Genomic DNA, 72,089 nt, shown 5'->3' with positions numbered 1-72,089 from the left:
CTGACTGTGGTGTGAAAGTGGGGATAGGGGGTGCTGAACCTGGGGGCTTATGAGGATGGCAGCTTAAAGTGCTGTTTAATCCAGCCCACTGAGTCCAAAGGCACATGAGGGTGCAGTGTGGCATTGCTGTGAAACCCAGCCAGCTGAGTCCAGGGACATATGAGGGGGTCAGCTTGTGAGTGCTGAGTACCCAGTCCTCTCAGACGTGCTCTGTTAGTGGGTGTGAGTGTCTGTGTGTTGCCAAGGTGGCAAGAACCCCATCCTGAGGAACCTAGTTCCTGCAGGAGAGCTCCAGTGGGAGGGGGAATTGGCAGCAGGGAGAATTCAGCTCCATATGAGAGCCCAAGTAAGCACCAACAGCACACTGATAGAACTGTTAACCTTCCCCCAGTCCCATAGGGTAACCCTGATAAATGAGCATATCCCTGAGTATTGGGCAAATCTGGTAACACTGCTGCCCCATTCAGAGCAGAAGCCAGGGAGCAGAGCCCCATGGCTAGACTGTGGGCAGCAGACCCAAGCAGGTGGGTCTGAGGAAATCAGGTCTTTGGGTTCTTCCAGGGAAGCTGCCAAAAGGGGAGCTCCAGGAGAGCCTGGACACTTGACCTCCCCTAGTCCAGCAAATTTCCTTGTTTGGGACCACTCTGGTTCCGAGGGTGCCGAACAAGGGAGGGTTTAACCTGTATTTTACAAGAGTTATTTACTATAATTTTTTTAATTCCTCAAAATATGCTTTCCTGAAATCTAATTATACTAGTACACTGTATGGCCTCAGCAGTTATTTCACTGGTTCCAAGTATATCTTTGGTTCTCACTCAATTCTTCTCTGTTGATAAGAATGGGAACAATAGCTTTTCCACTAGTGGGAGTTTCTAGTTTTTGGATCATAAATTTAACTGGGAATCTCTCTGGTGATAGAAGTTTTCCTGTGTTACTAAAACTCTTGGGCTGTGTCTACATTGGCATCCCTTTCCGGAAAAGGGATGCTAATGAGATACTTTGGAATTGCAAATCCCGCGGGGGATTTAAATATCCCCCGTGGCATTTGCATTTACATGGCTGCCGCTTTTTTCCGGCTCAGGGTTTTTGCCGGAGAAAAGCGCCAGTGTAGACGCGATTCTCCGGAAAATAAGCCCTTTTCTGGAAGATCCCTTGAAAGTAGGAATAAGGGATCTTCCGGAAAATGGCTTATTTTCCGGAGAATCACGTCTACACTGGCGCTTTTCTCCGGCAAAAACCCCGAGCTGGAAAAAAGCGGCAGCCATGTAAATGCAAATGCCGCGGGGGATATTTAAATCCCCCGCGGATTTGCAATTCCAAAGTGTCTCATTAGCATCCCTTTTCCAGAAAGGGATGCCAATGTAGACACAGCTTTGGTTTCTAGGAAGTTAAAATGCCCCTGGGTACAGTATTCCATAGTTCCACGTACCCCAAGACATACCACAAGAATATTTCATTGTCAGTCTGCTCTGATTCAGGTGGGCTGGAAAATTCACCCCAGGCTAAGTTCGTTACAAAGGGCACTTACACTACAGGCAAAGGTAGGGGAAATCTCTGGCAAAGTACAGTTGGCAGAAATGGCTCAATTACTGCTGCCTCCTGGGCCAGCACTGTGCCCCTCAAGATAATGGTGGGAAGCAGTATGAGCAAGGTGAAGAAGGGAGGCTGGGAAGAGAGAGGAGGGCAAGAGGAAAGGAGAACGAAGGTTCCATGACATCTGATTCTTACCTGCAGGTCTGCCAACGGAGGGGGCCTCGGCAATTTAAAAAGGCCTTGGGTCCTTTAAATTGCTGCAGGAGTGCTGCATGGCATGCTCTGAGCATCACTGAGGGCTGTGAGAGAGAAGCACAATGTGTGCCAGGCTAGCCACAGCCCTGCCCCTTCCACTTGAAGCTCTGCCCTTTCCAGGACATGGAACATCCCCCTGCTCCCTGCCTTGCTCAGGAGCCTGATGAGTCTGTCAGCCCCACTGTTCAGCTGGCAGAAGGTCTTCCACCCGTAGCATATGGAAAAAGTGCCCTCTTGCAGCATTAATTTACACTGGCTTCCTGCCATCTTTCTCTCTCTCTTTCTCAGCTCCCCTCTTCCCCCCCCCTCCCCCCCCCCGGCTCCATATAGCACGTTTCCCCAGGTAAGTGTTAAGGCCCCAGTTAAGAAATGATTAATGCCTTGCTATTAACTTACACAATATTAGACAAAAATCCATTGATAATGCAAGTTTCACTGTACTGTTTGATATCTGATGACTGTTAGTACCAGAATTTTCACTGGGTAGAGAAAAACAGTCACATGTGGAATGAAGAATAGGTGAGATGACTTTTGAAAATATATGAAGAGTTTTTGAAAAGCTGTAGCAGAAACACAAGCCCCTCTCAACATAAGACAGAAAGTCTTAATAACAAATAATATTAAGAGGGAATCTCACAAATTGCCTTGCTCAGTATAAAGTGAGAGCTAAAAGAAAAGAAAAAGAATCAGCATAGATCTGTTCAGAGGGGATGTATTTTTTTCTTAACTTGTAAATGTTAGTAACAGACTTATACAAATTACATTTGTCTGATCATATAGTCTGCAACATGTATTTGTAGTTTTTGTGACACTTTGAAAACAACTTGCAAATACAAATTACAAAAAGTGAAAAGGCAAATCCTGATCTGTTGCACCCGTAAATCTGTAGGAAATCCTTTCACTTTGGTGGAGTTATTATATTTTATTACATTATATCCAAGAACTGTATTTGGACCAATATATTTTTAAAAGCCAGTTTTAAAGCGATAAATATTGCCATCAAATGGCTATACCAGTTCATGAAATTATCCTTGTCTTCTTTTCTCCTCTCTCCCAAAGTATACTTTGCCCAAATACAAACACACACATGTAAATGTAAAGTGCTAGAAAAGCATATATAGAATTGCAACAAAAATTAAGTTATGAGAAAGTATAGAGGATATTTTATTTTACCATCAGCTTCCTCCCCCCAAAAAGCAAGACTAAATGTTAACTTGTTAAGTTCTTCAGAGTAAGATGAATGACTGTCTTGCACCTTTATGCAGAGGGGTGTTTGGCTGGCCTGGACAAATGAAGAGAACAGTGATTTATGGCTTGGAACAAAAAACAGGACTATGTAGCATTTATTAGGTGATGAGCTTTCGTGGGCCAGACCCACTTCCTCAGATCAAACTGTGGAAGAAAATAGGCATGACCATACATGCCAAAGGGATACAATAAAAAAAAAAGTGAACACATATAAAAAGGACAAATCAAATGTCAGAAAAGAGGAGGGATGGGGGGGAGGAAGGTAAATGTCTGTGAGCTAATGATATTAGAGGTGATAATTGGGGACGCTATCTTTGTAATGGGTAAGATAATTAGTGTCTTTGTTAAGACCCTGACGTAAAGTGTCAAATTTAAGCATGAATGACAGTTCAGAGGTTTCTCTTTCAAGTCTGGTGTTAGAATGTCTTTGAAGCAGTATGCAGGTAATCAAGCCGTTGAGACAATGTCCTTTCTGGTTGAAATGGCAAGAAACTGTTTTTTCTTTCTGATACTGTCTGATATCCATTTTGTGTGCATTGATTCTTTGGCGAAGTGTCTGAGATGTTTGTCCAATGTACATAGCAGATGGACACTGTCGGCACATGATGACAAATTATATTTCTGGATGAGCAGGAATATGTGTTCTTGATCTTATAACTGAATTGGTTTGGTCCAATAATGGTGTCAGCAGAGTAAATATGTGGACAAAGCTGGCAACGGGGTTTGTTGCAATGAAAATTTCCAGGGTTGGTATTAGTGTGGTATGTCCTGTGGTAAGAATCATCTTGAGACTAGGTGATTGTCCGTAGGAGACTATGGGTCTGTCTCCCAGAGCCTCTCGGAGTGTAGTATCTATTCTAGTATAGGTTGTCGTTTATTGATAATGTGTTGGACGGGTTTAAGTTGGGGGCTGTATGTGATGACAAGTGGTGTTCTATTGTTGGTTTTCTTGGGTCTGTCTTGAAGTAGATGGTTTCTAGGTATTCGTCTGGCTCTTTCAATTTGCTTTTTTATTTCTCCAGGTGGGTAGTTGAGGTTTATAAATGCTTGGTAGAGATCCTGAAGTTTCTGGTCTCTGTCAGTGGGATTAGAGAAGATGCGGTTATATCGAAGGGCTTGGCTATAGACTATGGATCGTATGGCGTATTCTGGATGGGAACTGGAGGCATGAAGGTAACTATGAGTCGGTGGGTTTTCTGTAGAGAGTGGTTTCTAATTTACCATTGGTGATTTGTACTGTGGTATCCAGGAAATGGATCTCTCATGTACAATGGTCCTGGCTGAGATTGATGGTGGGGTGTAGGTTGTTAAAATCTCTGTGGAATGGCTCCAGTGTTTCTTGGCCCTGGGTCCAGATCATAAAGATGTCATTGATGTAGTGTAAGTAGAGAAGGGGTAAAAGGGGACAGGATCTGAGGAAACATTGTTCTAAGTCAGCCGTAAAGATGTTAGCATACTGTGGGGCCATGCGGGTACCCATGGCTGTGCCACTGATCTGGAGGTATAAGTTGTCCTCAAATTGGAAATAATTGTGAGTGAGAACAAAGTTACATAGGTCTGCTGCCAGATTGGCAGTGCTGTCCTCTGGGATAGTGTTTCTAATTGCTTGTAATCTGTCTTCATGTGGGATGTTGGTGTATAGAGCTTCTACATCCATGGTAGTAAGTATGGTGTTAACACCATCCTTATGGCTTGGAGAGTGTGTGGGGGGGAGGGGGGCCAGGACAGGATTGGGAAAGGTGAAAACTACTGAAAAAGGGCAGTGAATTTCTGACTCATCACCTTGGAATGCAGGCTTTGAAAAAAAACAGCTCAGGGCCAGGGAGCCTCCATTTTACACAAACCAAGGCTGAGGCAGAACTCACCCTCCCTCACCATTTTAGGTGGTAAAATACCAGGTTTAGTCAACACCTGCTGTGAGCATTCCACGAGCTGTCCCTTTTTAGCAGGGCCGGGAAGGATTTCTTTCCCTTCCTACTATATTGGCTTGGGTGCAGTTGCAGGGTTTTTGCCTTCCCCACAGTGGGTTTCAGGAGGGGCCTTGCTCATTCATGACCAGTAGGCCATACATGGCAAGTCATTATTTAAGTGTAAGGCGGATGTCCAGTACTGGTTCTCTGTAGCAAAAGGATACAGTGACATGATAAATGGCTTGGTTGGGGGTTGGGGACTCCTATTGGTACAGCAGGGAGTCAGGCCCCCATTCTTATAAGCCACCTTAACCCCGATATGAGGAGGGTCCCAGCAATAGAGTTTCTGGAGGTACCAGGATGGAAAAAGAGGGGCCATGGGTGAAAGACCCCTTACTTGGGTATGATAAAGTAAGGGTATGGATTTGCTGGAGGAACAGGAAGGGAAAAAGAGGAGGAGAAAAGCCCCCCAAATAATTACAGAATAAACATGCGGTTGCCTGAACTGCATAATGTTATTTGTTGGGTAGTCCCAGACATCTAATAGTAAGATTGAGGCCTTAATTAAACCCATGCCAATGTCTCCTATCATTCCAGCATGGCCAGACAATCAAGCCTGTACTACTAAATGCTTTACTTTGCTTTCTTGTTTAAAAAAAAAATCTAAACAATTATGCACACACATAAACACACAACTTACAAAATAAGTTGGTTGTGATTTAATAGAAAACTAAGCTTTTGGTACTGATTTTATTTGTTTGCTTTGGAACTAAAGTAGCTTGTTGGTTGTGCCTCAAATACCCTAGTTTGCCCATTTGAGTATTTCTTTCCAGTTAACTCAGATCTGTAAACTAGGAAATCTCTTGAAACTGAGGCCTGAGAGAAACATAATCAACAAATATGACCAGCAAACACAAAGATCTCTAAGAACAAATATTAGCCTAATATAGTTATATTCAAACATTGTGTATAAAAGGGAAAAATATACATATGTAAAAAGAAAGTTGGAATTTTGTTCTCATCTCTCCTCCTTTCTCTCTCTCTCCTTCCAGCCTGCTTATTTCAACTGCCTTTTAAAGATGAGTTATTATGGAGCCAACATCACTAAGCAGAAATAAAAAGGGTGCACATTTCTTCAACACACTGGCCTCAGGCCAAAAGAGACCTGCAGAATTCTACTTGTGCCACAAAACTTTCTTGGTCACTCATAAGACTGAGGAAGCCTACACAAAGGCCCCAACTCTGGGCCCAGATAAGCAATTTAAAAACGATTTCGGCTTATATATATATATTTTTTACTTAGCACTCCAGCACTTTTCACTTCAGGGATAAATTTGAAAACTGTCAGACAGATTGTGAAGATGAAAAGGAATATGCATCTGGCTTTGTTTCTGCAATGTAGAATAAATACCTCCCCTATACTTTCTATAAAACATGTCAGTCAAGCTTGGGGAATATCCAAATCATCATTTTGCTAACCGTCCTCCCCAAAATCATTAGGCCAGACTTGTGCATAGTTCTGTGATAAACAGGAGGGAAAATGAGTTATAATTTAGGGAGGAATACAGTAAAAAAAATGCTTCATTACTAGCCAAAAATGCTAAGGACAGCTCTGGCTCTTAACATTTTCAGCCCTTTCTGACCAAACAGATGGTAGGCTGGCAGGCTGCGTCCACACCTACATCTTTAAGGCCCCTTCCTCGCAGGATTGTTTAGAACAATAATCACACACAAATAGGGCTTCTGAAGGGAGTCAAAGAGTGCTGTTGCCCTGTGACCAAGTGACTTAAAGGGGCCCAGGACACCAGACTGCCATCCACTGCTGTTACCATGGCAGTAACAGCAAGCTGAGCCCCATCCAGTGCAGTCCACGTGGCACTGAGAGCTGGCTGTCCCTAGACCTACCCCTTCCACCTGAGGTTCCCCACCCCTATTGCACAGGACCAGGCAACATCTGTCACCAGCCCTGCACAGCTGAAAAAGCACAAGTCAGAACACTCAGAACCCACCATATTTAAACCTGAGGAAAGAGCATATACCCTTTCTCTGAACAATTGCTTTGTCGATTTTCAGAAGGCATTTGATAGTATAGCTCAGAAAGTGACTTGGGCAGTGTTGGAGTTGTACGGAGTGAATAGTAGACGGATACGGTTGTTGAAGGATATCAACGATAATGCGGAGGCAGCGGTAAGAATGCGTGAAGAGTTGAGAAGTTGGTTTAGAATGAGTAGAGGTACGAGACAAGGAGGTCCGATATCACCGAGTATCTTCATCACACACCTAGAGAGAGAGAGATGGACAAGATCAAGGATGAGGTAGGAGGGATATCAGTGCACAGGATGAGAATTAACAATTTGAGGTTCAAGGATGATATAGTTATCATTGAGGAAGATGAAGAGAAGTTAGCAAGAACAGTGCAGGTGCTAAATGAGGAAGGGGAGCAGTATGGACTGATTATGAATATCGATAAAATGAAGACAATGGTATTTGGAGATAAGGAAATAGGCAGGAAGATCATTGTAGATGGGATCAAACTAGAGAACGTAAAGAAGTTCACATATTTGGGGAGCAATATGACGTAGGATCTAGATTGTAAGAAGGAAATAGCAACTAGAATAGCGAAAGCAAGAGCAAGTTTGAAGGCGATGGATAAGATCTGGAAAAGTAAAGTGATTAGCTTAGGAACGAAGCTGGGCATCTTGAAAACATATGTATTTAGCAGCATGTTGTAAGGATGTGAGACATGGGTGATAATGAGCGATTAGAAGAAAAGTATATTGGCATTTGAGAGAAGTTGTTATAGAAAGATCATGAAAATAGGATGGATTCAGAAGATCACCAACGAGGAATTATATAGGAAGATACAGCCGAAAGAGAACCTACTGCCTAAGGTTATACAATAGAAGTTACAGCTATTCAGGCATATCTGCAGAATGAACGATGAGCGAAAAGTTAAGACCTTGGTATTTGACATAATGGATGGTCCAAATAGGAGAGGCAGACCCCACAGAGAATAAATAGATGATATAGTAGATTGGTGCGGAGCTAGTCTACAGAAACAAAGCCATTCCGTACTGGATAGGGAAAGATGGAAGGAAATAGTGAGGGAGGCATCGGATACCAACGGGCATTAAGCCCATGGTGGTGATTGTTGTTGTTGATGATGATGATGTTGATTGATGATTAACACCATTTCCTCATCCTTACGTACTCCATCTAGTCATGTGATAGATGGGGATCTCTTAAACCTTTCTGAGCTGCTGCTTTTAACTTGTGACAGACAATTACTGCTGCTGAAAAAATGTCTCATGCTCAACTTCTTTGCAAACTTCCATCAGTCATTCCAGAAGTTCCTGAGGAAGAAGAGAAAATAATGGGTATACCTGCTGCTTCTGCATCACTACAGGACTTCCAATTAGTGAATATGAATCAGAAGCTAGAAATTGTAGAAGACCGATAAGGGAAAATTGATATCTTGATACTGGGAAGGCATCTGCAGTTCCGTTCATACATAAATCTTTCTGACAACGAGGGATCCCCAGTCTTCACCCTCACAGTTATCTTTCCTGACACTAACTAGTAAAGTCCCCCAAAGTTAAAGATCTGTCCACCTCAAAAACTAAAGGAGACCATTTCTCCAAATGAGCACCCAGCTCTTCACCCAAAGGGTTTCATTCCCACCTGGTCAGCCACTAGAGAAGAGGCTCCAGGAGGAAGTACAGAGGTTCGAGAGAGGGTCACAGCTTTATTTAACATATTAACACAAAATAATCCACTATTTGAAAATACAGGAAGACATGTATAAACAGAAAACACTTGTGTTGTGATCAACATCCCGATGCAAATCTCGTGTAATGCTAACTCTTTAAAAGAGATACTCTGAAGTGTTTGGATTACTTGCACACCCTATTTTAATATTACCTCTTGGCTATATCAAGCAAACACCAATAAAAGTTAGCATTATCGTCCAAATCCAGCTGAGTCTGAAAATCATCCTAGAGAATAAAACAAATACAGAACTTTGGGCTAGCTTCATAATCCAAAATTAATTATCTATCAAGACACCAACAGTGAAAATGGACCATCTTAAGAGGCTGCAGAATGGAACTTGTAAAAGTTCCTTGACCTATTACAGGTTGAAATTCTATAGTTTAGGACTCTTTGGTCTGGCAACAATCAGTAGGACCATGGATGTTGCTGGACCAAAGAGGCCCAGCCACAAAGATTACCTGTGACTGGGAGCTCAGCCAGTCTGGCAGCAGGCAGCCTGCAGGACCATTGGCCTGAGGGCAGGGAGCCTGGCCAGCGAGCTGGCAGCCGGAATGGGGCCGGGGCTTGGAGGTGCAAAGCCTTTCTGGCTGCAGTGGGCCATCTCTGGGGGAGCTGAGTGGGGCCAGGTCCAGGGAGCACCCCAGACCAGGGAGCTGAGATCTGCCAGCTGGAGCAGGGCTAGGGATATAGGGAAGGGAGCCCCACTAGTAGGAAGCAGAGCTCCACCAGCTGGGGCAGGGAGCCCCACAGGCCAGAGCAGGGTTGGGTATCTGGATTGTAGCCTCACCAGCCAGCCAGGAACAGCACACTGTTGGCAGCCAAGAAGAGAATCCTGGGAAAGCCCCAGACCTGATGCCCCCTGGTCCAAAAAACTTCCTTGTTCAGGACTGCTCAAGTCCCAAGGATGCTGGACCAAGGAGGTCCAACCTGTATAGCATATACAGGTGAGATCTGAAATTCTTTATACTGATCAGCATAGAAAACCATTTTACTGCAGCACAGTGAAGCAATCTTTCTATTCCTAACCCAGGAGAACTTTTGTTGATCTTTGTATCTCAATTTTTTTTCTTTCCATCAAGCAACCTAAACAAACCCCTGAAAAACAAAGAACTAGATTGAATAGAATTTTTAAGGACAAAAGAAAACAAAATAAGCTTGAATCGTGTATTATTGAGTGTGCAGAAACCCATCATTGCTTGAAGCAGAGATCACCAATTAAGATTAAAGAGAGCAATGGCAGGCATTTGACATCACAGCCTGTGTCAAATGTATCAGGAAGGCTGCTTCCCATGAAACAAGGATGCTTAGCAGACAACTGATGACAAAAATTATTTTTCTCATCAAATGATGATGTTGCAAAGTGTTGACCTGAATTGGAACACTTCTCTTTGTTCTGCACTGAGACGGAAACATTGAAAATGTATTTACAGCTGAACTGTGGCTCATTATACAGTGACCTAGTACAGAGACCTTTTGTTTAGCAGCAGAGACAAAATGAGCATGCCAGCCAGAGAGTATAACTGTCTGTTTCATCTGTCTCTTCATGAAAGGCTTTTGAATCTCTTTTGGCTGCAACTAAGCTACAGTAGCAGTTGAAACTGGATAAAGTTCTATACATATGAATTACTATCCTGCACAAGAATCTGGACTCAGACACGCTATGTTCAGTTTATTCCAGAGGTCATGCTAATATAAAACTGCTCATGAAATGTTTATTTCAAAATATTTTGCTCCCCTCCTCCTTTTCCATCCCCAATTTTTGGTACTGTGTAATGGAAGGGGGCAGAGGGAATGTACCTGGTTTATTTCCACAGCCACAGGAACAGTTTTGAAAAGTCCAGCTCATTTTCTTATATTACTCCATAGTTGACACTAGCAGCTGAGTACATTTTAGAGTTGTAAGAAGTAATGGGGCATTTCACATTTCCTGGACTACAAACTAACTATAGCTATGCCAGCCAATGACAAATAAATAATACAGGAGGTCTGGAAACCTTATTCTGCTTCCTCTGATGCTCAAAGGTTCTGGTTCTGCAAGTACTTAGACACGTCCTTAACTTAAGAAGGATAGAATAATTACAGGGGGACTTCTTGTGCTCATAGCACACGTGCGTGTAAGTGCTTATAAAATCAGGGCCAAAGTGCACCCAGTACTCTGGTTGTGTTGGAAGTTCATGGTTGAAGCTTGTGGAATTCGCAGACATTGAGCCTGACTCTGCTCTGATCTACACTATCATAAATCAGAAGTAACTCTGCAAAAGTAAATGGAGCTGCATCTATTTAATATGGGTGAGAGAACAGACATAAGCCTACCCTTAGTTTGGAGGTATAAAACTAAGACAAGAGGCTTCAGTGTTAACATCCATTTAGAAGAACAGAGGCAATTCAGAGCAGAGAGCAAAATCCAGTCCCTGTCTCTGCAGGCTATAGATCATTTTCTAGCAGAACTGGTGTTAATGTGATATGTCTGTTCAGAGAATATGCTCCCCATTATGTCAGAGCCCCAGCTCTTCAGCACAGTCTCTAGGAGAGCCATTGCACATTTCTGATGTGAGCACTGGGCAGGTGGATCTCTTGGGCAATATATCCAGACTGTAAGCGCAAAAGGGGCTCTATGCCGCCTTAAGTTCTGAGACTAAAGCAACAGCCTTAGTGCTGCTTTGCTCATTTAGGGTACGTCTAGACTACAGGGTTTTGTCGACAGAAGTTTTGTCGACAGATACTGTCGACAAAGCTTCTGTCAACAAAGAGCGTCTAGACTACATTCAGTTCTGTCGACAAAGCAAGCTGCTTTGTCGACAAAACCCTGTAGTCTAGACACAACCCTACATGCAATAACACCTTCTGTTGACAGAACTCTGTCAACAGAAGGCGTTATGCCTCGTAAAATGAGGTTTATCAGCGTTGACAAAACTGCTGAGTTCTGTCGACGTTATGTCGACAGAACTCAGCGGTAGTATAGATGCAGGTATAGTTTTGTCGACAAAAGTCCACTTTTGTTGACAAAACTCCGTAGTCTAGACACACCCTTAGAGAAGGTGGAGGAAAAACTCCTTCCTCCAACCCTGAATGTCTCCGTGCCTAGCATGGCTGCTCAGTGTATGCAGTAGGGCATTTTGGGCCATAGACAAGACTCTCATTTCCTTATTGATTCAGACAGTCTATAAGCATATTCATTAAGATAGGATAGGAATGATGGGCACTGGGTGGGACTCAGGAAACCTAGGTTCAATTTCTGACTCCTATGTGATTTTGGCCAAATTATTCAGTCTGCCTCAGTTCGCCTGCTGTAAAATGGTGGATAATGCCTGCCCAATATTGTGAGGATAAAACCCATTAATGATTTAGAAATATTCAGATGAATGGTAACAAAGAGTTGTAGTCTCCAGACAGAGGCACAGAATGGATAGATCTTCTAACTAAGCATCATGTGACTGCTTACTGAAGACTATATAAAAGAATTCTCCTGGGTCAGTTTGAGAAAGTGGTGGGTTCGGATGAATTTCTTCTTGATGGGGGCTTGGGACAACGAAGTGCAAGGGTGTATTCTCCCTCTTGGCTGGTTAACGTTGGGAAAGCCTCTGGGGATTATTGCTCTATGACTATTTTGTGGATAATAAGTCCTGAGGCACAAGCTTTAAAAAGAGTAGAAGTTGAAGCTTTGCTGGAAAAACCCCTACTAGCTTGTATAGCACTTACGGCAAATTTTCTGAATTACCTTGCTACAGCAAAGAGTTGAGTTTCCCATAGTAGGGTTCTCTTGACTTTTGGTATAATCTGAACATCTGACATCTATTAGAATGGAATAAGGCAATTTCCTACACAGTATATAGCAGAGGTTACAACCTTTTGTTAACCTTTCAGAAATTAAATATAAGTACACAAAGAAGGATTATTGGTTCTATTCAAATAGGCAAACTTCAATGTAAGGTAAAAGCTGATACTTTTGCAAATGCATTTCAAGAGAACGCTGCTCTGTTTTAAGTGACTGGTTTGTGTGGTTCTTCAAAAATGAACTTAATATTCATGAGTGAAAGAGAACATCTTGAGAGCCCTGGAGGCTGACAGGGTCCATATGCAGAGCAGGTATGAGCAGGGACAGAACAAGACCGACCTTCCTCTCCATCCCTACCACCATGCCTCAACTCTGGCCTGCAAAATCCAAACCTATTTGCAAGAAGAGATTTCAGTCTCATCATCCATGCCCGTCTTGGCTTCTGCTCACATTGCCAACAGGAGTGCCAATACTAGTACTTTTTCTAACCTGGACAACTGCTCACTAGGAATTGGGCTGCAAAAAGTTCTAGAGTCCCATAGTCATTCCTTTTGGCCCCTGTATTAAATGGGGTTTGATTTTCCTGGAAATTATAGTATCCAAAGTATTGACCTACTTTGTTAAACTCTTTCTTGACTGTAAAACTCACCGTCCATTTTTTTAAAAATGATGACAGTGCCCCATCCAAGTAAAAAATTCTAATACCTTAAAGCTATGGAGTTAAATAAAATTGTTCTTTTGGAATTGACTTTGCAACTTTTATTGCATTTTTTCTGGCTCTTCTGTCCTCATATGCCTTTTTGTGTGGCATTCTTTTTCAAGCATGGACAAAATACATTCTCCCCTTTTCCCCAGGATAAAGCCCTCGAGAGAAGGAAAAATACAAGAAAAACTCTCCTATTCCAGAATCATTTTCCCTTGCTAGGAAGGATAGAATTTTGCTAACGTTTTGAAGAGCAGAAAGTTGCACAAAACCTCAAGATTTGAGATGTTAACTCAGGAATTTGGGGCTTGTATGCAGACAGGTAATCCCTTCATGATGCTCCTTTGGTCTGCTTCTCCCCCAGTACAGCAGAAGCACAATGGAAAGGTAGATGTGAAAAATGAGCTTGCTAGTCACCATTCACCATCTCCTCCTAGTTAACATATTTAAATTAAAGCAATCAAACTAATTCAATAATGATTTTTATATGGCACATCCTGGATACATAAAACACATTCTCCTTGCCCCAAAGTAGCTCTCCATCTAAATACACACATGTAATATAGTGAGTGTTAAACACTGGAGGGGAAGAGTTAAACTAATTACACCAGGTGGTTAATTTACTTGCTTACATATCTTTATGGCTCTGCTTTTGTATGTAAAGTTTATATTTAAATTAAGATTGCAGCAATGTAATTAGTAGAATTAATAATAAATGCAGAACAGTAGTCACTTGCACATTTTGAGAGACGGGTGTCTCTATGTTTATAGTCAATTCATTTTATGATCAGGCAAAAATAATGAAAAGAAGGCTATTCATTTGCAGTGAACAAATGGAATAGAGAGACTTTTACATGGAAAGTATTGTATGGAAAAAGCAAATCTGATAGAACATCCCTCCTTTAAAGCATAAGATTTTGCAATAACACGATCAGTCTCAGTGCTGATGAGAATGCTCAGTCCATACTGCTACAATGAGGGGCTTACTGGTATTTAATGGGCGCAACTTCAGATATAAATTGATTGTTACTTAATATGAAATTTTCCTTCCCTCATCAGCTTTGGCAGTTTTACCATTGACTTAAATGGGATGAGGGCTGTTGTGACTAAGCAAGAAGTCTCACTGTCATCAAATTGCTTTGCAGTTTTATTAAGAGGCAGATCTGCGTAAGAGCTAACCAATTTCATCTTCTTATCAGGGACCCATGTATTTAGTATACTTCTTGTATATAAAGGAAGAAAAGACCTGCTTACTAGAAATATCTTTTTTTTTTTTAAATCTCTTGCAAAAAAGTAAAAGTTAGAGGGACTGAACTTGTGTAATTTATGGCTCCTCACAAGACCCAACTCTGGGTGAGTCATGTAGTTATACTTCATATTAATAACAATTGTAGATGCACCAAACCCAAAATCTTCATTCTAATGCTACTACTGTAATTTCAAGACACAGATTTAGATTGGACATTTTAGGTCCATAGCTATGCCCAAGATTTTGCCTTATTTAGGTCACAATATACATTTAGGAAGCTTACCCTAGGCACATATTTTTTAAGAATTTGGGTAAAATTTTCTAAAGTACCTATGGGCCAGATCTCAAAGATTTGTGGTGCCTCGCTATCTTTGAGAATTTGGGCATACGTGACCTAGGAGCCAACATCCAGTTTTCAAAAGTGAAGCTGCTATTTGCCTAAGTTAATGGCAAATGAAAATGGCACTTCTTAAAGACCCACTGAATTACAGAATTTGTATTCCAGTTTATATAAACCAAATAGTAAGCAAACAATTTGATGTGATCCTGATATCAATTAATATAATATAATATATATCTGCAGAATTACTGTTCTCTGATACATTCAATTCTTACTCAATAGCATTCTAGTAACATAAAAGCAAGTGATTTAAATACTTTTTTTTAGTGAAACCAAAACCATTGTTATTGTATGAATCCTATATCACAGTATGATAATGTGTTCTGCACTTGGCACTCTCCTTTCTGCATCATGATTTTAAATATCCAGCCTCTGCTAGCAATGGTCCTGAATACAAATAAGAATTGCCAATTTTTTCTTAATGTTTTACAGTAGAATCAGCATATTTTTAGTGTAGATCCCATCGAAGTTTGCACATGCACCAGTTAGCACACTGATTTCTCTTTCTTTGCTTTTGCTGCATTACTATTGTTGGTCAGTGCATAAACAATCAAAAGAGTTTCAGCACAAGAATTTTGTTCCCATAAACTTATATTCAAACTGACAGTAGAGTAAACCAAGGGTGGATTCCTAATTTGTGTTTGTTTAACTGAGCTAGATTGTTGACAACACTATAAATTGTCAATGGGAAATGCACCAATGGGAAAAAAGCAGAAGAGAACTCGGGAACACATGTTACAATTCAGTTGGATAGAAAAGGGTCACAGGAAGATCAGCACACCAATGTTCATTCCTGGCTCAGGAATTCAAAGCTATCAATGAATGTGCTATGCAAGTGACTGGCAGGCTCTGAGATGGCTCAGGACCTGACACTGTCAAATTGGGGGAGCTGGCAAGGAAGATATAGGAAGTGTGGCAACAAAAAGAAAAAAAATAAAATAGATATATTGATTTGTATGGTTCAGTTGCTTAGATTAGGAGAATGTCTTGCATTTGCATAGGTCTGTCATTCAAAAAAGCTCACAAAGCATTTTTCAAACAAACTGCAGGGAAAGAGAGAAAACATTTCACCCACTCATCCAACAGAAGTGCAGCTATGTCTAAGGTGCGATGAAACAGCTGCTTAACAGTACACAAAAAAACCATGATACAACCATTTAGGACAAGAAGTAAAAGATGTAATCATCATCATCATCATCAACAACAACAAGCAGCCTGGTCTCAACACTCATTGGTGTCCAATGCCTTCCTCACTATTTCCTTCCATCTTTCCCTGTCCAGTGTGGAGTGGCTTAGGTTCTATAGACTAGCTCCGCACCAATTTACTATATCATCTCCCCATTCTCTGTGGGATCTGCCTCTCCTATTTGGACCATCCATTATGCCGAATACCAAGGTCTTAACTTTTTGCTTGTCATTCATTCTGCAGATATGTCCGAATAGCTATAACTTCCGTTGTATAACCTTCTGCAGTAGGTTCTCTTTCGGCTGTATCTTCCTATATAATTCCTCGTTGGTGACCTTCTGCATTCATCCTATTCTCAGGATCTTTCTATAACAATTCCTCTTGAATGCCAATATCCTTCTCTTTGAATCTTTTGTTATCACCCATGTCTCACATCCATACAACATGCTGCTAAATACACACATTTAATACCAGACTGTTATTCCCTAATCCAAAATGTGAGCAATGCAATGGAGCCAACATCCATACTCTTGCAAAGAATGCAAGGGGTGCTTAATGATATCAAGAGGTCAGTGTTTCATTTTCTCACGTTATCCAAAGCAGTGTTTCTTAAACTGTTCTCTGCGGAGCCCCAGGGCTCCACAAGACATCTCCAGGGGCTCCACGAGGTTGACAAACTGGAAACATCGATAGGTACAACACATACAGTCAGTGGACCACTGGGGCTCCGCTTAAATTTTTACGCATATAAAGGGCTCCAGAGCCCAAAAAGTTTGAGAACCACTAATCTAAAGCAACACCTTCTTTGGTACAGTGCCTCCTACCAGAACACTGGGCATTAGTTGAGTACTGACTCAGACGTTGTCTCTTCATCAGGAAATTTAGGGATTAGACATTCCCCACATCACAGTTCCATACTGGTAATAGTACTGGAAGAGACCAGTGCTCCCTGTAAGCTGGGTGATTGTACGGCCATTCAGATGCCAGCCTGCTGATTAGCAGAGCTCAGTGTTTTGTTTCTACTGGTGGTGCACATTCACACGTCTCGGTGCACATAACATTATTTTGCACATGGATGGAAAAAATCTTCACAGAGATAGAAAAGTTTAAAGGGAACACTGGTAGAGACTGTAGTATAGTAAGGACTCAGATGTCTTTAGATACCACCGTGACAGGGCAATATAAGTACCAGAACTGAGAACAAGAGTCTACTGTGAACAGATCGGGATGATGTGACGGTAAAAATGCCTATTTACACTGTAGCCTGCACTGTTGCTGTCACCAGTGTGGAGATAGAACAATGAAGGATTATAGGTCTCAAATTTGCCAGTGAAGCCAGAGTGCCTCCCACTGAATCACCAACCCCCACTTTCCCACCATCTGAATGTTTCTTCATAATCTTCCATCTCTATAGAGATTTAACTCAGTAGTCAGCAGTCTGTGATTAAGTACAATTTTTGATATAGCTGTAGGCAAATCATTTGATAAAAAATACATTATATGGCATGGCATTTGTTTTTTATTTATTTTTGCAAAATTAGCAAAGCTCTCTAAGGGTATGTCTACACTACAGCACTAATTCGAACTAACTTAATTCGAATTAATTAATTCGAACTAAGCTAATTCGAACTAGTGCATCTAGACCTAAAAACTAGTTTGAATTAGCATTTTATGAATTCGAACTAGCATGTCCACATTGAGTGGACCCTGAACCGAGGTTAAGGATGGCTGGAAGCGGTGCTGGCAGGGCATCAGATTAGGACTTAGAGCGTGGAGCTGCTGTCTCAGGCTAGCCGAGGGCTGTACTTAAAGGGACCCGACCCCCACCCCAGACAGACAGTTCTCAGGGGTTCCCCGGTCGCTTGTCTAACTTGATGAGGGACAGCAAAGCAGTCCTGGCTTAGAGTGCCCTGAATGCCCACACTTGGCACATCACACCACTCGGCCATCAGACCGGCTGCACTTGCCGCAGGCTGCCATCGGGGGGGGGGGGGTCAATCAGGGGGCTGCAGGAGAGCTTCCACCCCGAGGAGCCCGCAGAGCCACCCTAGTCCTCCTCATCGGGGGCTCGTACCCCATTCCTCCCTCACTTCCTTCCACTTACCCCTCCCTAGCCCCCCCTTCCTGATGTACAAAATAAATGACACGTGTGTTCAAAAATAGAAACTCTCTTTATTGAACAAAACTCGGGGAGACTGGGAAAAGGAGGTGGGAGAGGGGAAGAGAGAGGGTGGGAGAGGGGAGGGCAACTAAAATGATCAGGGGTTTGGAACAGGTCCCATATGAAGAGAGGCTAAAGAGACTGGGACTTTTCAGCTTAGAAAAGAGGAGACTGAGGGGAGATATGATAGAGGTCTATAAAAGCATGAGTGGCGTGGAGAGGGTGCATAAAGAAAAGTTCTTCATTAGTTCCCCTAATAGAAGGACTAGAGGACACCAAATGAAATGAATGGGTAGCAGGCTTCAAACTAATAACAGAAAGCTCTTCTTCACAAAGCAAATAGTCAACCTGTGGAACTCCTTGCTGCAGGAGGCTGTGAAGGCTAGAACTATAACAGAGTTTAAAGAGAAGTTAGATAAATTCATGGAGGTTGGGTCCATGGAGTGCTATTAGCCAGGAGGTAGAAATGGTGTCCCTGGCCTCTGCTTGAGGAAGGCTGGAGATGGATGGCACGAGACAAATGGCTTGGTCATTGTCTTCGGTCCATCCCCTCCAGGGTCCCTAGTGTTGGCCGCTGTCGGCAGACAGGCTACTGGGCTAGATGGACCTTTGGTCTGACCCAGTACGGCCATTCTAAGCTCAGGTTCGGGGGTCTCACTGGACCACCCTGATTTTCATGCAAACCTGCTCCTGGGTGGCCAGGCTGGCATCTCTCCTGCCCTAGACGGCCACTTTCCTGTGCCTAGTGCGGAGGTCATGGATGAGGTCCACGATCTCCACACTAGACCAGGTGGGCGCCCGCCTCTTCTATGAGGAATAATGCCTTTTGTCGACCGAGTTCTGTCGATAGAAGGCGTTATTGCAGCTACACTGTCCTTTGTGTCTACACTCTCATGTCGACAAAGCGGCTTGCTTTGTCGATAGAACTGGATGTAGTCTAGACGCTCTTTGTCAACAGAAGCTTTGTCGACAGTATCTGACGCTCTTTGTCAATAAAGCCTCTATCGACAAAAGCCTGTAGTCTAGACATACCCTTATAGACTAACAGATGTATTGGAGCATAAGTTTTCATGGGCAAAGACCCACTTTGTCAGATGCATGACAATGATGTACTAAATGAGATTCATAGAATACTAGAACTGGAAGGGACCTCGAGAGATCATCATATCCAGCCCCCTGCCCTCACAGCAGGACCAAGATCTAGATCTAGATCACCAGGGATCTAGATCCTCTCTGATAGATGTCTATCCAACCTGCTCTTAAATATCTCCAGTGATGGGGATTCCACAACCTCCCTAGTCAATTCATTTCAGTGATTAACCATCCTGACAGGAAGTCTTTTCCTAATGTCCAACCTAAACGTCCCTTGCTGGAATTTAAGCCCGTTGCTTCTTGCCTATCATCAGAGGCCAGGGAGAACAATTTTTCTCCCTCCTCCTTGTAACGCTCTTTTAAATACTTGAAAACCTCTATCATGTCCCTTCTCAGTCTTCTCTTTTTTAAACTAAACAAGCCTGATTCTTTCAGTCTTCCCTCATAGCTCATGTTTTCTAGACCTTTAATGATTTTTGTTGCTTTTCTCTGGACACATTACTCCAATTGAGGCCCAATCAGCGCAGAGCAGAACGGAAGAATGACTTCTCATGTCTTGCTCATAATACTCCTGTTACTGCATCCCAGAATGATGTTTGCTTTTTTTGCAACAGTATCACACTGTTGGCTCATATTTAGCTTGTGGTCCACTATGATCCCTAGATCCCTTTCTGCAGAACTCCTTCCTACAGAGTCACTTCCCATTCTGTATGTGTGAAACTGACTGTTCCTTCCTAAGTGGTGTACTTTGCATTTGTCCTTATTAAACTTCATCCTACTTACCTCAGACATTTCTCCAGTTTGTCCAGATCATTTTGAATTATGACCAGGGCTCGACAATCTATGTAATCTACTCACCCGTGGCAAGTAGATTACAACCCGGAAGAGCCAGGTTCGGGCGATCTGCGCATGCGTAGATCACTGGACAGCGCCGCTGGTGAGTGGGGCTCGCCATGGCTCAGTGAGCCCTGATTATGACCCTATCTTCCAAAGCAGTTGCAACCCCTCCCAGCTTGGTATCATCTGCAAATTTAATAAGCATACTTTCTATGCCAGTATCTAAATTGTTAATGAACAGAGCCAGTCTGAAAAAAGACCTTTATGGAACCCCACTTGTTATGCCCTTCCAGCATGACTGTGAACCATTAATAACTATTCTCTGAGTTAACCAGCCAGTTATGCACCCACCTGCAGTAGCCCCATCTAGATTGCATTTCCCTGGTTTATTGACAAGGAGGTCATGTGAGACTGTGTCAAATGCCTTACTAAAGTTTAGGAATATCACTTCTCCCTTATCCCCAAGGCTTGATATCCTATCAAAGAAAGCTATCAGATTGGTTTGACATGATTTGTTCTTTACAAATCCATGCTGGCCGTTTCCTATCACCTTATTATCTTCTAGATGTTTGCAGTAAAAAATAGTAAAATTTGTTTATTTTTGTCATTAGATTTAGCAGATAAAACCTTTGTGTATTCAGAGTCCTATTTATGGTCGGCTTTTTGTTTTGTTTTGTTTACTTTGAGTTAACTAATTACATTATCCCAAGCTACACAATAATCCAGTCTATGATTTCAACCTTACATGGTGTAATTCTGAATTGTTTAAAAAAAATCAAAAAGAGTATGGGATCCTTCTTAAAAATTTGGATCCTGGATTCAACCAAATAACCAAACCTATTTCACTAACTTTCTCATGAGGAAGATGCCTTATTTTGAGGAGAAGAGTGTGCCAGAATTCCATGTTCATTTTTCAGTTATTCAATTGCTGCAACTATATAGTGAGTGTGATGAGATGTATAAATCCGTGCTGGACAATCCTAAGTTCACATGAATCTGAGCCTGTGTTGTATTGTACTGAAAAGTGTTAACATCTGCTTACCAGCTAGAGGGTTCTGTAGGGAAGAATGAGATTTGGAGTCTTCAACGATCAGTCTGAAAAAGAGCCTGACTGGAGAAAGGCTGGTTGAGTTGTGCCTCTCTGCCTTTGGGCACAGCTTGCCTTCTCTTTCCTTGAATTTGGTTAATGTGTATTAGAGTTCTGGATTCTTAGAAATAAAGTAGTTACATTATAATTGTTCAGGAAGAGTTTGTGTGTCAAATTGTCTGTATGCCATGAACATAACTGTGCAATTAGGCCACTGAGTTGCATCTAGAGTGGTATTGACATAACTGGTGGTCAAACCCAATTCGGGGAGAAGCTAGACCTTCCTACAGGAAGGAGCAGAGGAAAAGGAATGGAAAAGGTTATCAGAAAGGAGACACAGGAAAGGGATATCTGGGAATTTCCTCTGTTAGGTTACAGGCAGAGAGAAGCCTAAAGCAGAATCAAAATGCCTTCACCAGGAGAACGCTTGAGAGGCTATGGACAGGCAAGCCTTTATAAGAGATCTCACCCAGGAGGAAACCTGAAGCAATGAAGCTCAAGAGCCAGTGACATTGAAACCAAAGGGAAATCTGAAGTGAAGTTTGAGGGGCTGCAGGGAGAGAGAGAAGAACTCTGCAGTTACTCTTTTGCTAGGAGAGAGTAACAGGAAGCCTGTGAGTAACAGGAAGGCACCTGCAAGGCACAGCTAAAGCCCATGGGAGAGGAAAGATTTCTGGAGGACAGGAGAGCCCAAAGTCTTATAGCAGACTCTGACATACACATAGAGACTTGATGCCTGGGGACAAGCTCTGGCAGGTGTTGCTCATTACAAAGCACATAGGAATGGGCTGGCGGAAAGGCCTGAATTAAGACTAGTGGTAAGAAGGCAGTGGCAAGGTCTTGGCTCCTTGTCTGACTCATTAGAGTCTTTGAATTAGAACTCAGTGGAGAAAGAGAACCTGGACTTCCTACCAGCCAGAGGGTACTAGACAGGAAAGAGCTGCTATATTGCCCTCACCACAAGAGGACGTTCCAATGGTTCTCAGTCAAGAAAATGTTTTCTTTCAAAAACATTAAGATGACAGACATATTTGGGCAGCTCACATTCAAGGAAGGCCTTGTTCACTATTAGAAAGCACCATTTATGTGCATAAATTTAAAAGAACTTATTTTCACAACATCTCTTCAAAGCAGGAAAGCTTTATTATTCTATATTCCAGATAGCGAAATAAAGCACAAATGAAATGGTTTAGCCAACATCATACCAAAATTCTAAGGCAAAGCAAGTATTTCTCCAGTTCCAGGCTACTACATTACCCATAAGCCTCTCCATTTCATGGCTCCCTTACCCCTTGCAGCTTTCCTTCATCTGTAAAAAACGGAGGCAACGCACCTCAACACGAACGCCTCAAAAGAAAAGAAAAGACTTATTTATCAACCTACATATTGTTATTCCCATTTTAGAGATGCAGAAATTAAAACAAGTAAAATTTTGGCTCTGTTGAAGTTAATGGCAAAACGCTCACCCAAAGAGTTAAAGCAATTTGACCAACAGTCATACTGGCCTGGAGGACTAGGTATCATCAGAAGCTCCAGATTATATTGCTGACCTCTTATGTAATCTTAATGTTCATTTAACCTCTGACCCTTTGTTTACCCCACCCCCAAAGTAATGATATATACCAGTTGCCCCAGGGATGGAGCTGGCTCCCCCATTAGGAAGGCTGGATAAGGGATACCCTGGAGGTAGGGAGGTGGCCTGGGTTCTTGAGTGGCCTAGGGGTTAGGGCATTGGCCTGGGAACCCTAGGGTTGTGGGCTGAAGCCCCACCCACCAAAGCCAGCTTACCTGTAAAGTGCTGTTACAATGGCAAATATTATTGCATTCACTAGCTTCAGAGATGGCAAAAGAACACTTAATTCTCAACGCTATGCTTAATCCTTCATTCCCAAGAACTGATTAACAAATCTGGGAGTAGCATAGGCCAGTGAATTGAGCACCAAGCAGAGTCCTAAGATTAACATTATAGTCTTGGTTCTGCCAGTGAGTTGTTGGGACCACCTGAGAAAATCACTTACCCTCTGTGCTTGTTTATCTGTGAAAGGAGAATAAACATGTTTACCCATTTTGAACCACTGAGATCTATGGATGAAAAGCTCTGTCTGAATGCCAAGTATTATAATTTTAGTACAAAAATTGCTCTGACTTTTTGCATTCTTTACTGACATTTTTCAAATATCAGATCTTTCAGGTGCAAATTGTTAGGTGCATTTTATGCTTACAAAATAGAAAAATGAGAAGTCCCAAAAATACAGTTTCATGCACAGAACATTTTGATGTGAAAAAAAGTGTTTAATCACTAGAGTTTTAAGAATTGAACAACTACTACAGACCCACAGGTTTATACTGAAGTGCTAGCACTAATTAAATCCAAGGGCTAGATAGCTAACAGCTAATGTCTGTGATAAAGAAAGAGAAATGAAACCACTCAGTTCAATAGCATGTCAGCAGTTATGTCAAAAAGGCTGGTTCTGTGAGATGTTGCCTAACATCACCGTGCTTTACAAATGAGGTCGTTATCATTATCACCATTTTGCAGCTGAAGAAAATGAGGTACAGAGAGCTGACATGACTTGCCTAAAATAATCCAGCATGTCAGTGGGAGAATCACGAGTATAATCCAAGTCTCCTGAGTCCCAGCCTGTTACTCCATCCAGTAGACTACACTACTCCTTTGTGATAGTTTTATTTAATGTCTTTAAGAAGGAGCAATTTGACAGGCTGTAGTTGTGCAATGTTACCTGGGCCCAAACTGACAACGTCCATTTAGACTGAGCTTCCATTCAAGTTTGTGAAATGTACCCACACACACAGCTGGGAATATGACTCAAACAATGAAATGGGATCTGGGCCTGGCAGCACCTCACAGATCTTGAGGCAGCAGATCCTTTGTAAAAGCACTGAAAAGTACCACGTAAAGAGCACCACACCCGGCAGACACAGTTGTATACAGCTAAGGGGAAGATGCTAAGAAGAATAGCAGCCATGTAGTAAACACAGCTATAGCAAGTGTCTGTGTTACAACCCAAGCCCATTGGTGGGATAAAATGGGAGAAAAGGAATGAGGGCTTTGAAGTCAGTATTGCCTGATGAGATGAGGGTGAAAACCAATAAGGAGGATTGTTCCCTCCCTTGTATACACCATGGCATTAGGAGTGAGCCTTTTGGGCACTGCTGTGAGAAAAATACACTGATACTGGAGAGATATTTACAAGTCTCTGGAAATGAAGAATACAGAACAAAAAATTCTGCCTGTCCTATTTTTCCTCAGTTACAATACAGAGAGCTTTTTTTTTTTACGCAGACAGAGGGTGGTTTGGAAAGCATTCAGAATAAATGGCACGTAGAGTTACACAGCGAGGCCACACACAGATATCATGCATGCAGACACACAAATAGTGGCAAAAACAAATCCTTTGCGCAACCGGTCTTTCAGCAAACAACTCAAATCTCAGCTTTACTCATAGTGCCAGAGGATTCTTTGGAACCTTCCCTATTATTTATTCAGACAGCACTATAGATGCCCCAAAAGCAGAGTGTGTAATACAAAAAAGAGGAGCTTTTAAATCTAAACGAACAAAACAGGAAAAGTATGAACAGCAAACATATTGTGGGTTATGTTTGTACATGAAATGTTTTGTGAAACAGGTGGGCTTTCAGAAGTTTTTGAAAGAAGAGAGGAAAGTGGTTTGACATCAGATCTATAAGAAATGAATGCATAGCAACTTTTTGTCAGCTATCTTGTTTACACAGCAAACCCTACTGTATATGTCAAAAGGAATATCTTTGAACTATGAATACACAACGAACTGTAGCTGAAACATCTGCTGTCTATACTGCATGCAAGGGTAGATAGAATCATATATATATATGTGTGTGTATGTGTGTATACAGACACACACACTTTATGATAATACAATTTTTAAAAAATCATAAATGTCATGATTTTAGCTACTGAAATATGAAATTTCAGTACTCAAAATTGTGGGATCCTGATCCAGAAAAAAATTTGGGGAGGGGTGGTTTGCAGTACTGCTGCCCCTTACCTATGTGCTGCTGCCTTCAAGCTAGGCAATTGGAGAGCTGTGACTGCTGGCCAGGAGTCCTGTTCTGAAGGCAGAGCAACCACCAGAGCAGAAGTAAGAATGGCCTGGTATTCACCCATCCATCAGTGTTCACCCATATTTGCACAGGTATATGTATACCTGTCAAACTGAAGATTCCATTTCAAGCATCTGTTGAAATGGATTCCATCTCCAGAAGCTTATGCCCAAATAAATGTATTAGGTTTTAAGGTGCCACAGGACTCTTCATTGTTTTTGCTGAAATGGCTAAGATGGCTACCCCTCTGATATTTGTCATCCTGTACAGTAACTGAGGTTCTTCAAAATGGTTGTCCCCAGGAGTGCTCCACTCTAGCCCTTGAAAAACACTTCTTATAAACTGGACAGTGAAGAAGCCAGACTTCTATTCAGTTTTAGGTGTTACTAGTGTAGCAAAAAAGAGATAGTAAGAAAAACTTTCCTGACTTTTCTCTTGTTTACTCAAAGGCCAGGTCAAAACTAGATCTGTAAGGTTGGTTTAAGGTACGCAACTACAGCTATGTAAGTAATGTATCTGAGTCAGCATACCTTCAGCTGAGCTTGACAGTCTTCACAATGGAGGTCAAAGGGAGCAGACACTCCCATTGGCTTCCCTTACTCCTCAGAACTGCAAAGAATACTAGAGCTGACCAGGGGCATCCTCAGCATTCAGTTTAGTGGGTCTTAACTACACCCACTAAATCAAACACCAGAAGATCAATCTCTGACATAGAAGTATAGATGTAGCCTCAGTGATCACATAAGTAAGAACTAGAGATATAGAAAGTAGTTCAGAAAAGTAAAAATTGGCCAAATATTTAACAAAACAAATCCCAAACTTTCTTTTGTTCAGAGGAAGCTCAGATTAGATCCTCTCTCCCTTCCCTTGACCTGCAACATCTATTTTACAGACACAGGAGGTTCAGCATTTGCTGCATGGGAAATTTCTGTCACAAGTTTCAGGGCTTCTTTAGGGTAAATTTTTTTTGAAAATACAAGAATGTGTGAGTGGGTTGTGGTGTTTTTTGTTTTTTGGGGGGGTTTTTTGTCTTACAAAAAAAAATCTCTATAGTAAGAAGCCAGGCAGCAAGCAGTTGAAGGAAGAGTCTAAGAAGAAGAGAGCTTTCAACATAATGCCATCTTCCTTTTTTCTAGTGAAGCTTCTTGCTGAGAAAAGAAAATGGCACCCTCTGATTCTTCACCATTGTCATATGTGCAAAGCATTCTGGAGGACACCCGATCTAGAGGCACATATACTTCTCAGTGTTTCTGGTTGAAATTAAGTGTATATATTGAAATCTTTCTGAGGCAGGAATTATCTTTTGTTCTGTGTTTGTATGGCACAATTACACTTGGTCCATAATTAGGACACTTAGGTGCTACAAGATAAATAATTCCTCATGCCACAAACAATCATACACTTAGAATGTACCACCCTCTGAAGCCTTGAATGTACTGTTAGTCAAGTCATTAATGTTGAGATCACTATAAAACCAATATAAGTTACGAAGAACATCAGCTGATGGTTTATCCCTTTTTCCATGTAAATGTTTTTCTTTGACTAAATTATTACATTTGGTGTAAGTAATTATAAAGAGACTTCAGTACAATAGAATATTTACCCAGAGTTGCTCGGGCTATTAATTCAACTAATTTTGCTTTTTGGAAAATAAATATATTTCATTTAAATCATTGCTCTGGGGAAGGGCTAGAGATGAGGGGTTCAATAAGCAGGCTGCCCCAGGGAAAGAGGACTACCCCAGCCCTCTCTTACTGCAGCAGCTTGGAGCCAGGTGAGCAAACATGGCTGGAGGAGAGGTGCATGTCCCTCGGATAGGGAAGGTCCAGGTTCATCTTCCCCCTGCACTCCCCAGCCAGGGTGAGGAATGCAGCAAACTGGAATCCAGGGCAGAAAGGAGGAGCTTCAGCCCCATGCCTTCCCTATAGGGCACTTGGGGAGTGGGAGGCTTGAGGCTGGGGCAGTCCCAGATGGGGAGGGGTGGGGGGAGATACCCCTAGCCAGCCCCTTTCATCTGGCTGGTGATTTTATCTATTTTCTGTATGGTTTTATGAGAAGTAATCCCATTCTAAGCATATCCTACTTTCTTAGCACACCCAAACCCTTGCCTTGCTTAATAGAGAGAGATACATACCAAATTTGGTGGCCCTAGCTCTTACCCTCGAGGAGAAGTTTTTGAACAAGCAGACACACACACTCACAGACAAACATCTCTATATATTAGATGATGCAGTTTGGCAAAAATGCTTGTAATTGTATCTTGCAGTAAGGAGAGATTCCCCGTTTCCCTCCCCCCCCCCCAAAAAAAGGAGATAAGTCAGTGTCTCAACTAAGGTTTGAGAGTGCCAAAGTGTTGTATTGTTTTATGATAGATGAATCATAAAATGTCTTGGTAAATAAGTTTCCTTTAATTGTCAGTTCTTTCAATGCTCTCTTTAGCAACTGTCTTAACAGAATTCTCACCACTTTATATTTTGTTTGGTCAGTCTTCTCTCGCAAATACATTTATTTTTTTATTTCTACTTGCAACTACATTAAAAGAATGCATAAATAATACAGCACTCCAATGAGGAAATGACAGAAATTTGCTCTGAGGTTCTAGTGAGGCAAAGAATCACTTAAGAAAAAATAATGGCATCTGCAATTACATGCTGCCGGATAACAATATGCAGTCTAACCATCTCTATGCTTCAGGGATAAACTGATCAACAAGTGGGATCAGGTCTTGAGTTTTCCTACATAATGCAGTATTGCATTAATAGGAATTCATTTTGATGTGTCTTTTTTGCAGGCAAAGTATATTGGACATTTCTGAAGTCTATATATTAGCCTAATCTCTACTTCAGTGAGCCACTATATGATTTCAAGACCCATAAATCTGAGCACCACATTATATAGAAGTTTTGCTCCTAGAAGTTGCCACCCAGGAACATCCGGCTACATCAGTGTGGTGATAGCTCCAATTACCACCTCAAGATAGTATTTTCACACTACATGCTAGCACCACCTAACAGATATTGTTAGTACTACAGTGGAAATGATTTCCTTCCCAATACACACACATACAGCCAAATCCTCAGCTAGTGTAAATTGATGTAGTTCTATTCAAGTTCGATTTTTATTGTAATGAATCTAGTATATATGTTACCAATGGAGTTATGCCATATGCACTGCCAGGGATCTGGCTTCCTAGCTTTCTCTTACCTACCTCAAGAGCTTAAAAAATCTCTAGGTATAAAAGTGATAGAAATGTAGCCGTGTTAGTCTGGTGTAGCTGAAACAAAAAACAGGACTATGTAGCACTTTAAAGACTAACAAGATGGTATATTAGGTGATGAGCTTTTGTGGGCCAGACCCACTTCCTCGGATCAAAAATTTTTGATTTAAGTATAAAAGGTGACTGAATTTTACTAAATCTATCCTTTATCAGTAGTCAAGCCATTAGTCTGTTCTCAATTCCAAAGTAAAATACAAACAAAGTAGGCTCAAGGAATATTGTGATGTTATTGTTGGGAATAACTGGTGCTTCCTGAAATGATCTATTTCTTAATGCTCCACTCAATCACCCCTACTAAAATTTGTGTGTATATTACTGTAGAACATGGGACCTCTTAGTCATCATACTAGGTGCTGTACAAACACCTATTTTTTCCTCCATGAATCTCAAAGCACTTTACAAAAGGAAATCAGTCTTATTGTCCTTTTACAGATGGGGAAACTGAGGTACAGAGAGGTAAAGCGACTTGCCCTTGGTCAACTTGCTGGTCATCAGTAAAGCCAGGGAATAGAATCCAGAACTCTATATAGGGTACATCTACACTACAGAGGAAGATCGAAGCTGCTGCTGTCAATCTTCCAGGGTTCAAATGAGCAGGTCTAGTTAAGACAGCTAATTCGAAGTGAGAGGGGCATTCCGGTCGATGACAGTAACCCTGTTTTCATGAGGAGTAAGGGAAGTTAAAGGAAGAGTGTTCTCCCTTTGACTTCCTTTTGGGTTGACAGCACCAAAAGCTGAGTGAAGCTATTTCGACTTCAGCTACACAATTAACATTGCTGAAGTTATGTTGCTTAATTCAACTTTGTCCCATAGTATAGACATACCCTATCTGATAGAGACAGTCCCTGCACCAAAGAGCTTATCGTCTAGCTATAACACAAGGCAACATATGATATATGCTCCCATCAGTTTGTATAGTAAGGCAACAAGTCAATACTGACCAGCACAACGGGCAGCGGTGCTGGCACACCAGCAGCCAAACCAATGTCATTCAAGACCCTAAATGCAGAGGTTGGTTCAGGCAGTATATGTGAAAAAGACACACAATTAAATATGCAATTCTAGGGTTAATGAATTGATAATCCAAAAATTGCTCAGGTCATTTCCTACACTGAAATCCATGTTAGAAGGATTCTAGCAATACAGTTAGGAAAAATCAATCCCAAGGACTTCTTACCTAAGAAAATCCTCTCATGCATTTAACTTACACTTTGCTAATACATTTCCAGAAGCGTCACCAGTTATCCTGTTCATGGTAGTTCAGATAGAGCCGTATGTGGTGGGGGAGGAGAGAGATTGACTTATATCTGCACATATAAAAACTCTTTTCCATCAACATGCATATTTCTCCAGACTTACAGTTCTACTGCATCAGCGGGAACACCCACAAGCATAACTATTTTGAGATGTGGAGCCTTATTATGAATGTGCTCTGGTCCTTTAGCTGGTGGAAATCTAAACGAATGGAGTACATGAGGAGCTAATTTTATTAAGCACTCATTAGCTTACAATTGCAATGAAGATGGAGGTGTCAGTATTTCAAGATTAAAGGAAGATTTTTGAAGTCTGTGAAATTGTTCAATGGGGTGGGCTCCATTCTTGAACTTTTCTAAACTAAAGGGAAACTTTCACATTATTCAGGCAGCAGATTGAGGCACAGATGAAGCAGAAAGTGCAAGGAAAAGATATCATTATCTCTGACAGAATCAGTTAAACAAGAAATATTACCTAAACGCATTCTCCACCCTTCCCTACACACATACACCCCAAACAGTAATTCTGACATCCTGTAACTTGAAACTAATACTTTCAAGCACTGAGTGTAGTGTAAATTACAGAGTCTGCTGCACAAATAATTTGCACCAAAATGTTTATCAGCTCCCTGACATAGCTACTTCCATTGATAGGTTATAAACTGTTCATTACTGGTTCTTTCACATCTGATAACATGGCTTTAGAACAGGTGGTGAAAATGTTGGGCAATTATGGGAGCCTCTGTTTGTGCATGTGTGGTCTCCTTGTTCTTAAGGCCTGTGCCCACATACGAAGATATCGTAAAAGACTCCAATTTAGATTATCAGCCTGTGTTGTCTGTTTGTGTAAAGTACTACCCCAGTTACAGCTGGAGTGTCTTCCTGGACTGTAAACAATACTTGGAAGGGTTAAAAGTTCAGAATGATCAAAACCTATATTTAAAAAAAATTGAACAGTTTACTCAAAGTGATTCACGATGTATTTTTAAACATAACATGTTTAAATACATGGGCATTCCAGAACTGTCAAAAATTAAAACATATCATTAGGTTTAATAATATATAGAGGAAACGGTAGGATGGCATAGGCAAAAGTGGTTAATTCATTGCTTTTGTCTTTTATCTTGAGAATGTGAAATGAGTTAGCTAGTTGCTAAGGGATCCTAAACTCTTAAGTAGATAGCTGCTTCTAACAAAAGTTTAGAAAGAAACTTTCTCTATATTCAGAGAGTACTGTCTCCTGCATTTCCTATGGCCATTGACAAGAAGCCCTTTGCCAAAGGTGTTTCTACCTGGTCACAGAATCACAGTCAGATTTTGGTAAATCTGTGTTGTAAGGCAAGCAACATGTTCAGCTTCAGAGTACCAAAAAGGACTATGTGTACCAAGAAATAGCAAATAAGCTGTTAGTCTTATGTAGTCAGTGGACAGGTAACAAGTGCAGGAAGTGGACTAAGCATTTTGGGACGGAGACTGGAGAACCATACCTCTAGGAAGTCCCCATCCATCTCCCTCTTTTATGAGAACTTGAACCAGGTGCTGAGTGCTGCTCAGAAAACTGAGTCCCACGTGGTTAACAACAGCCTAGTTAGCCAAAATGGTGATATTCTGACACCCGTGTCAGTATAGGATGGGAAGGGAACCCTCAGGTTCTAGATGAGGCTAGCTGAATTTCTATGGTGTGGACACTGGTCCCCAAGAAGGCTTTGCTCTCAAAACAACTGCAGTACATCCTGGCCCATACTGAAAGGAGCTCTTTGACCTCCCAAGAGAAAAACTGCTGCAGAACTGGCAATGGAAATAGAAGAGGATCTGTTTCCCCAGGATCTTGGCAAGTGTTTGGATCCATGTTTATTGCTGTTGATTCACCAGGGGGAAAAAAAAGAGGAATTTTCCAGTGCAATTTTGATTATAAGCCATACATAGCAGCACATATGCTGGAATGCACACTAGAGTTCTGGCGTCACATCACCCCACCATCAATCTCAGCCTGGACCATTCTACACGAGAGATCCATTTCCTGGACACCACAGTACAAATCACCAATGGAAAATTAGACACCACTCTCTACAGAAAACCCATCGACTCATACAGTTACCTTCATGCCTCCAGCTCCCATGCAGAACACACCATACGATCCATCGTCTATAGCCAAGCCCTTTGATACAACCGTATCTGCTCTAATCCCACTGACAGAGACCAGAAACTTCAGGATCTCTACCAAGCATTTATACATTTCAACTACTCACCCGGAGAAATAAAAAAGCAAATTGAAAGAGCCAGACGAATACCTAGAAACCATCTACTTCAAGACAAACCCAAGAAAACCAACAATAGAACACCACTTGTCATCACCTACAGCCCCCAACTTAAACCTGTCCAACACATTATCAATAAATACAGCCTATACTGGAACAGGATACTACACTCCAAGAGGCTCTGGGAGACAGACCCATAGTCTCCTATAGACAACCACCTAACCTCAAGATGATTCTTACCCACAACCACAGGACATACCACACTAACACCAACCCTGGTACCTTCCCTTGCAACAAACCCCGTTGCCAGCTTTGTCCACATATTTACTCTGCTGATACTATTATTGGACCTAACCAAGTGAGTTATAAGATCAAGAACACATATTCCTGCTCATCCAGAAATATAATTTATGCTATCATGTGCCAAAAGTGTCCATCTGCTATGTACATTGGACAAACATCTCAGACACTTCACCAAAGAATCAATGCCCACAAAACAGATATTAGACAGGATCACAAAGAAAAAACAGTTTCTTGCCATTTCAACCAGAAAGGACATTGTCTCAACGACTTGATTATCTGCATCCTGCTTCAAAGACCTTTTCAGACCACACTTGAAAGAGAATCCTCTGAACAGTCATTCATGCTTAAAATTCGACACTTTACGCCGAAGTTTAAACAAAGACGTCAATTATCTTACCCATTACAAAGATAGCTTCCCCAATTATCACCTCTAATATCATTAGCTCACAGACATTTACCTCCCTCTCCTTCCCTCCCTCCATCCCCCTTCTGTTCTGAAATTTGATTTGTCCTTTTCATGTGTGTTCATTTTTTTAATTGTATCCTTTGGCATATATGGTTGTGACAATTTTCTTCTACTATTTGATCTGAGGAAGTGGGTCTGGCCCATGAAAGCTCATCACCTAATAAACCATCTTGTTAGTCTTTAAAGTGCTACATAGTCCTGTTTTTTGTTTCAGCTACACCACACTAACACGGCTACATTTCTATCACTATTCATCACCCCCATATGGAATTCAAAATGGAGACCAGGAAGCACCAACAATTAAACGAGCACTTAACATTTTTTAAACTAGATACTCTCACATTCTCACAAAGAGATGCTGGGATATAATAAGTAATAACCATATATTGTTTTTTTCCTTTTTTAGCACACCACACTGGAGAAATCTGTCATGTCATAGCATTATAAGCCACCTGTAAACAGTAAATAATACTAGATGGGCAGAGGAATATAGTTTATGGGTAACAAAGTCCAAAATACAGTTGGGGAGGTTTGTAGGCAGCCCAGAAATGAGCATGGGGAAGGGAATCTGGCTGTGCAGTTCTTTGGGAGTCTATGTTGTTGTGTGTGTTTGTATGTAGTCCATAGATAGGACACAGTCTGCTCTGTCAGTATCTTCATTATAGGGAGATCATAATTCATGTGGACACTAATGCAGAATCTTGTTGATTCCACCATAAATTTGGACCCAATCATAGGTGCTGACAACTGCAGGCTTTTCCCATAGTTGGAACTCCAGATGAGCATGTGTATTCTACACTGGCCTCTATGAGTGTGTCGACAGAGCACGTTTATTTCAAAATAGCTGACGTTATTTCGAAACAACAATGTGAGTGTCTACACAGCAATTCCATTATTTTGAAATAATGGAGGCTTATTCCAACTTCTGTAAATCTCATTCCACAAGGAATAACGCATAGTCCGATATAGCTATTTCGAAATAGCTGTAGGGCAGACTCTCCACTGCTGCTATTTCGAAATAGCTCCTCCCCAGGGCCATTCAAACTAATTACTCCCCAATGCCTCTGGGGGCTCTCATTTGAGGTAGCACATCCACATTAGGGAAGCCTGCTTCGGACTAATTTTGAGGCTTCCCTGTAATGTAGATGTGCTATTCCGAAATAAGCTATTTCAGAAAAAAAATCCAGAATAGCTTATTTCAAAATAAGTGTGCTGTGTAGATGTATCCTATAGCAGATCAACCTCCACCACCTGTAGATATGTTTCTTGGTCACTACAAACTTGAAAACCTCTCCAGTATACATGACTGGCTTGTCACTGGTAGCTTGGAATAGAACGATCCTTTGTGATTGAGGAACCTCAAGGATTGTTAGTTCTGCCATACATATGGAATGCCTGAAAGGACTGACTCTCCTTAGGTGGGAAATCACACACCTCTTCCCTGCCTCCCCAGCACAATAGTTCACAAATGCTGCATGTTTAAAAATTGCAATGTTCAATTTACTATTCAGTGTGTGTTCTGCCTAACTCATTGTGTCCACAGAGCTTTTGGGAACCAAAGCATTCCTTGAAGACTATACTGAAGCTGAATTATGAGGGGTTTGGGGCCTGAGATTCCAGATGCTTTCCTCCGAGGATTCACTGAACTTTTTCTTTTAAAGTACAGAGAAAATGTATTGTTTGTCTACTTTCAGCCCCTTCCAACTCTGCAGACTCTTCTGCATCAGCTGCTCAGCCAGACTCGAGCAGAACTCTGGGATTTCAAAAAGTCATAGATTGGCCAAAAGAGGAAGAGTTTCTGCAAGGAACGTATGCTGGATATCCTAGACAGAGCCAGCAAGCACGGACAATATTCCAAAGGGGAAAGCATTCATAGCAAGTGGACCAAGTCAACAGACAGACAAGAAAACTCAAGGAAATAATTGTAGTACACAAAAAGAGACTCAGTGCAGTTTCTGAAATAAGTACATTTCTTGAGGGAGGAAAAAAAGCCTATCAGGAAAATTTGTTTGAGACACATCCTGAGTCCTCTTCCCAATTCCATATCCTACAGACCAAGAACACTGCCATGGGGGCCCTGCAACTGAGACTGAATGCTAGTGGACAAGACATAGCTAACCCCCAATGGTGTGCTAAACTTGCTAAAAGCACAAGGATATGGGAGGCCTGCGGACACTCAGTAGAGAATTTGTTTACACTGGTTTCAGAGTTCTGCACATAATGTTTCTGTAATGCACTTTTATTACTGGTGTTTTGGTGTTGAATGGCATATGGCCTGCCTGACAATACTTCACATTTTGTTTGTTTGATAGTAATAAAGCCATGCTTACAAATCAAGTTGTTTATTTTATTAAGCATATTTATAGCCATCCCTGCAAACAGATCATATAACATGTATTTTGAAGACTAGAGATAGACTTATGGCACAAGTGGAAAGTTGAATCTATTCCAATCAATCCACAATGAAATTCCACAATTCATGTCATACAAACCACTGTTGTGCTCTCACCCTCATGGTAGAATAGTCATGACAGTTGTTAATCATGCACACCCCATTCACAGCATACAAGAGTACTTCATTTACTGTAAGAAGTGCTGTACAAATGCATCCCCAAAGGTACTGTTTTCCCTTTTCCATTGGTCCATGAGAGTCTATACTGTGAATGCCCAAAACATCCCTGATTTCATGTGTGCACCCTTCTCCTGTTGTGGCAAGTGCACTTTTTGGCTGAATGTGCTGGCTTAACAACTATTTATTATCATATGTCCATTTGGGGCAAATGGCTCACTTTGGGATTCATAAAGATTATTATGGCCTGCAGAGCACTTTACAATGTGGACAGCATTGATGAGCCTGGAACCCAAACAGTTCTGTAAACAGCCCAGCGGGATATCGATCTGCTAAAGGCACATTCAACCCCCATTCTACACCTGAGAGTATAATTAAATATTCTTTTGCCTCTGAGATCAGGAAATGTGTCACAAATTAAGGAAAAGGGAGCAGGTAACGTAGGAGAATCCTCTAAAACATTAGTGGGGACAATCCTCCATCTATGAAAGTGTTATTTGCCAGGAATTGTGTTGAGCCCTGTCCCTGAAGATAGGCTCCTGACTGGCAGAAAACGTGGGCAACATGAAGTTTTCCATTACAGCACATATATATGTCTATAAATCGATCTCTATGGTCCACAACGCAACTGTTAATGTACACTGAAAACTTTTCCAAATATGGCCTTTTGTATTTTCTTCTCTTCCACATTTGCAACCAGCCCCAGGAGTGGAGGAATAAATGGCAGTAAACGTTGTTCAGTGTTCCTGCCTGGGTAGGTTTCTAAAACTGCAGACAAGAAAAGCATGCCAGAAGAAATCTTTTAGCCACAAATACCACATAAGAGTTGAATTCCAACTCACACTTGAATATTTTATACTTACTGTAAATGTCAATAGACAGCTGTTTGGGTAGTTTTCCACAAACTAGAACCTATTTGTAAATTCCATATAGGTTTGCCTTTGTCCCAGTATTACTCTTGGGCATTCTGGTCTCCCATTTTATTTATTAAAATAGACAGGCTTACAATGTAATTTACAAAGGCACAAAGCCTGAATGCATAAGAGTATACTCCAGTAACATCTTTAGCAACATCTTTTAGTTTGACACACTGCATTTACAATAAAATACATTTTATCAGTTGTACATATATACTCTATGGCTGTGTCTAGACTGCATCCCTCTTCCGTAAAAGGGATGCAAATTAGACACATCGCAATTGCAAATGAAGTGGGGATTTAAATCCCCCCTGCTTAATTGCATAAACATGGCTGCCGCTTTTTTCCGGCTTGGAGCTTTTCCGGAAAAAAGCGCCAGTCTAGATGGGGATCTTTCGGAAAATAAAACTTTTCCGAAATATCCCATATTCCTTATTTTAAGAGGAATAAGGGATCTTTCGGAAAAGGGTTTATTTTCCGAAAGATCCCCGTCTGGCAAAGCTCCGAGCTGGAAAAAAGCGGCAGCCATGTTTATGCAAATGAAGCGGGGGGGATTTAAATCCCTGCTTCATTTGCAATTGCGACGTGTCTAATTTGCATCCCTTTTACGGAAAAGGGACGCAGTCTAGACACAGCCTATTAGTAGTAACATTTTATGCAATATTCCTTAATATTCTAACACAGGTGTTTTTGTTAAGGCTGCAGGGTCAGACACTCTAATTATCAATGCCAGAATTAAAGTAGCCTGTAAAATATTAAGTTCTAGCCTCTTGTGTCTAAGCACTATGATACATTTTTAATGATATGATTATGCACTTTTTTTCTAAAGTGCCTCATTCAGGACACAGGATAGACAATACTTTTGGAGCACAGGACTTGTCAGTATTTCTTTTAGCCTTATCAGCATAGCTCTTTCTTGTAGGGCATCCAAACCCTGCACTGAATAAAGAATTTTTGGTTTTCTTCATGGACTTTTCTAGGGCGCTCAACATCACAGTAGCTAAATGTCTCTGCTATATTAAGCCTTGATTCAGGGAAGAATTCATATCTGGGCCAGCAGTTAAGCACTGCCCAGCTCCAGCAGAACCACCATGCATTGATGATCTTCAATTGGTCCAATATCTTGAGGGACTCTGACCCTTTGTGAACCTGCAACTACAGTTGGAACAGCAGCACCTACATAAAGGATGTCTAACTGCTAATTACAAGACTTTCAGAACAAGGACTGTAAGAAAAAAAATATCATGAGACTCAATGCAATCATAAGAGCTAGAAAGATTTCACTTGTTCTCTAAAAATTACATTTAAAAAAAGAAAAAGTCAGCTTCTCTCTGTTAAGACCATCTTCCTATGGGACTAGAGCACACACAATCTACTAGCCTGGGCTCTCCTAGGCTCTGGTGTGAGAGAGGAATATGGGAGTGGTTTTCTCCTTCTCATTCGGGGGCCAAGTCAGTGAGAGTTGGTTTTTATTTTTTTCTTCTCACTTGTGTACAGCCCCTCACTGATTTTTCTGTGGGTCCCCAACCCTGCATTAAATGAAAGAAACAATTGAAAGGCAACCACGGGGTTTGCGGAGAACCTGAAAGAATCTCTTTGAGGGGTCTGTAATGCCCCCATTCATTTCAACGGTCATGCCTCAGATGTCAATTTTGGTTGTTTTTTTACGTGTCAACATTAACCATTTCACAGCACAAAGCACATTTGAAAGAATTAAATCAAGTACCATCATGAAGAAACTACACCAGAATTTCCCTTTATGTGGGAAAGGAAGTGTCCTCTCAAAGGACACAAAGTGTGTGATCCGTGGACAGCAAGGAACTGTCAGAAAGTGTCACAAAGAACTAGCCAGGTGGGCCTGCAAGATGTATAAAATATATAGGTGCAGTGTGCAAGGCCCACACATGCAGTCCCTGGTTTCCGTCCTCCCTCCCCCCAGAAAGGGACAGCGATGGCACTCACCTGTTGTTGCCTCCCTGGCTTGAGATGAAACCGGCGACAGGTCCGCTGGGGCAGCTCGTGGGTCCTGACTCATCAGGGTGGTGATGATGGCTTCCTCTGCTCCTGGCTCTCCTCCTCCTCGATGCCCTGGTCAGGAATCTCTGCCCCAGGACTGACGACCACCTGGGAGGCACAGACTGTCCTGCCCCCCAGAATGCAGTCCAGGGTGTCGAAATAGGGGCAGGTGTGTGGATCTGGTTGGAAGCTTCCCCCTGTGGCCCTGGCATAGGCCTGCCGCAGCTCTTTGATTTTCATATGCACCTGCTCCTGGGTTCGCATGTGGCCTTTGGTGGCCAGGCTGTCAGCCATCCTCCTGTAGACAGCTACATTCCTGCATCTAGTGTGGAGATCATGGACATTGGAGGCCTCCCCCCAAACCTCAATCAGGTCCATGATCTCTGCACTAGACCAGGAAGGCGCCCACCTTTTGCGGCCCATGTCAGGCTCTTGGGAACTGGGGGACTGGTCCTAGGGAGTGGTGGAGGGCTGGCTGCCAGTGGCTTGCTGGCTCATGTTGTGGGGCCACTGAGTCAGGGGCAATGACTGCTGGCTCTGGGCTGGCAGGCCTGGAGCTGGCACATGCACTGTGGCCAGACTCTACACCTTTAAGGGCTCCGGGGCTGGGAGGGAGCAGAAGAGTTTTCCTGGTTGTGCCCAGAGTGGCCACCAGGTACCCTGGGAAGGGCTGGATACCCCCTATTTCAAAATAAGCATCTACACAGCACTTATTTCGATTTAGCCATTTCGAATTTGGCGTTATTCCTCATGGAATAAGATTTACCAAATTCAAAATAAGTGATCCACTATTTTGAATTAATTTTGAAATAGCAGTTTGGCTGTGTAGATGCTAGGAAAGTTATTTTGAAATAACTTTGCTGTGTAGACATACCCTAGGATATTTGCATCCCAGGTCACAACTCCCTCCCAGATCCTGCACCATCTCCTACAGCCCCTCTCCCAAGTCTGAATCCTCTCCAGCACTCATACTCCCACCTGGACCCTGCTCCCCAAACCTCTATCCCAGATAACCTCTCCCTTTGCCCAAACACCCTCAGATCCCATATCCCCTCCTCTACCCCAGTCTCCTGTCCCAAGCTCTCTTCTGTATCTAACCTCCATCACAGACCCCAACCTACCACCATAGAAATGTGGTCCTGAACTATTTGCCAAAATCTTGGAGTGGCCCCCCATTAAAAATTATTTCCCACCTCTGCTTTAACTGTACCTTCAATAAGGATCTCTATGTTGAGTCTTTCTGGCAATTCAAGAAGTCTAAACATTGACTAAAGCATTGTTTTAAATTCTCCAAATAAAACACCATGGCTACGTCTACGCTGGCCCCTTCTTCGGAAGGGGCATGCTAATTTTGAAAGTGGGAATAGGGAAATCCGCGGGGGATTTAAATATCCCCCGCGGGATTTAAATAAACATGTCCGCCGCTTTTTTTCTGGCTTGGGGAAAAGCCAGAAAAAAGCGTCTAGACTGGCCCGATCCTCCGGAATAAAGCCCTATTCTGGAGGATCTCTTATTCCTACTCATTCCACGAGGAGTAATGGTAGTTCGAACTAGGAAGTCTAGTTCGAACTACCTAGTTCGTGCCGCGTGTAGCCGCGTGGCACGGGGTTCGAACCAGCCAGGATTTAAAAATGGCGGCGCCCGGCTTGTGCAAATGAAGCCCAGGAAATTCAAATCCCGGGCTTCATTTGCAATTGCAGTATGCCTACATTACCCCGCTAGTTCGAATTAGCGGGGTAGTGTAGACATACCCTTAGATACCAGGAATGGGAAAGAGAAGAGGGTATTTGCAGCACAAGCCATAATGCATAGCAAAATGTGTGACTTGAAGAATTGGGCCAGGAGATCAGGTGACAGGAAAGTGGTTGGAGAGAGCCTGGATTGTATTGTAAGTGTAGTATAAATATTTTATGGTATTCAGGAAATCAAAACAGAGATATGTACCAGTTGGGTGGATTTTTTTTGCCAGTTTTATCATCTGCATCAGAATTGCTACTTGTGAAATGAAGCTTAGACATAGTTTATATAACTGCACAAATAATACCAGCTGGGGAAGAGTTTACACAGCATTCACAAGTAAAGAATAAAAATACATGAAAACTCAATTATTCAAACATTGCCTTTTAAGTACAAAAAATTAATAAAGCACAAATTCTGTGAAACACCAAATTATCTGAAAATGAAATGTTTATAAAACCCATTAGATTGGCTAGCAGGCTCTGGTAACATTAGGGTTAAGGACTGCTTGACAAACTGTGGGTGCATGAAGCTTAAAAGCCCAAACTTTCAGAAGTGGTTTTTGATTCTGAAACCTTTATTCCACAGCTCCAAGTGAGGTCAGCTGGAGCTGCAAGTGCTCAGAAATTCTGACAATCAGATTCACAGGTCGTAAATTTGGTACCCAAAAATCAGTGGCCACTTTTAAAAGTTTGGCTATAGTCCTGTCATTAACACCATGTGGTTCAATAGTCTTCATTTTCTGTCCTTGGATTGTTAGTATGAAAGGAAGATAGACAGCTGCATCATATAAACTTTACACTGTATGTTGGTTTGGCAGATACTGCTGGAAAATTTATATTGGGGTGGGTATTTATCTAACTATTTTTACAGCTCTATATTATTACAATAATTTTTAAAAATGATAAAAAACTCATTTTTTTCCTTCTCTCCCATTCTACTGTAATCACAACCTCACTCAGATCTTTGAAGTCCATTACACTTGTGTGCAGCCCCCACCTGATTTTTCTGTGGGTCAGTGGCCCCCAACCCATAAAAAGGTTCCCCACCATGCACTACACACTATCCTGGGTCTAAGGAATACATTGGATTCTCTGTATTATCAAACTTGTCATAGTTAAGAAGGTGAATATTTCCAACAGAGCAGTAAGCACAAGAGACATCTGAAGGGTGTGGAATAGAGCTTGCTAGTGAAGAAGTCTCTTTTCATCTATCTCTTGACCAAATATATTGCAACCTTTTCCTTTGGCCTTTCTACGGTTTTTGTGGTTTTAGCCAAGATTAAATTGTACTCAGTGCAAGAACAATGAACTTCTTACAAATCTTTAAATGTTATACTCAACAGCTCTATAAAATATCAAAGGAGCAAATGATTAATGTTTAGCAACATCTTGTACCAGTGTTGCAAATAAATATGAATGTTTACATTATTGAAAACAGTCACACTTTACTTGATGGCATTCCCAATATTCTTACTATTTCTGTCTGCTGCCTGTCTTCACATTCTCCAACATTTGACTGGTTCTCAGTGTCCTCAGTATTCTCTCTAGTTTCACAAAGCTAACTTTCATTTTAATCTTCTTCCTTTTCTACTTTCTTCAGCTACTTCTCCATGACCACCATTTTTCCCATTTAAACGGAGACCAGTGAGTAGACCAATTTATGTTTCCAATCCTTCATTTTCTTCATTTAGATTATATTACATTTTTCTGATTAAGTCCCTCTGGTAGATTTTTCAGGAATTAATCATGCCAAGAGATTACAAAAGAAAACCAGGGTGACTGTCTCTGCTATGTGGTCTGGCTGCCTATTTCATGTACTACATGCCTGTATGAAGTTCACTTTGCCCAGCTTCTTCCCCTTTCTTTTGACTTTATCGATAAGTATGTGGTCTACACCTTTATGTATTAAGACATTGCAAAAGTGCTAAGACTTTTGAATAAATATCCCATAAAAGGATTTTCATTGACTTGTGCATTTGTTGAAAGCTATGTCTGTTTCTAGTCCCTGACCAGCCCATTCCACTGTATAGTTTAATACATTCATGCAGTTCAAAGCCAGAGTGGACTCTCATGTTCAGACAATCTGTCCTTCTGTGCCACACAGGATAGATAATGGCACCAAGTGGTTCCTGCCTCAAGCCCATACATTCTGAGCAATCTGATAAAGTTTTATGAAGCTTGCAGACAGACTTTTTTTTTTCATAAGTGAAAACTTTCCTGAAATGCAAAATGGCAGGTTGTCAATGATAGACTATTTTCTGTCATTTTGAAATTCAAGTTTTAACGATTTTAGAGTTTCTATAAAAAAAAAAAGATAAGTAAGGAAGAGCAGATTACTTTAACTGAGGATTGGTAGTAGGGTATAGAGTCATCCCAAGACCAAATCCCAATTGTGTACAGCAACTGAAAATTCTTTCCATTGTGTGTACACTTAGGTAATGAGTTGGTGGACTCTTTCTGGCTTCTATCAAGCAAGTATCCCAAAAATCAACAAGCCCCCTTGTTGGAAGTCTAAGCAAGAAGCCAAGGAATGCCCGAGAAACTGACCTACTGATCTCTATCAGTTGGTGCTCCATATAGGAAGAGGCTTCCAGCAATTTGACACAGCATGGAGAAGTTTGCACTCATATCTACTTGATCTTTGCTCTGTAGATAACCAGGTGACAGCTTTCAGGGTGAAATGCTCTTTCAAGCATTATAGTCACATGAAAAAATAAAATTGGAAATGAAATTAAGGTGCTCCGAGTATCTCACTGATGTTTGTTTTAGCTAAAACACTCTCCATCTGTATTCTGGTTTCAGCTCTTTCTGACTACAAGTGCCTCCTCATATTGGGAGGGAGAAGGGTAGGGTTAACTAAGGCTCACTCAAGAATCAATAATTCATATATATAAATCAAAGAGCATCTCCTAGGCAGCAGCTCCCTGAACCAATATACTATACATACTATGAAGGCTCTCATCTGGTACCTTTTAATATTGATTAGAAATCTATTGAAGGACTGGAAAAATAAGTACTTCTTTGTTAAGCATCCTATTAATGTTAAAGGGGATAGTAGGTCAGTTGCAAAAGCTTTCATTACCCAATCACCAAAGCCCCATTTTACAATTGGCCTTCAATCAAGCTAAACCCAGTTTTAAGTCAATATTATATTCGGTGTATCTAATTTGGCTTAAGGCTCCATGTAGGCAGGGTTGCTTCTAGCAACCTTTTATTTTGGACTAAAATCTAAAGTTAAAAATTTTAATGCATTTACATTTCAGATCTGTACAACTACTGGAGAGTTGTATTAGGCATTTGTATTGTGGTAGTATGTAGAAAAGCATTACTTATCATTCAGTTCTTTACTTCAGGAGAAAGACTGTATCTTCTGTTTATATTAAGGGAACTGAAAGTCAAAGACTGCCATGTGTGTGGTGTAAATAAGAAAGGCCACCAATGGAGATCTTCCATTTTTGTGTTGAGAACATAAAAGTCAGTTGCTTCTGTTCCAGAGGTGATATTTTACTTAGACGTCTTTCTGTTTGCAAAAAGGAGGTAAAATGTCTTTGTGTTTGATTTGCAGGCTGAGAGTTTTGGGACATCAATTAAGTTTAAGCCTTTTCAAAGCTGTTCTGTAAACCTTCATGTTTTAATGATAGACTGAATAGTCCTTAGTGAAAATACAATTTAGATGAGAGACTGAGGGAACAAAGCAAACAGAGGGTGTGGGTTATCATGAGAATAAATTATACTCCATCCCTGGAGCATTGTGCTGCTTGTCATTAATTTTCCTAGACTGTGGTTTTATTATGATTACTTTGCCATGGGGAATTATATCATGCTATTATAAAGTCTTAATCATAGAAGAATGTAATTTTTGTGTATATTTATTGGAAGAAAGATTATAAATCTCGCTGTTTAGAATGGCCAAAGGTGACAGGATTATAAAGACATTAAATCAAGGCCTTTTACATTCATTATCTATCTACATCTTCAGGCCAGGGTTCTTACTCTTTGCAGTAACCCTTGGCTATACAAAAGCAAGGACTAGGATGATTATTAGGATTTTTATTTTATGTTAATATAGCTTTGAGAATTAAAAGAAACTACACTGCATTTATCATTTATCCCACGCGATTGTTGCCCAACTAGTTTATAGTAAAAAAAAATATTTCGGTAGTATTTATTGTAATCTCTGAACTCATGCTTAATTGCTTAAATATTGTTTGATTTATAAGGAATAGATAGTGCTGGATTGTTTTTATCTGAGTGTACACTGTTCAGCAAAGGCCAGCAGTGACCAGTCTCCCAAGATACAGAAGAAGTAGTTATTAAAAATACTTGGCGTTCAAACCCCAATCATACTGGACATTACAAGAAATGTATCACTACTGAAGCTTCTTTTCCTTTTGCTATCAGAATATTCTTCATGAGTCCTATCTAACTCTAACTGCAGACTGTGGAAAGACTACCATTGACTTTAATAGGAGCTGGTTCATCAAGACTTGTTGTCTAAGCCCACATAATGAAATTCAGAGTTAAGTCTCAGTTGGACTTCACTTTCTACTGCCTTTCATCTTGTGCGGTCTCTTAAACTTAGTAAAAGATTGCCAAATTTTTCTGTTCACATTGCACTGTAAATGCATAAGTGACAAAATGCAAGGTAGTGGCAAATCGGGGCTCTTGTGTACATGTAGATCATCTTCATGTGATCACGATAATGAACAACCTATCATGTTGTCCAAGACCCCATGGAGGAAGGTTTTAGTTCGAATGCCAAGTGGATCTGACATTAGACTTGCTGGGGCTCAGAGTAGAAAGCCAAAGCCCCATATCATGAAGCTAAAGCAAAGAGCCCAATGTTCTGCTATCCGTTGCTGAAGCCTGAGCAACTTAGTCTGGTGGGGCCCCTTTTGGCATGGAGAGCAGGCAATTGGTATCCTCTAATGACAGACCTGACTTTTATATGCAGAAAAATTCTAGTTATAGTACAGATGAACCATAGATTTTTATAGCTTGCTAGGGAAGAGGGCAGCGCAGAAAGAAAAAGGTTGAGTATCCCTGCTGTACATCATGTTTGCAGATGACCCTATTTGAAAGTTACATACTAATTACCCAGGTATGCTATCCAGTCCACATTGCCTTATGTCAACATTCAACATCAGAAGGGCAACATGAAATAGAGAGACCACCCGCTGAAACCTATAAACTGCCAATGGAATAAAAATGTGGGTGGCATTAAAGTAATAGAAATTCCAACTCTGAATTGTGATTTTCAATCTCTTACTGATAATTTGGTATGTCTGAACATATGACGTTGGCCACTAAATGTTTTTGATGAAGTTAAATAGAAAGCTGCTATTTGTATGTATTTCTGTGATAAATCCCTTGTGTATATTACCAATGAGCCCAAAAAAGGGCCTTACTACAACATTCTCTGCCTAAACAAAGGCAAGCCACACAAATTGTTGGTTTGCTGTAGGGAACTTGCCACCATGTGTTTAAAAAGAATGGCTCTTGTTTGACAGATTTAAAAGAGATGAATTAGACTTAACAAAAACAAAAAAGAAACCCAGTATTTCATAATGGATAAACCCTAAAGAAAACACTTCTTTCAATCTTCCTATGGAGTTTTTTAAGAAAATGAGCTTCAATGATAGACATCAGCAAGGAGAAAATTTAATTTTCTTCCTTTCAGGGGAAATACTTGGGCTAGATTGTAGCAATTCTAACTGTATACACATCAATTTAGAAAGGCCTTTACTAAGAACCAGGTTCTACCTCCAGTTACAAGTTACATTGATATACAACTTACAATTTGTGAAAGACTTTATCCCCCACCTCTTCATGATGTGCACTTTCTTTAATTGACCATTCTAAAAGTAAACAAGGCAGGCTGCTTGTAATAGGAAGTCTCACTTAGTTCTAACACTTTGGACAAATTCTAAATGTTTTACAATAATGGGGTTTACTATGACTAGGGTGACCAGATAGCAAATATGACAGGACAGGGGGTGGCATAAGACAATGTCCCAAATATCAAGATTATCCCTATAAAACTGGTACATCTGGTCACCCTAACTATAACTGAAGTTGTTATAAATACTTATAAATGACACCAACTAATACAAAACTAATACCTTTGACTTTTCATTTTATCATTTCTCAAGAGCTTGAGAATCTTTACTTACAGTGAACATTGTTGTTCATGGAGATACATAACTACTATGCGAGGACATGATGACAATTTTATGACAAATTTCCACACAGGGAAATGTAAAAAGATTTGACTTGGATATATGATTCCTAGACATGAGAAATGAGAAGTAAACACAGAAGAACCTTAATTTAAATGTATTCAATTAAAGTCCACAAGGGTTCTTCCACAGATAACACCTGTATTAGCTCTGCAGAGTTAACTAGACAGCTGCTACCATCTGCCACATGCATCAACAATAAAATGGTCAATTAAATTCTGACTGCCCATTCCTGTATTGATGGTGATGATGCAAGTGGCAGAATATTCTGTTAAATTGTTTCCAAGTTAAAATGCTTGTTTTGTCAACATTGCAAATTGAACAAATTTAGTATGGCTGTCACTAAAAGAATTAACATGAAATTCTGTAATGTATCAATCTTTGAAAGTTTCACTTCAATTTACTGAAGTCAATGGAGCTGCGTCTGTCTAACCTAAGTTTGAATTTGGCCTTTGAACATCAACTACTTTCATGTTAAGTCTTATCACTATTAGCTACTGCCAGCTCCAGTGGCTGGTTTTGTAAAACATTATCAGCTGACTTTTGGTTTTGCCACACCAATCTGTGTTTGATAAGGACCTTAGTAATAACAACTCTCTAGATCAGGAGGAGTAGAGAGAGTATCCTGTTTTGAAACTCTCTCTAATTACTGAATAGTCTCTCTCTCTCTCTCTCTCTCTCTCTTTCTCTCTCTCTCTCACACACACACACACACACACACACAAAGTTTCACCTGTGAAAAATTGCTTCTTCACTTCAAAAGAGCCATTGACAATTTCAGTGCAAATCCATACTCCATTTTTAGTTTTGGTATAACAATGACAATTAGGTTTACCTTAAATTTTGTCTAAGGTGAGAAATGTTTTCAAACGCCTCTACCTAATGTGATTTTTATGTACTTAAACTCTTCTCATTCTGTTTACCCACACATAATGGTTACATCTAGACTGGCATGATTTTCCGGAATGCTTTTAACGGAAAAGTTTTCCGTTAAAAGCATTTTCGGAAAAGCACGTCTAGATTGGCAGGATGCTTTTCTGCAAAAGCACTTTTGCGGAAACGCGTCCGTGGCCAATCTAGACGCGCTTTTCCGCAAAAAAGCCCCGATTGCCTTTTTCGCGATTGGGGCTTTTTTGCAGAAAACAGTACTATGCTGTCTACACTGGCTCTTTTTCACAAAAGTCTTTCGGAAAAAGACTTTTGCCCAAACGGGAGCAGCATAGTTTTTCCGGAAAAGCACTGATGATTTTACATGAGATCGTCAGTGCTTTTCCGGAAATTCAAGCGGCCAGTGGCAAGTTTTTCCACAAAAGCAGATGATTTTGTGGAAAAACTTGCCAGTCTAGACACAGCCAACATGTATCCAGCCTGAATTCAGTGTGATAGGTAAAACTCTAATGAACATTGATGGCATGTGTTATTAACAAAGCAAGTACTGATGGTGCTTCAGTCTCCCTCTTTCCGAATTGATTTTTCCATATGTCAAACAGATAACAATCATCATATAATTCTCTACATACTAAAGTGACAGTGTTGTAGAAAATGTATCCATCAAGGGTGTGGGTATTCTGATGAATATTTCTAAGCAAATAATTTAAAAGTAGAAACATGGAGTTAAAATTAACTTTTGTTTATAGAGGAAAAATATTGTATATTATATCCCATCAAAATTAGTTATAAAAAAATATTACCCGCTCCTTAAACAGGAGTAGTCCTGTGGCACTATAGGGTATGTCTACACTGCCACACTAATTTGAACTAGGGTGGCTAGTGTAGGCATTCGAACTTGCAAACGAAGCCTGGGATTTAAATATCCCGGGCTTCATTTGCATGTTCCCAGGCGCTGCCATTTTTAAATGCCCCGTAGTTCGAACTACCTGCCCGCAGCTACATGCGGCACAGACTAGGTAGTTCGAATTAAAGCTCCTAATTTGAACTACCGTTATTCCTCCTGCAAAATATATAGACTCGTGAGCGTTTGTGGATAAAACCCACTTCAATTACTGGTTTTTAAAATTACAGACTAACACGGCTACCCTCTGAGACTTTTTACCTGCTCCTTCACCAGTTACTCTGATTTCAGCATTCCTCACCCTTCCATATAGGGAAATTTGGTTTCAGCCTGATGAGACACAATGTCTGGGAAGAGTTCACCACCAAGTGCTCCTATCTCCCCACTAAAGGAAAAATATGCCCTTGAAATCTTCATGAGGAAGAAAGGGAAATAAATAACTTGAAAGTTGCTGTTCCTTTCAAATTTGCTATAATCTGACATGTTAATATCTCTCAAAGTTATTTCCATGGTACCTATCATCTTTGTAGCTAGATGCCATATAGAATTAAGTATCAGAGTTCAAATAAAGACTGTACTATTTCTCTCCATTCACCTGGGAGTATCATACAATCTTAGAATCATAGAATACTAGGACTGGAAGGAACCTCGAGAGGACATCAAGTCCAGTCTCCTGCCCCCATGGCAGGACCAAATGCTGTCTAGACCATCCCTGATAGACATTTATCTAACCTACTCTTAAATATCTCCACAGATGGAGATTCCACAACCTCCCTGGGCAATTTATTCCAGTGTTTAACTACTCTGACAGTTAGGAATTTTTTCCCAATGTCCAACCTAAACCTCCCTTGCTGCAGTTTAAGCCCATTGCTTCTTGTTCTATCCTCAGAGGACAAGATGAACAAGTTTTCTCCCTCCTCCTTATGACACCCTTTTAGATACCTGAAAACTGCTATCATGTCCCCCCTCAATCATCTCTTTTCTAAACTAAACAAACCCAGTTCTTTCAGCCTTCCTTCACAGGTCATGTTCTCTAGACCTTTAATCATTCTTGTTGCTCTTCTCTGGACCCTCTCCAATTTCTCCACATCTTTCTTGAAATGCGGTGCCCAGAACTGGACACAATACTCCAACTGAGGCCTAACCAGCGCAGAGTAGAGCGGAACAATGACTTCTCGTGTCTTGCTCACAACACACCTATTAATGGGGGAGGGGGGGGCCGGTTATGTGTGCATATTTGCCAGGGGAGGGGGTGTTGGTGTTATTTCCTTACGAAGAGTTTTGAAAAGGTCAAGCTTTGGTTCAATCTGACCCCTTCCCGCAACATGACCTATAGTTGGACCCTTGCCACTGAGAACGTTACCTGGGAAAGAAGGGATGCACAGCAAGGTGACATTAGCCTAATGGTGGCACCAGAGCCTATGATGTCTGACAATCTCCTGATGTACATACTAAAGGAGACTGGTAAACCTTGTGAGACTCCACAAAATAGAGGTTTCAGTAATAAACAGCAATTGACCCACTCTTTCCGTCTAATATCAGTCTGGCATGAATGAATGAAGGTAGCAGATGGCGGTCCCATTCACTACCCTAATACTGTTTATGGATACCATCAACACGATTTAACCAATAGCGTCAGAGGCCAAGTGGAAATCTCAGCACGCAGGTTTTGTCCAGCCCATGGCCAAAAGAAGGTTGTGCATCTCCAGAAAAGCTGCATCTGTGCCATGTCTTGCTACCAAGCCAGAAGACCTACTATGTGGTCAAATATCACAGAAATTTTGTCATGAAACCAAAGAGAAAGGATTCCTTCTAAAAAAATGGATATACCTATTAAAAAGATCTATTTCAATACAAGTTTTGGGTTAGAAGTGGGAGTTGGCGCAAGTTTATGCCAGCCTGGTCTTATTTAACTACTAGGCTCATACCTTCAGCTAGCTGAGCTGATTGGTTTGTTCTGAAGCTTTTGAACAGTACTATTTATAATACCCATTTATAGAAGTCAATACAGCTGATATGCAGGGCTAATAGTTTTCACATTCATTTTTAAAAATTATTTTAAATGCATGAGTATCATGCTCTGAGGGCCACTGAAGTAAATGGAAAGATTCCCACTGACTTCAGTGAGCCATGGTTTCCTCCTTACATCAATGGTTTCTGTCTGTTACAAAGAAAATACAGCAAGATGCTCATAGTCATGAGGGTACATCAGCATCGTGCCTGAAATTCAATGGAGCTGTAATCAGGGCTGAATAACATCAACTTGAGTTTAAGCTATTTTTATTATGAATATTCATAGAAACAAATATCAGCCTGGATAGCGCAGACAATGTGGGTGTCTGGGACATCAAAAATAAATACCTTTATTTTAGAGGCAAGACCGTGTTTAGCTACAAATATTGGAGCAAACAAAAGTATGTAAAAATTCAGAGGAATGTGTTTCCTGCACACCCTTAAGCTCCATGCAGTATATAATTCAAAAGCATATGATGTATTTGTGCCTACTTGTCTGACCCTCTACTATATAAGTGAGATGATTCAGAGATAATTGCAATTATCCGGTCTCTTTTTCTGCCCACAAATCTGACATCACCCACAAACATAGATCAGTGTATTCCTCTCCACTCCCCACCCCCACCTCCGGTCGATGCTCCTCCCCCACATTTTATGCTCTGGCTCCTGACAGAGACTTCCTTAATAAAAGGAAAATTTTCCTTTCTGTGTCAACTCCACACAATGTCTACTGACATGGTCTGAACTTCTCAAGACTGCTGTTCCATCAATAAACAAGAATGGTAACTAAAACCACCCAAAAGCCAAGCAGAGAACTGTATGGGAGAGTAATACAGATTGAAACTCTTTCAGGGTATGGCTACACTAGCCACCCTAGTTCGAACTAAGGTGGCTAATGTAGTCATTCAAACTTGCAAATGAAGCCCGGGATTTAAATATCATTGCAGGAGGAGTAACAGTAGTTCGAATTAAGAGTGTTAATTCGAACTACCTAGCCAGTGCCACATGTAGCCACGGGCAGATAGTTCGAGTTATTGGGCATTTAAAAATGGCGGTGCCTGGGAACATGCAAGTGAAGCCCGGGATATTTAAATCCCAGGCTTCATTTGCAAGTTCGAATGACTACATTTGCCACCCTAGTTCGAACTAGAGAGCTAGGGATGTTTCTAGACCCTTAACCACAATTCTCTAGTCTAGAAACATCCATCGTCCAGTACAGATGTTGCAGGACTAGCGAATCCCACTGGAGGGCCAGTGGCAAGGATCTCTGTGGGACCAGCAGAGCAGTGGGCTGCCCTCAGTAAGCTGACGGCAGGCCTGCCCAGTGCGTGGCAGCAGGGCTGCCCAGAGGGTCCCAAAGCCATGGCAACGATGGTTACCCAGAGGGACTGGCAGGGCAGCGGGGTCAGCAAGAGGTGGGGAGCCAGCTGGAAGGCCACCAGCCAGGCCAAAGGGAGGGGTCCAGAAATGACCTCCCTTGGTCCAGCAAAATGCCTCATCTGAGACTGGTGAGGTTGAGTGCGTGCTGGACCAGCGAGGTCCAACCTGTATTTACTGTGAGTGAAAGCCCATAATAGATATTGGCCCATGAGACTGGCAGAAAGCCACCGTAAGCAGAAGATTATGTTTAAGGGTCACAGTCTTCTTTCCAAAGACACAGAGGAAAATTTCCCAACGTTTTCTTTTAAGTTATTTTTTTATAAATATCTTTGGCTTCTTCCTGGATCTGGTTAGGCATTGAGCTTTTTTTTTTTAACCTTGCTTTCATTGGATTTTATAAGACTGTGCAAAATATTACTCATGCATATCCAAACCCTCAAAAAAGAAAATGTCTTGTAATAATATTCTCAGGCAGAAACTTCAACAGCACACCAAAAACAGATTCCCCCCCCCCTTATTATGTACACATAAGGAACATAATGGTAACCACAAATGGACACTATTTAGCACTCCTAGCAAATGCCTGAGTCAGGCAATTCTCCCACCAAAGTCACAGAGATGCTACTATGAGGTTTGCTTTGGGCTAAACTGATTGATAATCACAAAGTTTAAAGCATAAGGGACCACTAGAGCATCTAGGATGACCTCGTCTACATCAGAAGCCGCCAATACCACCCAGAACCCACACACTAAACCAACAACTGAAATGAGACTTAAGTAAATCAGACTCACAGAAGACTATTGTATTATGTGCCATGGGGAAAGACTAAGAGAAACTGAGGTACACCAGTGCTCAATGTTAGGGAAATTATTAAGTGAGATATGTCCAGATAATCTTGGCAAGAGACCTGTATTCACATGCTACAGAGGAAGGCAGAAAAAAAAACAATCACTGCCAATAAGACTTGGGAGAAAACTTCTTCCCAACCCCACATATGGCAATCAGTTACACCCTGAGCACAGGAGCAAGAGCCTTCTAACCAAACATCTGGCCAAAAAAAAAAAAAAAAGTTTGGAACCACCTCAGAGCACTTGCCCAATGCCCCTCCTACAGCTGTAACCATCTCTGATGCTTCAGCGGAAGGAGATAATAAACTCTGACAATACGGGGGGGGGGGGGGCGGCAGAAATCCCTTCCTGGCCCCTGCTGATGGTCAGAACTATTCTGTCCATAGGACAATTTGGACTCTGAAAGGTTAGTCTATGGGGTTTACAGTACTGTTATCCTTACTTCTGTACAGCTGGGGTGTGTCTAAACTACATGGCTCCATCAGTGGAGCCATGTAGATTAGGCTGATCGGCAGAGGAAAATGAAGCCACAATTTAAATAATCGTGGCTTCATTTAAATTTGAATGGCTGCCGCGCTCTGCCGACCAGCTGTTTGTTAGCAGATCGGGGCAGTCTGGACGCGCCGCTGTCGACAAGGAATCCTTTGTCGACAGGCGCAGGTAAACCTGGTCAGCAGAGCGCGGCAGCCATTTAAATTTAAATCACGGCTTCATTTCCCTCTGCTGATCAGCCTAATCTACATGACTCCATCGACGGAGCCATGTAGTTAGACACACCCTGCTGGCATCAGTATTGTCTTCAAAGCTGGAGAACGGCAGCTGCTGGCAGGAATCAAGGTCTGAAGACAGCACCCCCACCTCTAAAGCTCTCAACGGCTGTTTATCTTGGCGTCCTAGGCAACTGCCTAGGTCATCTGTATTGATGGGTCGCTACTGGTGACATGGGTATGGTATTACCACCCTTCTGCACGCTGCTAGTGGGGTGATGCCTTGAGAGCTGGGCATCTGGCCAACATTACAACCACCACTCTCCAATACGGGGGGGGGGGGGAGCAGAGAAGTAAGCAGAGAAGGCAGCAGAGAAGTAAGAGTGGTAATACCACGACCCTCCTAAAATAACCTTATGACACACACATACACTGCAATTCCCTTTTGGAGCAGGACTCCAAATTTGAGAAATGCTGTATATAAGATAGGTAAAAGCACACAAAAGGCCAAATTTCATGGGAGGATACAAGGACACATTTTTCATGGCTGTGAATTTAGTAGGGCCCTAGCTATGAATTTGGATGCAAGTGTTTTAAGACCTGCCAACACTATGGTCTACAGGGTCTATTCCTCCATGGGTTCCCATGAAACATCACCTTTTTGTGACAGGAGATTGCATTCTTAGGGCTGTCAAAAGTAAAAAGTTTCTAGATTCATATTATTGTTAATTATCTGTATTCTGGTAGCACCTATCAGTACTGGCAACAGGCCCATCATTGTTTTGATAGAGCCCAGGGTTATGGGCCTTCAGGGAATGCAATAGAACTTACCTATTTCTCCAAGTTTGTCATGAAGGGATAGGTGGAGAATGAGGGCTATAGAAAGAACTGATTGAGGTTGACTATTAAGTTGAACTGAAAAAATGACTCACGATTGTCCAGAATGACTTGTCTACACTGAATGGAAGATCACCGCTGCCGCGACCGATTTTCCAGGGTTTGATTTAGCAAGTCTAATTAAGACTCACTAAATCCAACTCAGAGGGCACCCCCACTGGTGTCCTGTGCTGCTGCTTTAATGAGGAGTAAGGGAAGCCACCAGGACCATTTTCTTCCATCAGCCTTCCACTGTGGGGACACAGCCAAGCTTGGCTTAGGATAAACCAAGTCCAGTGTAGACCTGGTCTAAGGGTATGTCTACACTACCCTCCTAATTCGAAATAGGAGGGTAATGTAGTCATACCGCAATTGCAAATGAAGCCCGGGATTTGAATTTCCCGGGCTTCATTTGCATAAAGCCGGCCGGCGCCATTTTTAAATGCCGGCAGTTCGAACCCCGTGCCGCGCGACTACACGCGACACGGAGTAGCTAGTTCGGATTAGGCTTCCTAATCCGAACTAGCTGTACTCCTCATTCCACGAGGAGTACAGCTAGTTCGGATTAGGAAGCCTAATCCGAACTAGCTACTCCGTGCCGCGTGTAGCCGCGCGGCACGGGGTTCGAACTGCCGGCATTTAAAAATGGCGCCGGCCGGCTTTATGCAAATGAAGCCCGGGAAATTCAAATCCCGGGCTTCATTTGCAATTGCGGTCTGACTACATTACCCTCCTATTTCGAATTAGGAGGGTAGTGTAGACATACCCTAAGATGGATAAGTTGGAGGACAGAGAGATTAGTGCTGTTGTAGATATTGATACTTAGTACACTTGCAGTGTAAATAATAAAGTCTGTAAATAAAAATCACTGTGCAAGCCCTTGCTGTTACATACATTTATGCACGAGTTCACACATATGCAGGCCAATCATTTTGGGAGGGGAACTGTTTTGTGAATTAGAATGACTGATTATATGCTGTATGTGGGATTTAGTTCATCCATGGTCTCCTTGGCCTCTGCTGAAGGGCTGCATGATTTTTCTTCGGAGTCTAATAAGTGTTGTAACTAGGAGATATGGTTGTAGGCTCATATAATGCATGCAATCAGAGAAGACAGTTCCCCTCATGCCTCATTCTTGCCATAAATTTTAATGGGTTTATTTGCAACAAATTGGCACAGTCCTACAGCATTGTCACATATTGCTGGGAAAGCTGAAAGAATAGTTGCAGGAACTAGTGACTTGAAGTCTGGAAGACATCCCTTGAAGAACATGCATTTTAACTGGCAGAAAATAAAATGTTGTATTCCAGGCATAAGTACAGGCAGTCCCCGGGTTACATGGATCCGACTTACATCGGATCCCTACTTACAAACGGGGTGAGGCAACCCCTCACTAGCTGCTTCCCCCCAGCAGACCAGGGAAACGCGAAGCTAGTGCCTCCCCTCCCCCTAGCTGACCAGTGAGACGTGGAGCGGCTTTTCTCAGCAGACACCTCAGCTTGAGAATAAAGGACTGAGGGAAGTGAGGTGTGGGAGAATAAAACTGAGCTCTGGAGAAATGTTTGGCTAGAGTTTCCCCTACAATAAGTTCCGACTTACATACAAATTCAACTTAAGAACAAACCTACAGTCCCTATCTTGTACGTATCCCGGGGACTGGCTGTACTTATTGTCTCAAGACTCATCAATTGAATGCATGTACAGTACATGGGCTCTCTTGTCATTCTATGCATTTATAAGGGATGTCATTTTTTCTCCCCACCATTTCTGGTTTCCCAGTGCCCGATGTTGACCAATAAAAATATTTGTCTTAGGGTACGTCTAGACTACATGGCTCCGTCGACAGAGCCATGTAGATTTGTTGTTTTGGAAAAGGGAAATGAAGCCGCGATTTAAATGATCCTGGCTTCATTTACATTTACATGGCTGCCGCAATGAGCCGACAAACAGCTGATCAGCTGTTTGTCGGCTCGTGCGCTAGTCTGGACGTTCCCCCTGTCGACATCAAAGCCCTTTGTCGGCAGCCCCGGTAAACCTCATCCCACGAGGAATAACGGGGCTGCCGACAAAGGGCTTTGATGTCAACAGGGGGAACGTCCAGACTAGCGCGCAAGCCGACAAACAGCTGATCAGCTGTTTGTCGGCTCAGCGCGGCAGCCATGTAAATGTAAATGAAGTCGCGATCATTTAAATCGCGGCTTCATTTCCCTTTGCCTACAACCCTAATCTACATGCCTCTGCCGACAGAGGCATGTAGTCTACACACAGCCTTAATGTCCCTTGGAGTCTCTGTATATAGTGTCTGTACTGGGGAAAAGAAAATGCCTTTGTCTATACAAACGCTCCAAGAATTGGGACATGCCCACTCACACTGGAGTTTTTCAATAAAGGTTGAATATGTTAATATACTCTATTTGTATAGACATTTAATGACTATTGGATTTTTTTCCTGAAGTAACTACACGAAAAGCACTGTTGCTGTGTTCATAAACTTAAAAAGAGTGAGAACAGTGGTTTACTGTTACTTAATTTACTTCTTTCAGCCTTCCTTTCTTAGCCTGTAATGTCCAGCTTCTGCTCCTAAATTCATATTGTCAGTTATATATCTTTCCCACACTGTTGAACCAGTTTTTAACAAGGGCATGGCAAAAAGCATAAAATGGCATTTTTACCGTATAAAAGAAAACCCAACTGCTTTTGAGTCTGCTGTTTGTTCTCTATTCCTCTTTTCTTGTTCTTATCCAGGTCTTCTAGTCTTTCATTATATATAGTATATTGTACTACAAAACCTCCCGATATTGAGAATATACCACATCCTCGATCAATTCCAATAGACAGTGTAGTGTCCATTTCATGGCAATAGTTAACAGGGAGCCAATGTCGCACTGATCTTTTATAGTCCTGCAGTTATAGAGTACAAAATATCTTCATGACTCCCTCATGTGCCAAACATGAAATAGCAATAAGACTCACTACTGAAAGCAGTGCTTAGTTACATCAGCATTTTCACCATTATTCCATTTAAGACTTTAAGTATGGTGAACTTTTAGACCATTGGAAACAGCTTTTTATACAAATAAATTCTCAGAGACTATGCCTAGCCCTCTGCACTGAACAACAGAGGGAAGAAATCAATATTTAAACTAGAAGGGTTTGACAGACATTTTTTTCCAAAAATTTTAAACAAAAGGGGATCACATTCACACTAAGAAAATTCAAGCCAAAACAAGTATTTCTCCAAGAAAGAAAGGGGTCAAAATAAGTCTTTAGAATGGGAATGTTCTTGAAACATTAACTATAGATGTTTTTGCTATCAATATTACAAATATGTCACCATGGAGGCTTTTTATACTGTGTTTTTCCTGGGAATTAAGTCTAGCAAGCTTTCTTCAGAGAAAACTTGTAGAACAGTCAACAGAAATGCAGGAGGTAACTCTCCTCTAGTGCTGAATACAGAATACTGAGAGTGAGAGTAAGAAACAAATAGAGAAATGGCCAAATGAGAGCCAGGATGTTTATGTATACAGATTTCTCTCAAGACTAATTGGATTTTCATGACTTTAGTTCAATTTCTGGAGAGAAGAAGACATGTAGCTGATACAAAAGTTGTCATTATCGTATTTAGCATTAGCAGACATACTATCTCAACATAGACAAACAATTCTGCTTATACTTTTGGCATAATTTTTTATTTACCTTATACAATCATATAATCTTCTTTCCATTTTTCTTTTAAAAGAGACCAGCCAACCACTGAAGAGCCATAAATGCACATAAACATAGCCACTAAATGGAAAATTCCATGCTTTGATCAATATTTAACTTTTTCTGCTGGATATGTTTTTCTTTCATTATGGAAGCTACACACTTGGTTTATGTATCCATCTCAATATCTTGTGGACTTCTTATTTTCAGCTATCATATCCACCTGAATGTCATGTGTTGTAACCACATCTCAGGCCAGTTCTACACAATGGAGTAAAGTCAACCTACTTTACACAACTCCAGCTACATGAATAATGTGGCTGGAGCCTATATACCTTATGTCAACTTATAGAGTTGTCTATACTGCACTGGGTCAATGGGAGAAACTCTCCCTTCGACTTATCTTAAGCTTCTTTTTCCAGTGGAGTACCAGAGCCGACAGGAGTGTATCCAACAGTCGATTTATCAGGGCTAGTGATCGATTGCCACACCATCAATCCATTGGTAGTGTAGGTGTACCCAGAAGGTGAGTCCTGTAGGAGAAAGAAGGCATCTAAAAAAATCTAAGGAAGGCTTATTGGCTAATTGTTTGTGAGCATCCAGAGCACTACTAACAGTGCATGAAAAACAGAAAGAACAGTGAACCCATGCTCTGGGGAGAATACCGAATACAACAGCTCAACGGGCCATAGCACAAGAAGTGTATCGAGATCAAGAAATGACCACATGATCAGAAAACAACCCAATTCAAATAGGTTTTGATGGCTTAATTGATATTCATTATTTTGATTTATATTTAAGCATGGAAGGGCTAGAATTGTAATCAAGAAATGTCAGTAAACATCAATTTCACAATTGAAACACAAAACAAAACAAAAATGTTTCTATCTGTAATAATCCAAATTTACAGATAAGAAAAGAATTCTTAGGAACATAATTTGATTTAAGAATTTTTCTTTCCATATTTTGATATGCAATGTTCTTAATGTTTTTATAGCTTTAGCTTTTACAATTTAAATGTGCCCAAGCCACAGCACTGCTTCTCCCCGGCCATGTGCTGGAGCTGGAGCCAGAGTGGGCTTGATGGCAGCCTGGCTGCTCCTGCCCTGGAAACAGCTCCAATCCTGGGGAAGCTGATGGTGGTTTCCCAGCTGCTCCTGAGGCAGGCTGCATGGTGGGAGCTGGGACTGGAGCTGCAGTGCAGCTGCTCCCATGGCAACCTAGCTAACAAGGCTCCAATCAGGCAGCATCTTGTCCCTGGCCCTGATCCTGAGGAAGGCCCTGCAGTCCAACTCCCATCTGGCCACAGAAAGGGCTGGTGGCACCTCCCATCTCCTGCTGCAGCCTGGGTAGGAGGGGAGACCAAGATCTGGAAGTGGCAATCCTAGTCCAGGCCCTCATCTAGCCACTGCTGCCAAGGTGCAGCAATCCAGCCTAGGTCAGGCAAGGTAATCTGGCCCTAGGGTCCTCCCCCCACATACTCTACTTCCCACCCTCAGTGCACTGCCCCCTGCACCTGAGCCCCTCAAACAACTTAATCCAGACTCCTGCACCCCCACATCCCCAACCCCCTGCCGTAAGATTGACAGAGGACAGCCTGAATGTGTGCATGAAGCTGGATTTGACATGTGTAAGAAGATACAACAGCAGAAGACCCATTAAATAAAGTCTGTGAGTACAAAGTTCATTTATGCTATTAATCATCATGTCAATTATCAATAACATTAAGTTGTATATTTTCAGTCATGCAAATGGGCATTCCTATAGGGCTCTTTGTTGACCACTTTTTCTGAATTTTACAATTTTGGTTTGCAAAAGTTGCCGACCCCGATATAATGGAAAATAATGGGATTAAATATGGGCAACATTTCAAAATTCTCTCCTATTCAAACTCATTTAAATTTGTTTCTTGAATTGTGTTACTGCTTTATTGTTTTAACTAAGGAAGCAAATACATTAGTGTATCATTAATGTGTTTTCCCCCTTCTCCCAAGCTACCTGAAAAAATGAATAGGAAGAGCTACCAAAGGGTGCAGAAGGAGTGATTAGATATGAAGACAGTTACAGCAGAACCTCAGAGTTATGAACACTAGATTTATGAACAGATTATTCAACCACACACACCTCATTTGGAGCCAAAAGTACACAATGAGTCAGCAGCAGAGACAAAAAAAAAGGGGAGGGGGACAAATATAAGATAGTGCTGTGTTAAATACAGCTTACTAACTTTATATATTTGACAAGACAAGGAAACTATTTTCATTTAAATCAAGATGGTTAAAAGCAGTATTTTTCTTCTGCATAGTAAAACTCTAAAACTGTATTAAGTCTGTGTTCAGCTGTAAATTTCTGAAAGAAGTTTTGTTTTTTTCCCCAAGAGTTCTTATGAACAACCACCATTCCCAAAGTGTTCACCACTCTACTATAACAGAATGAAGACATAAAAGCCAAAGAAAGATACCAGATTAAACTATTCTGAAACATGACTACCTGCATGAATAAGGACAGCAAGATTTGGTCCAATCTCTGGAATTTGCTCATTTTGACAAATAAATGCTTCATTCTCATTGTGGTGTTCTATGCATTTCTATTACTATAATTTGAATGTGGCCCACATTTATTTAATTTTAGAAAATTCAAATGAGAGACTTTAATACTGATTTGGCTTAATTTTAATATTAAAGTTTTTGTTTCAGTTACATGAAGTCTTGGAACCTGATACTTATAGTGAAGCGATAAGAACACAGTGCCTTACCAGACTTTGTCTGTAGTATTATAAAAGAACATCTTCACCACATACACCTTACCCATAACTATTCAAACAATGGACGGCCATATCAAGCATAGACATCAGGTACCATCATGTGATGTGAATATTCCTTAAGTATGCTATGTGACTACTCCCCATCCCAACCGGAGTCAGACCTGAATGTATAAAAGAAAAAAGCCAAAGCTGAGATTATAAACTCTGCTTTTTAATTTTAGCTAATTTAATTAAATGAACTTAAAACAGACCAACAGTGTGCAGACAAATACATTCTTCTAGAAATACTTGGAGGATTTTTGGGGAGTGAAGAAAGGGATGGAGCAAGAGCATCACACTGTGAGCCATCCTGAAAGCAATTAAATACTAATACTGAATGACCTCATGCTGGATGACTTCTTCAATTAGGGAACCAAGTCATTTCTGTCTTAATTACTTCCACTTGCTAATTTGTGCTCCAGAAGTTTTAGCGGACTTAAACAACTTTCTTGCCCATGTTTTTGAAAGAATTTCAGACTGATATCTTTTTAACAGAATTCCATTGAGATGCAGTCCAATGTTAAAACAGGAATCAGCATTTTCCTATGAAAGAAGAAGACATTAATAAAAGCAAATGAAAAAAAACCTGATAAAAACTGTACCAAAGTGACTGTTTTCCTTAGCCAAGAAGGGAAACTATGGCTTCAATCTTCTTCCCAATGTTGTTAAAAGAAAGTTTGGCTGTTGATATGAATAGGGTCCTATATGAGTATATTTAAAATACTGTAAGTCATTGGTGCTTATCTTGTAGTTTATTATAAAATTCATCCTCTGCCCCCATTATATATCTACTCTTGAGCAGTGGCAGCGATACAGTCCAGGGCTCCAGGTTCCACCTCTATAGAATCACTGGACCCTGAGGCAGTTGCCCTCTTTCCCCCTCCATTAACTAACTAATCCTTCCTATATCCTTGTAAAATAAGTATTATCCCTATTTTGAAAGTGAAGCAGAGAGATTAAATAACTTGGCCTAAATCACAAGGGAAGCTCTGTCTCAGAGCTAGAATTAGAATTCATAATTTGCTGGTATCCAGTCCTATATTCAAACTACACCACTCCTTTCAACCATTCCTATAATCTTTAAAAATGATCCAGACCTTTCTGCAGTGCACAAAGTCACACATTGGGCACTTGCACATGGTCAAAAACTATTCAATAGGAAACAGAAGAGCTATTTTTAGATGGTTACAAATATACCTCCCACAGAAAGCTGTCAGTGAGGGTGCGGGTGTGGACTTGTTACATTTCATGTATTTAAAAAAAAATGTATAAAATGGCTCTTTATTTCAAACCACTCAACAACTTTATGTTGAATCAGATTTAAATTGATGTTCCAAATTCATCATGGGGAAAAAGTCTTCACATTCTTCTTCAGAATTATTTAGTGACATTTATAATTTCATTTGAAAAACAAAGAAATCTTCCAGATCATTAACACCGCCATATTGCTATGGATTCTTTTAAATTTTTGTTTCAAATCAAGAGCCCTCAAAGTTTTCTTTAATTGTGTCTTTCAAATAAAGTTTTTCATTTTAGTCTTCTGCTTCTTTTTATCATTTAAGGGCTGAATAGGAATTATATTTTGAGGTGCGAATAGTATGTGTGAAATCCTGTCCTTGGCATAAATCAATTGCAAAGTTCCCATTAACTTCAGAGAACCCTTGATTTCACCTTGTCTACAGGGCAGGCTGTACCAAGAGCTTCTTGTTATTCTATGGTATTATAAAACACCCTGACATTTCCAATTGCCCATCAGACATGTGTTTGTGGTACACTTTGCAGAAGCAACATTCAAATACACAGGCCCAAATTGTTCCCTTGTACAACTCCTTTGAAGTCAGTAGAGTTACACTGGGATTGAATTTAGCCACAGTTACTAATTCAGGATGCAACCTTACAAGACTTAAGAACATAAAGAATTTACACTTTTAATTCTTTTCCACACTTTGCCTTTTTTCCCCACAAGGATCATTATAACTGGGCCACAATTAAAATATAGAAAAGAGAATATTCTCACTCATGGCAGTGTAAAGAAACAGAGAAGAAAGTCCTACCCACAAGAGTTAATAATCTGGAGATAGCATGTAAAGTAGGAGGCTCAACAGCTAGGATTATGTAACCAACACACCTGTGTGTTGTACCCATTTTGTTCCCCATCACACAGAATGCTCACCCCTGCAAGCCAGAGAAGTGAAGACAGCTTCAGGTCCTCTACTAAGGCAGCATTCCACATGTCACCTCTTCTCTGTCTTTCCTTGCCTCCTTTCCTTTCCCATTCTCTGCAGCATGAGGAAAGGTGACATGCTGCCTCTAAGCTTAGGCTCTGCATGGTCTTGTACACCAACCTTGAGTGACCAGACAGCAAGTGTGAAAAATCGGGATGGGGTGGGAGGTAATAGGTACCGTATAAGACAAAGCCCCAGATATCAGGACCGTCCTTAAGAAGTCAGAACATCTGGTCGTCATATACCTACAACCGCTGTTATGAGCCTCTGAAGAAAGAGGTGATACAAACTGAAGATAGAGCTTTTTTTATAGACACACCAGATGGCTTTGTCGTAAGATCCTGTAATGTGCTGCGAGGTGTGGCTGGTCATTTAAATAAGTTGTTTTACCCATAATGTCTGAACAGTATAATACAATTTAGCATTTCATTACAATTGCTAATATGGGTGATGCTGAGGCTGGGTGATTGGCTTCCATTGTGGCGAAAGAGATTCTGGCCTAGGCTAGATAGCCATTGTGGTCTTCTGTTTCAGCCTTACCTTTTCCACCCCAATCTGGTTTCGGTGCAAGTGACAACCAGTCTTGGTATCTGGAAGGGATTCCATACAGTAAACCTGGTCAACTGCTTTGATATGGACTCACATGTCCTTCTTATCAATAAGCTAGGGTAATACAACCTAGATGGGACTACTATAAGGTCGGTGTATAACTGGCTAGATAACCATTCTCAGAGCTTAGTTTTTAAATGGTTCCATTGTTATGTTGGAAGGGCATAACAAGTGGGTTTCCACAGGGATCAGTTTTGGGACCGGTCCCATTCTATGTCTTCATCAACAATTTAGATATTGGCATAGGTTTGCAGATAACAACAAGCTGGAGGGGTTGCATCTGCTTTGGAGGATAGGTCATAAATCAGAATGATCTGGACAAACTGGAGAAATGATTGAGGTAATAAATAGGATGAAGTTTAATAAGGATAAATGTAAAATATTCCACTTAAGAAGGAACACTTATATAAAATGGGAGGTGACTGTCTAGGAAGAAGTACTGCAGAAAGATCTAGGGGTCATAGTGGATCACAAGCTAAATATGAGTCAACATTGTGACTCTGCTGCAAAAAAAACAAACATGATTCTGGGATGCATTAACGGGAATGTTGCAAGCAAGATATAAATAATAATTCTTCCACTCTACTCTGCCTGATTAGGCCTCAATTGGAGTATTGTGTCCAGTTCTGAGGATCACATTTCAAGAAAGATGTGGAGAAACAGCAAAAATGATTAAAGATCTAGAAAACATGACCTATGTGGGGAGACTGAAAGAACTGGGTTTGTTTAGTTTAGAAAAAGAGAAGACCATGGACATGATAGTGGTTTTCAAGTATCTAAAAGAGTGTTACAAGGAAGAGAGAGAAAAATTGTTCTCCTTGACTTCTGATGATAGGACAAGAAGCAATGGGCTTAAATTGCAGCAAGAGAGGTTTAAGGTGGACATTAGGAAAAACTTCCTAACTATCAAGATGGTTAAACACGGGAATAAATTACCTATGGAGGTTGTGGAATCTCCATCATTGGAGATATTTAAGAGCAGGTTAGATAGACATCAGGGATGATCTAGATGGTGCTTGGTCCTGCTATGAAAGCTGAGGATTGGACTTGATGACCTTCGAAGTCCCTTCCAGTTCTAGTATTCTATGAGTCTATACCTACTCATAGAGCTTGCATTCAGAAAGAACACACTAACTGCTTGTCCCCACCATGACAAGCAGGATGAGTTTGTCAGCTTTGGAATTCAGTTCCAGCTACTGTCTGTCAGAGCCTGACCACACTCTGGTCCAAGTGAAATCAATGGGAATTTTACTGTTGACATCAGTAAGACCAGGATTTGGCTCAGAGAACAATGTAAAATATGTACCTTTATTTAGGTTGCCCATTAACCAGTGTTCTAAGAATTCTCTTGAAAATTAGCACCCTAGATGTATCTTGCTGATCTGTTATTCTCTTCGGCTATGTCTACATTGGGAAGATTTGGCAACAAAAGTGCAGTCGACATGCAAAAGTAAGAACAGATCAAACCATTGTCAACATTTCATAGCCTCCCACTGTCAACATTTCATGGCCAGATTGCCTTGCTCTATCTGTTGACAGGGTGCTAGCAATGTGCGTAAGTATCCCACAGTTAGCAATGTTGTGGGAAGGCAGAGTTGAACTCTGCACTTCTTGGGATTGCCTCTGAATTCTACAGCATTTTTAGCTGCTAGGAGTAGCATCATGAGGAGCTCTGTTAGCTCTCCATGCTGAGATGTCAAAGCAGCATAACAGTCTCTCCATCTTCCCCCTTGCAGCAAGAGTCTTCCTGCTGTCATGTCCCTATCAGGGAAGAACAGAAGCATTCTAATGATTCGCTCCTTGTTTGTTCCCCAAATGGAGCAGATTACTCAGCTGTCAGATACTTTCCAAAGCTTTGAAAGGGGAAGGGCACATGCCTGCAGGGCATGAGATCACAAAACACTGAGTACAGCCATCAGGGCAGACGTCATGGGGTACTGGATAAAGCCAGCTCTCTCGACAAAACAAACAGCAGAGTGCACTCTGGCTCATTGGTGACAATAAAGGGAGGGGGAAAAAACAAGAGTTTCTTATAGGACTAGAAGTTTGTCACCCACACAGGGCATTTTTCCTGATAAAAGTTGCATTTCAGAGTAAGCACGCTCACTGTTATATCACTAAAACAGTTTTTGACAACAAAATGTGCCAGTGTAGAGAAAGCCTTAAAGTAGTTGGCCATTCACATCAGTAGGACCCAGGAAGAGCTACAACTTAGGTAAAAATGTTTTCCTTTTTTATTTAAACTATACATAGGGTTTTGGGGTACAACAACTACATGGTGCTGCAAACACCTTAGAAATGTGCAATGCATTAAAAATATCAGTGATCATTCTATGCCACTCTTCAGACTGAGTGGAGAGTAATTAATTCCCCCTTCTTCAAAGAAACATTTACCACACCCTCATTTCATTTGTGTGTGGGGTTGGTTGGGTTCCCCTCTCCCCCAATAAGCCAGAAAAATGGATTCTAGGATCATTGTAAACACTTCCCACTAGCAGTTGGGATTTATACAAATAGCCTTTCAAACTAAATGGACCCCAGTAATCTATGGTGTAAAGCAGTCTCTCTTACACTTTCTGTGTTTGTTACCACAAGCAGCAGGATGACAGTTTGATTACATTTATGACATTCTAGGAGCCAGGCATTCCCAGAGGAACAAGGGAAATCACTTGTTTAGAAAGAAAAGAGCCCCAAAAGTTCATCTTTAGTTTGAAGCCTAATCAATAGTCCATCATTAACCTTTTATTTCAGAGATTAGAGGAAATTAGCTCAGTCTAAAAAAATGTGGCTGTATGCGACCATGAAAAAAACAACCCTTGGTATTCCACACTAACATGCCATGCAAGGAATTCAGTCAAGAGTAAATAGAATAAATGTCACTAAGTCATAATTTCTGCTCAGGACTACAGACTGCAGTTGAAATGCATGACCTTCCTGCACAACAAATAATAAGCAACTTTTCTTCAGCAGAGACAGCAAATCTAATGAGTGAGATACAGAAGTGATGAAATTAGAAACATACATTTGCAAACATCGGAGAACGTCATTCAAATAATGGTTGTTCAAAGGCAGTGTGTTTAGGATTCAATGTTGCTCTTAGATGCAGGCTTACAGCTCTCACTATTGTTCATAAGGTCGGAGGCAGAAATACTGGCCTTGATCTTGACAGCCTTACCTTTGGAAAGCCCTTGGTGAAATCAAATTCAATCTCTCTTCAATTAGATTTTTGCCAAAACAAGGGCCAGAGATCATGCCCATTTTATAGCAATATGTCAATCTTGTCATTCCACCCATTCAAACTAGCTCATACTTGTTACAAATTAATCCTATCATGTACAAAATCCTGCTTCCAATGAAGTCAATGGCAAAATTCTCATCAGCTTCCATGGGGCTAGCATTGGGCCCATGGCTAATGCGGTCTACAGAGACTGATATCCACTTTGCTACTGGGACTGTTGCCTCATTCCTAAATGTCTACCTGGCCTGTGGAGGGCTGTGGGACCAGGGACTTATTTAAGAGGGTTATGATGTGGTTTCAGGGACTTATTCAATCTATTTTTTTTTTAATATCTGTGGTATAGCTGCAGTAGTGTTCTCTCTGCTAACTGTTAGGTATGTCTACACAGCAGGACTAAAGTCAAATTAAGCTATAGTAACTTCAGCTTACTATGCGACTTCCACTACACTAAATTCATAGCTGAAATCAAAATCGACGGACTAGCCTTTTGGCACTGTCCACATAGCAGGAAGTTGAAGGAAGAACACTTTTCCTTTGACTTCCCTTACTCCTCATGAAATGAGGATTACTGGAGTCAAAGTAAGAAGTCCTCCAGCTCAACATTATTTTGAAATAAAGGGTTGGAGCATAGACACGCACGATACTGTCATTATTCTGAAATAAAGCTGCTGTGTAGACATACCCTCAGAGTCCTTTCATTATATATACTTTTTAGATTTTGATAAGGGACCTCACTGCTTTTCTTGAGCACAATACAAATATGAATGAATAAAACTTGAATATGTTAAGATCTCTATTTCCTTTGTAAAGAAATAGTAGCTAAAGGACTAATCAATAGTGAAGGAGATTTAGGTGAATAGTAGTTTAGCAATACAGATCACATTCTCTTTCTGATTTCTTTTTTACCTCGTCTACTCACAGCCACTCTATTAAGCACAATCCCCACCACTCGTTTGCAACTTCCTCAATAAGCGGGCACTGGATGATCCTGTCCATGCTGTTTTAAAAGTAAAATTATGTCAGAGTGCTCATGATACTGATACTTTATTATTTCCAGGGCCCTGAACCTTTAAACCCTACATTTGAAGTGGCTGCTCCTGCCGCTTGGCCCTGACTCAGAGGCTTGGGTGCACAGGGAGCACATGGCCCGACAGCGCTCGTGTAATGTAGAAAGCTTCTACCTTATAGGAATGTGCTACTGGTAGCATTTTCTTATCTGTACAATTGTAAGGAAATGCTCCTATAGGAAACTTCTACCAGAAGTAGCATAATCCTACAGGGAGCATTTCCATATAGACCAGGTTTGCCGCAACTCATGATGCTGTGAGCTCTGCTCCCACCCCAGCCCGGCACCCCCCTAGTGTGGCGCCCGGGGGCAACTGCGCCCAGGGGCAACTGCCCCTTCCACCCACCCACCCACCCACCCACCCACACACACACACTTCCTCCTCGCTACGCCTCTGTGTTGGGAGCCCTGAACATCTGGCTGCATCCTCCTTGGGGGACCCGGTGCCGCATGGGCACTCCGGAAGCCCAGAGCACCCCGGCAGCCACACTGAGGCCCGGTATTTTTTTCCCCGCAGCCCGGTACTGGGCCGCGTCCCATAGTTTGGGAAACACTATACTAGAATAATTGCCTAGGGAGATGATGGAATATCCATCACTGGAGATTTTTAAGAGCAGGTTAGACAGACATCTGTCTGGAATAGTCTAGATCAGGGGTGGGGAACCTTTTTTGGGTTGAGGCCGCTGACCCACAGAAAAATCAGTCTGGAACTGCACACAAATGAGAGACAAACAAACAAAACAAAAAGCCACTACCTCCCTCCCCCCAAAAAACCTCCCCAACTGTAGCCAGACACGAACCCCATCTTGTTCACCCCCTGCCCCCAGAGAGCAAGAGAAAGGCAGTCAGCCTTTGATGCCCTGGGAACGCAGGTGTGCTGCCTGTCCCTGACTCTACCATAAACAGAAACCAGACAGTAAATGGGCTAACTGACGACCCGGGGCCTCCCGTCGCCCTGATGGCTAGTACCAGTAATTGACACGCCTGCACTGTCCCAGGAGAAGAATCTTCGCCCATCACATACCAGAGGTGCCCATTGCCTGCATTTTCCCAGGTGTGAATTATGCTTTGCACCCTTCGTGGGAAACTTGGTGTTCAAAGCCATTTTTCCTAATTGGCCACTTGAGACCAGGAAGAAGCCTACATAACCCAAGGGGTATAAAGAGAGGTTCAGTATCCCACCCCATTTGAGCTCCAATCATCTATACCTGCTGGCAGGTATTGATTGTCTCCCGAGGTCTGTGGGACGCCCAACCTCGCCCTACTTCTTCCCGAGGGATCGAGAGAAAGACACTGGCCACGCCAAGTCTGGAACACAGGGGTGAGAATATATACCTGCTATGTGTCTATTTTGCATGCATTTAATAAGAGCTCAAAGAACCAAAGGGGTTTCATGGTACCTATTAGTGACTTATTAGTGTAATTTCTGTCCTGTCCTTTGTAGTGGCTGTGTTTCCTGTAACACAGTAGTAGCATTTAACAACTAAGTTTACCCTGTAACAATAAAATAGTAACTGTTTAAGCTTTAACCTGACTCCTTCAGTTGCTGTAACAGAACCAAGCACAATTTAAAAGAACTTCAGCCGGTCATAAGGGACTCACTGCCCTGACCGTCGGCTGACACCAACCCAAAAAAACAATAACAAAAACCCACAGACATGGCCCCCGATTGAGGAGAAATACACTTCCCACATTCCCCTCCCACACCGGAGCCTGGGGGCCCAGGCTAGCAGATTTTATGTGCTCCAGCCCTGCGGTGGAGTAGCAGGGGTGCTAGAGTGCCAGCACAGGCTCCCCAATGCTGGGAGGGGGGCTCTGAGGCGCAAGCTGGGAGCCACATCTGGCCTCCAGGCTGAGGTTGCCCACCCCTGGTCTTGATGGTGCTTGGTCCTGCCATAAGTTCAGGGTATTGGAAAAGCTTGACCTGACCTCACAATGATCTTAAATGACCAGTGTGTTATCGGCTTTCAGATGATATAGAACTTTAGAAGAGACTTCTGAATGAACATGCCATTTTCATAATATCTTAGATGTTGTGAGTTTGTCAGGTCTGTTAGGAGCTGCTGAGAGAACAGTGAACTTTTGCCAAATGGCACTGGGGAGTTCTTAAGGTCCCAGTGCTTGACTGTTCACATGTTTAAAGTTAATTAGATTATTCAAGTGCTTAAACATGTACCCAAATCCTTTATTTGGAATGGGGGTTATAAAAAAAGCAGTAAAAGCCAATATGCATATTCTGCCTTATACCACTGAGGAATTACAAAGAAAGAAATTAAAGCATTTTTGTATTTGTGTAGTCATAATTGCTGAGAGTCAGATAGTTATACATTGGAAATGAAATCTAGAGAAAGTTCTGTGTAGTTTCCACAAGGTTATCCAATTAAGATATGGTTCATAGCCATCAAAAGCGATGGGTCTGCCAAACCACGGAGAAATTTTAGATGTAGAAACAAACTCAATGTCTTGTTGGATATCTCAAGTAGAAAGAAAATTTTGTACATAGACTTAAAATTCTTGATAGGACATTGTTAAACTGTTAATCATACACTTGAGCCAAAAATAACCAAGTGCAGAGGAAAACAATGAAGACTTAACAAAATCAAGCCAAGGAAATATCTTTTAATGAAATTTTTGTTGCAACGCATATTGACCAAAGCCTATGATTCATGCTAGATATGATTTTAATCAAGCACATAAGTAATCAAATAGCTGATATCGCTATAGTGATATTAAAACTAATTAGCATGTATATTTGATATATAGGATAACATTTTGAGAATTCAACTATGCAAGAAAAAAAAAGTTGAACTTCTAAGTTGACCAGTTTATAAAGCCTCTACATCTAAGATGCCTACAGAAACTAAAGAAAAGTAGTACTTTACAGGGCTCGACAAACCGCTGTTTCTACTCGCCCGTGGTGAGTAGATTTCAGCCGGTCGTTCCGTGCACCCCATTCACCGGTGCTGCGCGCATGCACAGTGCCGGTCTGGCGCATGTGCAGTGCGGGGCTGGCAGGTAGCTCTCACTGCAGTTTGTTGAGCCCTGGTCATTTATATATATGATCACAAGGCCAAATCCTCAACTTGTATAAAATTGATATCAATAGAGCTACAATAATTTAAGTCAGATGAATGTTTATGGTAAAAATTAAACAATCCTTTTTATCATTGAATTTATTCTAGCAGACATAAGAAGTTGTAAGTGTCAGGCTCAATTTGATTAGAAGCTAAGTCAAGAATAACCCCTCAGAGATGTTTTTAAATCATATATGTACACTTTTAAGAAGGACGAGGATGAAGACAATGGGCCCTGCTACTACTGAAGTCATGATCTAACCCAAAGATGTCCTACCTATGCGTGACCTCTGACTGCTCCAAATTGTAGCGATGGCTGTTTTAACCCCTCAGCTGACCAATGATTGGGACCTTTGCTTCTCCCACCCTCTGATACATCCAGTTCATATTCAGTGAATCAGAGTATTATTTCCTGAACCATAATAGGTATGAATAAAGGGGGAAAGCTAGGTTTTCATGTTCACATTTTATGTCCCTTTTTATTTATACCCTTCCTCAATAAAAGTTGCTTTCATATAATTTAAGGCATTTTCTAGGTTTAAAAAAAACTAATGAAAAAAATATAGTGCTAGTTTATAGAAGACCCACTTGGCAAAAATCAGCCGGTATCTATCAATGTCATCAGTTAACTTCACAACTGTAGATTTAAGAGTTGAGTTGTGAGGGAATCAGAATTTTTGTTTTCCAGGAAATACTGTGATTACTCAATTAGTTTCATTCCAAATTGAAATGAAACGTTTAATATTGGCATTTCCCATTAAATGAATGCATCAATTGAAATGCTGTTTAGATAAAATGTGTGAGGTTTTTTTACTTTATTTTTAATGGAAAATTGTTTATAAGACCATAACATTTCAGTTTTATTTTGACTATAAAAATGCTTCTTCAGGTTTTTTTCTAAATGAAATTATATCAAAATGGAAAATGGCACTTCACTATGGGTATTTCTATACTGCAGAGGGTTTTTTTTGGAAAAATGGCCGTTTTTCTGAAAAAAACTTCTCTTACATTCACACTGCAATCACGTTATTTCAAAACAAAACAAAAATCAAAAGAACAGAAGAGTTTTTCTGACATTGATAGACCTCTTTTTATGAGGAAGAAGCCTCTTTCCAAAAGAGCTCTTTTGGAAAAAGGAGTGTGTGGATGGGGAAGAGGGAGTTCTTTCGAAAAAAGATGAAAGAAGAAAAAGCACAGGTGTCCTAGTGGCCGCTCCATCCATAGTGATGACAGCTTAAATGAAAGATAGTATCCACACTGAATGGATGCTATCATTCAAAAAAGCAGATCTCTTTTTTGATGTGCTTTTGCTGTGTAGACACTCCCTTTTAGAAGAAGTTTTTTTGGAAGATCTCTTCCGGAGAAGCTTCTTCTGAAAGAAGCCTGCAGTCTAGACATAGCCTGAAA

The 72,089-nt window shown here is 41.2% G+C and overlaps 1 long non-coding RNA gene across 1 annotated transcript; it reads left to right on the top strand.

Moving 5' to 3' along the window:
* The first annotated feature begins 53,354 nt into the window (after window positions 1–53,354).
* On the top strand, window positions 53,355–60,234 carry LOC142830051 (uncharacterized). Its single transcript, XR_012905074.1, has 3 exons — window positions 53,355–53,463; window positions 58,090–58,193; window positions 60,046–60,234. It is a non-coding gene; the product is annotated as an uncharacterized LOC142830051 (long non-coding RNA).
* Window positions 60,235–72,089: the final 11,855 nt, after the last annotated feature.

The sequence above is a fragment of the Pelodiscus sinensis genome, chromosome 6 (genome assembly GCF_049634645.1).
Source record: "Pelodiscus sinensis isolate JC-2024 chromosome 6, ASM4963464v1, whole genome shotgun sequence".
NCBI classification, from domain to species: Eukaryota; Metazoa; Chordata; order Testudines; family Trionychidae; genus Pelodiscus; species Pelodiscus sinensis.
This window is presented reverse-complemented; position numbering and strand designations above follow the sequence as displayed.